The sequence below is a fragment of the Bolinopsis microptera genome, chromosome 3 (assembly GCF_026151205.1).
Source record: "Bolinopsis microptera isolate Bmic1 chromosome 3, MBARI_Bmic_1.0, whole genome shotgun sequence".
Taxonomy (NCBI): domain Eukaryota; kingdom Metazoa; phylum Ctenophora; class Tentaculata; order Lobata; family Bolinopsidae; genus Bolinopsis; species Bolinopsis microptera.
In genome coordinates, this window is record NC_087074.1 from 10,287,055 (window position 1) to 10,359,143 (window position 72,089).

A 72,089-nucleotide genomic window follows, 5' to 3' on the forward strand; every position below is an offset into this window, starting at 1 on the left:
AATCCTCCCCCAAGGCAATGAGTATGGGGTGCAGCAGGCTAAACCTAAACTGCACTATGTCATAATACAATTCTTGATCTAACTCTTAGCTTCTTACTTTTAGTTAGCTATCATCTGACAGACGTTATCTACAAACATAGGTGCATAGTAGTTTAATGAAACATGAAATTTTATTGTATTTTTAATGCTCATCCCTACGATGGTGGCAAATGGTCATGGAATTAATTATGATTGAAATAACACATTTTCCAGTATGAGAGTTCTATAAAATGGGTGAGGATGATTCGTTATAACCAGAGTTATGGATACTCAAAGAAGTATCAAGAAGCAGCTGTCCCAGAAGTGATACCTCACCAACATCAGAGACAACAAATCAACGATAAGACTAAAAAGTTGTGCATAGAGAACAAGAAAAGAAGAAGGTATGTCTGCTTAATATTTTATTCATGCTTTGAAACCGTATATGATATTAATGGAAAATTATACCTTACTTCTGTATAATTGTATAGTTGATATTTTGATAATTACCGAAATTATATCACCACGTAAATGCCTTCAGTCTTCACTGTGTTAGAGATTAGAGAACTACATACTTTGAACTTGCAAAATACAACTATTGGATTTTGTTCTTTAAAATGAATATATTGTTCATTAAACACGTCATAATGTTATCATTTGTTGTTATTCAATAAATCTTACGTCACTCAAATTATGACAAATTTAAATATAAATGTTTTTACAATGATAATATTATATACTTTAATTAAAACCTGTACATCTGAAAATATAGTGGGGGGCACTGCACTAGAATTCAAAATGTGTAACAAAATATTTGCTCATGACTTTAGTTACCGTGAACAGACCAGTTATGTCTACCAATAAAAAATGTGAATAAACTTATGGAGAAACGTAACTCCCACACCATCGGGTGCAGAAAAACACAAGTAAATATGCGATAGTGAGGTGAAACACCAGGACTCATCTCCTGATTAATGCCTTGGGTCTGGGTTACACAACCCAATGTGTAACAGCCTGTACTTTTTGTAGGTATTTCAGAAGCTATCATGTAATTGTGCCCATTATCACGCTTCTGCTTATCACAAGGTACACAGTTCGGGGTCACATTTTAGGGGTCACATATAAGGGGTCACATATTTGGGGTCGTTTATCCCAATTCTACTCCTAATAAGGTCTAGCCTTACCAATATGATCGATGTTGTTTATTAAAATCTGATGAGTGATGAAAGTGGTAATTTTCTAAATTACCTGAAGCTCTGTCATGCTTGTTATCTGTATTATACTAACAAAATGCAATACTGGATTCAGTCTTCTAGAATGATTGATGTTATGTTTTGACATGAAAAGCAGTTATAAAAACAGTTATATTAAAACAGCGAAGAATAAATACGAGTTGTGGTAATGAATATGATACAAAGATGCTTGCGGAGAGCATTATCACCGCTAGCATTTATTATGAACACTTTGTGTTTTCAAGATGTGTTCACCATTTTTGCTATAAACAGCGGGAATGGAGACACCATTGTTCAAGTGTTTCTTAACCTTGGGTGAAAATGGTGAAACAGCGACGACGCACTTCCCATAACACGTCAATCCACCGCCTTGCAAAACATCACAAGCATGATTACTGATTAGCAGTAGATGCACACATATGTTATTGATGGAGTAAACAATTAAAAGTTTATAAAAGCAGGATAAGTGGTTGTAGGAAGGTTTGTGTTGTACATGCCAACTTAAGATGATAGTCTTGGATATCACACAGTTCCCCATACAAAGAATGGACATTGAGAGAGAAGGAGAGAGAAGAAGAAGAGAGCGAGAGAGAGAGTGCGACGTGTGCCCTGTGTGTGTCACTATAGTAAGCACACAACCATCAAGCACATATATTTATACTTGCTTACTCTTTGCTGAGCTCTACTACTGTTTTCTTCAGTTTTTTTCTATGCAAGTTGTTTGTGATAGTTGTACCTTGAACCGATTTTTCAGCTTGGTTATCTAATTCGAACTGGCTTGTAATTATGCTTCTGCGGGGAAATCTATGAAAAAGATGAACAAGATAATCAATGAGCTCTTCAATTGTTCAGTTTGATCCGTTCAGTTGAACACAATATCATATATGATATAAGTATATCATATTGTACAGTGAGTTTGATATCAATAATATCAGACACATTGAATAAACAGTCTCTGAAATTAAGTCTCCTCCAACCGCTTCGCTGTGTCGTATATCAAGCTAACCATTTAATCTCATCTTAGTGAGAGACTGATCTCACAGTCGAGCATATTGTCGCCATTCTAACGACACCTCTTAAATACTTAACAATTTCTTAGCTTACCAATCACCTCCTTCACATTCTTTATTTAAATAGTATTTGTGTGTGTGTGTGTGTGTGTGTGTGTGTGTGTGTGTGTGTGTGTGTGTGTGTGTGTGTGTGTGTGTGTGTGTGTGTGTGTGTGTGTGTGTGTGTGTGTGTGAGAGAGACACCTTGACCAAAGACACACTTTACTGCAGTTACATTAGTGGTTTAGTTAACTTATCACTTAACTAGATCATTCCGGAGCTGTTAAATCATTATGATGATATGCATACTTAGTGATACAGATCCGTTGCATTATAATATAAAGATATTATTATAATATAATGTATGTTAAACTATAGTATATTATCTCAAGGAGCAGCGAGGGCAATGCCACCTGCATGACTTTGTACAGGTCCTCACTATTTTCCCCTATCTTATTTCACCTACTACTCGCATCTTTTACCCGTTGCTAGGGACCGGGTTAATGCAAAGCTTTGTTAGTTCTAATTCGTGGATTGAGCATGATTTGGCACAATTTTGAGTTTTTAGGTAATGATATGGCGATTGATTCGATTTCGTTTGAAAGGTACCGCACTTGTGCTACATCGTTATTGAAGATGCACGTACTATCTTCTTTGATATTTAAATTATCTTCGAGTCGGTGTTGATCAAACTCATCGTTTAAACTAGGTCACAGATAATACTAAAAATATCACGATTTTATACGATCTCCATATTCTAGTATTAAACATCCGTATATAACATCTAAATAAGAACATTTTTAAAGTTGTAACTAAATATTTACACAACAAGATACAAGATACAAGGGCAGGTCTCTCCCGAACGTTGGGATGGCCTGAGGTGCTTATCTCCTTTTTAGTAACCCTAGGCCACTCTGTGCCGAGGCACTATACTAGCTGTAGGGGGGTTAGTCCTACGAGCCAGAGAGTGTGTATCACCAGCCGAAGCTGTACCAAATCACAGCTTGGTAACTGGCCGACTTGCATCCAACCGGATTTGAACCCGGGTCTTCTGCTTGGGAGGCGATCGTGTTACCACTACACCACAAATATTTACACAGTTATTTTGTTGTAATGCTGCTTTAAGTCGTGCCAATGATTTTAAGTCTTTACATAACGTAATGTTCTCTAACCAGTTGAAATATGTAAAATACCTGCCTGTAATGACTGTAAGTGTTTGGAACCCCTCTCTTGCGTACGCGCCCCAGCCTCCAGCTGCCCGCTTGAGCATCATGTCAGATGAGGGACCCCCTGTGCCCCGACTTAGAGGCGTACGGAAACCGAGAGCCTGCAGTGCTGACCATGCTACACGGTCGCGGGGTCCCAGTGTAGAGAGTAGCTCCGGCGCACTGGAGGTTATCATGGCTACTGACGACGCGAAGAAGAAGAGAAGAAGGGGTCGCTCTCTTGTGAAGTGAGAATATCACTGATTCGTTGACATTTTGGATAACAAAGATATAACCTATCGTTTACGTCGTTTAAATGTTCCATCTTACTAGCTAGTAGATATATCACAAAGCTATAGCCGATTATAGTTAATTTTGATGAACAGTCGGCTAGTGAACGTATTGTGTTTAGTCTTTATCCACGTGCTAAAGAGCATTGTCAATATTACTAGTTCATCTTACATTCCAACATCTTGGACAAGTTTATTCTACACAACACCTGCCAAATACACAGTCAATGGCTATTGTTGTGGTTACAATTGTTTCTTTTTATCGAAGAACAAATAATCTGCCATCATCTCTCCTTGCCACATACACACCATCAAGATACTCAAAGTACACGCAAATTGCAAAATCCAAAGTTTATTCGGTGAAATAGTTGGCAAGTATGCAGCAATTATTACAGCTTCAAGTCGTGGATCTTAAAAAAAGCTATTCACGGTGTATTCCAGGCAGTTTGAAGAGCGCCAGCGAATACATGAGCGCAACGAACAGAAACGCCGAGAAGAGGCACTGAGCTCACGGCGCAGGCGACAACAGGAAGCCACCAACGCGTACAAAGCAGCACTTAGTAAGGAACTGAACAAGAGAAACAAAGCTCCTGTTAGTAGGATCTCCTCTGCTTCTTCCATTGGTTAGTCACGTGATCTAACAGAGATTTTAAGTTTTTTAATTTAAGTTTATTTGGCCTGATATGTAATTAGTAAAATTAATTTAATTTTAAATTTTTTGGGACAAGTTAACCAGTGATTGAAGGGTTAAAATGTATGTTAATCACAGTCTACCACAGGTTCACAACGAGGACGTCATATCTACAGATCACCTACAGTGGACGAGGTTCTCTCTAATATACGGGGCCATGCTGTAGGCGGGTAGGTCTTTAGAGTAATATCTGTCAGGAATAGTTCAATATCTTGGCAACTATAACCACCATGACTACAACTGGTCACTGGTGCAACTTCTTTGTAATCATTTGATCAAGATATTTATATCTTAATCAAATGATCGACGGAATACGCCTAACCCTGATATTAAGCTGTCTAACTTATAATGTTGTATTCTATTTCCTATGATTTACCATTATCCGTCTCCCCCAGAAGTCTGAGAACATACGGTGAGAGCTCTAACAATACTCCTGTACGGGGTCCAACCCCCCAACCCCCCTCCTCCGGAAACTTCACCCCCATCAGTAGCTATACCTCCCCTACCTACGCTAAAAACGTAGTCTCCTTCAACTCCCGGGCTGACTCGTACCATGATAACCGGAGTGAGACACGGAGTGATACACGGAGTGAGGCGGAGTATTATACCGCCATGAAGGCGGAGAAGAAGGTGACTCTAGCGTCTGATATCCGGAACACATTGGGTACCAGCGAGAAGAGTGAGGTTAAAGGAGCTGGAGCTGCAATTGAGGTCAAGTCACCTGTTGGAGTGGTGAAACAAAACAGGTTTATTTTCCTGCTTGTTTGTAGAATGTAGATCTAAGAAGGTTCTTCGGACATCTACTCAGAAAATTATTCAATCAGTGCCCTAACTTCTTCGAACGAAAATAATAATTTACATGATTAAAAATTACAATCTCAACTAAGGTATTGCGATCTAATGTTGTACGAATAGGTTTTTCAGCAAAGAAACTTTGGAGGAAGAGATTTTAAGAGACAGTTTGGAAACTGGTCTTCTAACCTCGCACTACAACACAGGTTTTTGGGTTAATTTGGAATTTTTGAAACGGTCTTGACTCGTCAACAGTTTGACAATTTCTCTCAGTGTTTTTATTTTATAATAGACCTTCAAGTTACCATTGATTAATCAGCTCCATAATTTCAGAGAAGGAAAGTGAGAGGGTAGTGGAGACAACAAGAGAAGCAAGAGAAAGTGACCCCGACAGGATCAGGGTTCAGATTGATCTCACTAAGTTTGATCAACTGGAGGTGTCTGATTGTGAAAGTCTGGACGATCCCCCCATAGGTAAAGCTTCTAAATAATGACTTGAATTTATAGCTGTTATTATTTCTTTGGGGCAGGTGATAGTTGAGATCAATCCAAACGCATTATCATTTCGCGTTTTAATCTCCACCGTTCCTTCCCTCAATAACACAATAAAACCCAATGAGTTTTTGGAGCTCACATCTAAATTTATTGCATGCAGTTGATAGTTAGTACCCAACATGTTCGATATCACTCTATCTTAATGCCGTAGTAACATTTGCAGATCCGACGAGTGACGACTACAACCCTCCCCACAGACTCTCTGATAAACACACCGAGTCCTACTCCGACCTGTAAGAATGTCTCCTCTAATCAATGATTAAGAAACGAATTTTCTAGTTTGAGTTTAAATTTCGGAATATTTTAATATTTTGAATTTGAGCATAGCGTTAGGAGGCTGAGTCATTGCATGTTGAAAGTTAAGTTTTAGGATCCTAAAGTATTGCAATGGTCTGGTGGTTCAACACGCTCGATCCTTCGATTGTCCGCCGATTTGTGCATCGTTAGAGATTTTAAGAACAATTGTCTAAAAAGTTTAAAATGTTGCGTTAATCAATGATCATCCGCTTGAGATGCATCCAAAATTAGTTATATTTGATATTTCCATCACGCATCCTTCTTGAGTTCTTGCAGTTCTAGAAGATTCCTGGAAATTTCCCGAAATCTTCAAGTAACATCCTACTAATATCCAGGTCGAGGTTGGTGCCCCAAAAGACGTCCCCAGTCCAGTTGATCCAGGCGGAGAATGTTAGTAACCGTGCCCACAACTATTTTGGGCCCCCTGATAACAGTATCCCAATATCCGCTCTCAGGGCTAGTGTCAGCGACCCTAACGTCTCCTCCACTTCATCCAAGGTTAGACTCCAGTGTCCAGTGTTTTGTTCCGCTTTGAGTGTAGATTCTTCTTTATTTTTCTTTCACCAAATATCTTAAACTAACATTTTACCCCACACATGGGTATTGGGTATCACTATTGCCTTGCACACATTAACATTATTTTACTGCACCTTGTTAACATTTGAGCCAACACCACGCATTTGAACCCCGGATCACGTTAACATTTGACCCCACAGATGTTTCAGACTGAGACCATACCAAAGGTGTCCTCCCAGTCAGCACTGAGTAGTGACGTAAGCAGTGACGTAACTGTGGAGCGTCCTAACTACACTATCCAGACCTCAGAGGGGGAGAGCTTTATATACGCTAATAGTCCAGTCAGTTTATAGAAATTTAGATAAATCTTTAACTACAATTAGATACGATTAGATACACCTTTCTGTGAACTTCATATTTTATATTAGCATAAAGTCGAAACGACGTTCACAGTCTAACTGTAGTCTGTTAGTTTAGAATTTAGATAAAAAATGGTCCGATAATCCTGGATACTGCGAATCAGTATTACTCTGAGCTGACAATTCTAACTATGTCACATAATCCTATGTGTTCAGGTAGAAGCAGTGAAGGTAGCATCAGTAGCCAGCAGCAGCAGTAACCGCACCACAGCCTGGTCTGTCTCCGACAAACCCCCCTCTGGTTCCTCACCGCTCAGTGACAAGAAGCACCTCAAGAGTCTCATCAAACGTACTCCTAGCGCTAGACGCAAACAGGTAATTGTGTGCCTGATGTGCAACGGGAAAATGCGCTCCTAGTGCCCTAAGTCAAAGTGATATTTAAGTTAAAGGGAACAGTAAAGCCGCATCGCTTTCTTTGACCTTGTGTTCTAAAATAACTTGAATCAAGTTCAAAACAGATGTTCTAGAACATTTAATTCGCTGTATCACTGATGTATCACTGATGTATACTCTTGAAACACTACATGGTCGACATTTTGATTTGTGCTTGTCGCTGTTTATTTATTTGCACGTAGAACAATTATATTTGTCCTGTTCTTTTTAGACTGGGGTCAAATAATATACAGTGCAATTTGCTAAATATAAGATAGTCGGTTGGGCCAGGGCCAAGGTCCAGTACGATTACTCCAATCTGCTGGCTAACTTTCTAAAAGTTTAAAAAGAGCTAGTAAATACTGCCAGAGACAAGTCTGATCTTCTGATAAATGGGTGGTGGCCCAAATTGTTTTAAACACGTGACAACCAGCCAGTGCAACATGTGGCAGTCACCGTTTAAAGGTTCCAGTTCAAGAAAACTCCCACAAGTCAAATTCACCATTCATAAATCACTCTATCACTTGCTCAAATCCACTTATTTCCTACTTGAGCTCCTGCTGCTTCCTCCCCAGCCCCATCGGTCACTAAGTCCAGACGAAGAAGTTTGTTACAGAGAGTGTAGCTCACTACAAACCCAATGTTACAGAGAGTGTAGCTCACTACAAACCCAATGTTACAGAGAGTGTAGCTCACTACAAACCCAATGTTACAGAGAGTGTAGCTCACTACAAACCCAATGTTACAGAGAGTGTAGCTCACTACAAACCCAATGTTACAGAGAGTGTAGCTCACTACAAACCCAATGTTACAGAGAGTGTAGCTCACTACAAACCCAATGTTACAGAGAGTGTAGCTCACTACAAACCCAATGTTACAGAGAGTGTAGCTCACTACAAACCCAATGTTACAGAGAGTGTAGCTCACTACAAACCCAATGTTACAGAGAGTGTAGCTCACTACCAACCCAATGTTACAGAGAGTGTAGCTCACTACAAACCCAATGTTACAGGTTCGGTGGGACAGTGTCAGTGCTTTGGATGATGAGACAATGGAAGTAGACCAGTTTGACATATCCTCTGAAGGTTAGTTGTTTATTTGTTCGTTTGATTGTATGTTTGTTTGTTTGTTTGTTTGGTCGTACGTTTGTTTATTTGTCTGGTTGTTCGTCAGTTTGCTTGTTTGGTTGTTCGTTTTTTCGTTTGTTTGTTCGATTATTAGGTCGTTTGTTCGTTTGTTCGTTTGTTCGTTTGTTCGTTTGTTCGTTTGTTCGTTTGTTCGTTTGTTCGTTTGTTCGTTTGTTCGTTTGTTCGTTTGTTCGTTTGTTTGTTCGTTTCAGCATCCATTAGTTTGGATGTCCGCTATCCTACTCTCTGTTTTCTGTTCTATTAGTCCATTTTAAGATGTACATTGTCTGTCATAAGTAACACGTAAAGCTATAATTAGACTACGTATTTGAGACACAAAAGAAATGGAAATGAAAGAAAGTTAGAATGATTTACAAGGATGGGTGGGGATCATAACCATTCGTCATTCATCCCGGAAATGTCCGGTTTTTTTGTTTGCCATTGACGTATTTCAAAAATGGCCGGAGTGATAGTGATAGTGATAGCGAAGAAATGTTTTGAAGTTTTCTTGGTATTTTCTACAGTTCAATGATGAAAATAACATCACTGGTGATTTTCACAATTTATCCCGGAAATCTCCAAAATGGTTGAGATATTCAAACGAATAATGAGGATCACGTAAACACGACATTTAAAATGAATGAATAAATACAATCTGAATATAATAAGCAATATTCTAATGATAATTCTAGAGATAACTTAGTTTGGGTGGATATTTAAATTAATTTAACGAAAACATCCCAAATCCTCAACAACTAAAATTAAGGTAGGTATTTACTATTTAATCTCTCACTTCGGAAAATGAAGTATATTTTAAAGCAAATAATGCGCTACAGAGAACACACAATCTTTGTCCTACAATTTACAGAGATCGGTTCTTTACCGATGTGTAGTGACCTCTGCGCTGTGAAGCGCTAAATAACGCTATCTAGCGCTGTGAAGCGCTATCAAGCGCTAAATAACGCTATTTAGCGCCAGTCAACGACAATAGCGTTAACTGTCAGACACCTTTTCGATATCGCTATCAGAAGGTAGTTAACGCTAGATAGTGCTTGATAGCGCACGATAGCAATGATTACGTTAGATAGCGCTGAATAGCGCACGATAGCAATGCTAACACTAGATAGTGCTTGATAGCAATGCTTACGCTAGATGTAGAGTTTCAACTACATATCCGTAAAGAACCCAGAGATTAGATTTCCTGTTATATAGTTGTTTGTTTGATTGTTTTATGTACAGTGTACATAAGCTAAGATTATAATTGCTTTCAGGCTGAATGGTTTGATATTGCTACAATGATTGTCTCGTCTCTGAGTTCGCTCTACCTTCAAAAAGTCTACTTAAACTTTCGTTTCAACCATCGTCTGTGCACACTGACGCTGCATCACAAATAGTTCAAACCTCTTAGCTTGTCCAAAAATCCACTTTCTAAAATCAGCCATCCGCCAGAAATAAAGACATGGGTTGAGGGCTGAGCACACAGCAGTAAAGAAGAACTCCCCCAGCAGGTAATCGTACCAGTACAGGAACTGGTTGTCCGGATAGTCTAGTTTAAACCAGAACCTCACTGCACTCATTGCTGTGATAACGAACATGGGCAGGTGACAGACCAGGTATATGGCCGTGAAAAGGGTGATGGTGACGGAGGCTTTCCAGAACTTTCTGTTGTTGTCCCCGCATTGTAGTTTCCTCTTCTTGATCAGTGGGATGATGGAGAGGATGAAACTGATAAAGACAGAAAGGGGGAGAAGAAGGAGAATGAGGAGCTTAGTGACAATGTACGGGTACCACAACCAGTCGTTCGGGTCCATAAATATAGGATTACAGTAGACCACCACGGAGGAGTATATGATCCACGTAGACTTAAAAGCAAACAATGCCACGTAGAAGGAGACCATTAGAGCAACATAAGCTGCGCATATTCTCTTGATGGGGAGCTGGGAAATGTTATAGTGGGGAGCGTATATTGCTATTGTCCGGGTCATGCTGATCACAAAGGCCATGAAGGCCAGGTAGCGCTCTATAAAATAGAAAGCAGTGGCCCAGGCTGCACAGGATGTGTAGTCACCAAATAACATGGGCTTCCTGTCATTTAGCAGGGAGGATATGACGGGGAATGCTATGGCGCACGTGCAAATATCAATGGAGCTGACAGCAAAGTAGAGAACATCATAGATTGTCCTGGTTTTTCTCTTCCAGAAGTAGATAGCTGCAGGGATGTTGCCAGTTAGACCCACCATCATGCACAGAGCGAGACATCCTGCTATAATGTGATCTGCTCTCTTGCTGTAGCTGTTTCCTTCTTCTCCTTCTTCCATGTAGACGTGACCTGGTTCTGTCATCTCTACGCTGAATTTCAAACGTTTTGTTAGTTATAGAAATTATAGAATTATAGGGTTTTCGTACATTACTGAGTGCAAGAATCCAGTTACTTTAAATTGAGGGTCGAAACTGAATCTTGAAAACATTATAATAGCAAATTATTGCAACAGAGCAACGAATAATTGAAGAAATATGTAATGGCATGAATACCGACAAATTCGAAATTTACTCGTTAAAAATCGATTATATTTGAATTAATTCTCAATCTCGTTGAACTAACGGTAAATTTCAAATTGTCAAAGATTAACAAAAGAATAAGAATTTGAGAGGAGAAAAATAGCAGCAGCAACAAAAGACGACGGGTGAACGTGACGAAGTTGTTCCATTTGTCAGTAGCTATAATTGTAAGTCTAGGAGTTATAATAAACCCTCGGTTAACCGGGCTTCCATTAAGAGAGCAATTTTCTTTTCGCCAAGAGGCCTGACAAATGTGTGATACCACTGAAACCCAGAAAAAGAGACCTTGGAAATTGGGGTTTACTCTACTCCAAAATAAGAAGCTCGGGTAATTAGTGTCTACTGCAGTCCCCAGAGCAAAGACATAGAAGAATAAACAGCAAACGAAACAGTCTAGAATATTCTACAAACTGTGCAACACTTTGCGAATGTCGACAGTGCTTATCAATGACATAAATAAAATTGTCGGTATATAACCACAGTTAATGAGTTGGGGCAGGGCCCCTACGGCTACAATCATAAACACGATATAATAGAGACCACGATGAACTGCCTCAGCAACAGAGCTTGTAATCATTATCAGGGCTGAGTCGCGCATTTGTTGAGTATTCACCACCAGACACATAATATGATTAATTGGTGTCAGGCGACTCACAATCAGTGTAATGCTCCATAAAGTACGTACAAAGATGAGGATGGTGGCCGAACCCAGGGATTGACGAAACAACTTATCAGATACACTCGGTAACATCCTCTCCTAGCTAGAGGAGAGAGCGCATGTCCCAGCTGCTGCCTTCTCACTGTCGGCACACACAAGTCACCGGTTTTTGTGGGGTTATATCACGACACTGCCACTACTTCCTGTCGTGTAATATACCTACTATAGCAGAGTAATATGGCCTGACGTTAGGAGAAATATTACTGCTAATATTACTGCTAATGCACGATTCTCTGCGGGTTGACCCGCTCATACATTTCATATTAAAGGGAGAGTACCGCTCATATATTTCATATTTAAGGGAGGTTCACGCTCATATGTTTCATATTAAAGGGCACTGGGCAGTTCTTAATTTTATAGGAATATTATAAAACGCGGTATATGATTATGAACGCGGACGAGATTAAAATAAAGCTTATTTTACTTATCAGTAAAATATCAGATCAAAATGTAATGATAGATCACAGCATTGTAAGAGATATTTCAGGATTGTGACGATACAAATTCGTATTTCCGGCTGTCATTGATACTGACATAATATTAAAATCATCTAAAAAACATTGCACAAATCTCCCAATATCGAAATAACATGCGACAGCACTAGACAAAGTGAAGCAACGAAACTGAACCTTTTAGTTTTATGCACTAACGCGAAGGATTTGAGAAAAATAGGAAATGACAAATGAAAAAAATTATATACGAGCACTGAAGTCTTGGTAATGAGAGAAGACCGAAAATAATGTCTGCGGTGAACCAGATATTCTAACTCTAAGATGGTAGAGTGGTATCATAAAGGTGTTATTATGAAATGATACCGATCAAAAGATCCCGCTTCGTAAGTTTAAAATAAAGTAAGTACCTACTACTGATTCTATAAAAGTGTAAAGATAATAACTGTCTAAAATGTAAATACACTGTCCTAACCTCTGTCTTATTTTTGATACGAGATAGACAATCTAGGTACCAAGGCAGCTCTTTTATTGACATCACGCCGCAGTATAAAAATATTGATCTGGCTTGATCGCAAAAAACAGGTACATCACAAGCCGGCCTGGTTTACGTCTTTTACCTTTCTGTTAAGTATTAGATTTAAATTAGACTCAGATCGTACTATTGTTAGTTCGATTATCCGGAGATTAAATAACATTATCAAGATTCAGGAACATTAAGACTCTAATACGCATCTTCAGTTGTCTTCAAAAGTGAAATAAAATGATAATTTTGCCATCATCCACACCAATTGCCCAAACTCAAAATAACAAACAATGTTTTAGACGCTTTATTCTTTAAGAAACAGTTATAAAGCAAGGAAACGGAACCTTTTATGCCGTGACGATGTGATAAAAAAATGTAAGTTGCACCGAACACAAGTTCTACAGATTCGTTAAAAGATCAAAGATGGTAACTAGTTAATATGACGTGATGATCATGCCCTAACTCGACAAAGCCGGTAGCTATTTCGAACTTTCCTGCATGTTCACAGTGACAACCAAACGATTGAAGTAATCTGTCTGGTAAATTGCATTATTTAACAGTAATTTATTAATTTTGATTGTATTGGAAAATTGATCGGTATTCAATCATGCAAAGATGTTTCAATTCAACAAAAGAGCGACTATATTGGCTTCTCAGTACGATTTAATTAATACTCCATTGTGTCCGATCTATTTTATTTTTCGCCGCAAACGATTTTAGATTATTTACCAACTATAGGAATGTCCAGTAATTCATAATAGGCAAGCAGGAAATCCTGGCTTAGGCGGGTCTCTAGTGTTGCAGTTAAAGCAGAGCAGTTTCCTGGGATTGTAGATCATAATAGTCAACAATTAGAGCAGAATGAAGTGGTACTAAAAGCTTACAAAGCTTACGTGGATACATAATATAATATCCAAACAACTCTATTAACTTGCGAGAGAACAAGTCGCTGGCTATAAACTGGCGGATCCTTCATTTAAAGTTGAAAAGGCCATAAGAATGTAAAACTGAACTATTCATCAGTTGGGAAGGTGACAGAACGCCGCCGAACGCGTTATCTAGACCAAAGATATTTAATGAGCTTATAAAATAGGAAGGCTCTGAGCGAAGGTTTAAAGGAGTTTCATTCAATCAAAGGTAAGATCCCCAGAAAGACAATCGATATTTACCTATCTTGTGGGACCGCTGGCATTTAGCCAGGTATCTCAACCACGTGCCATTCCGGCACTATTTAACAAACTGTAAAGACTCGCACGTGAGGATCAACCAACCGACGAAAAATCATCCCTAAATACCAATCTTGTGTTATTAAAGTGTTATAATATTGCAAGTCAAAGCCGGTATTAATACCACTTTGCGCAAGTAGCTCCGACTGGCACTGAGCATTCCAGATCCACCTTATATGCACACTTTTTGGAATGGCACTCAGGATATTTGCTGCAGTGATATTGGATTTAAATGTTGGATAATGCATATTCTTAGAACTCGAGAAAAGGGTGTGACGTAGTATCCTTCCACCGATTGGGTTTTTGTCGAAATTTGACAGGTTGGTGACCGGCAGCTGGATTCCCGGTCGTATTTCTACTGGTTCCTGTCAGTAGGTATGAATATTCCGCGATCTGTACATATCTTCTAATTATCGTATTCAGTCAATAGAAACGGACAAAATTCTGGTTAAATACATGATGTCTTATATCTATGTGTCAAAGAGTCAAAACAGATATCCATGAAATAGAGTTTTGTATCTTTACTCTTATCAGTCATTATACAAGTATACAACTCCTTAGTCTTGTAAAGTTGAACAGGTGTTTCCAACACTCAGATCTTCAGATAGTCTGTCATTAGTCTATTCACGAAAACGCAGAGTTTGAAAAACTATCGAGACACGTGATACTAGAGCTATTTATTTAAGGTTATTGTATGCACTGTATAATTTACAAACTTTCAGTCGAATTATCAGGAATTGTTAGCACATGAATCGTCTCAAAAGTAATTTTGTTGAATTTCTTACGGAACACTCACCGAAATTTGTAGAGCAATCATGCTATGATTTTATATTGTGATCTCACACGCTCACAAGTACAAACACAGATAACAATTTTACTCAAACAGAATATCTGAACCTACTCAAAAATAAAAGCTTTGTTTTGTTTTGTTCAATAAATTGACCCTAACCCTGCTATCACCGAACATATAACACACAGAATGGTAAGAATGTGTCTCATGTTACTACTCAGTACTTAGGTACTCACTAGACTTATTGTAAACGCTCTCCGCAAGTCATTGTAGTGGTGGTAGCCTACCATGTTGTCTTACAAAGTATTGCTAGTGTGGAATGTTGCTGTTTTCATCAAAAGATCTGAATTTTAGAATTTGAGAATGTAAACAAATTAAGTCTTAAAAGATCTAAGTAATGATTATTAACAAACAAATAAGCATTTAACAACGATTGTAAAAGTCATGCAGAAAATCCGTTTGGGATCAATAATTCATCAATGTTGACAATGTATAATATTTTAATTGTAGGAGGGATAATCAATGAACATTTAGCAAAACAAAACCATCGCAAATAATCAATGCAATTTTATAAAAAGTATCTTAGAACAATGATGGTATGGTGAAATGATGATAAAAATAGAAATGTAAATTTTTCAAATTGTATAGTCATGAAATTCCGATATCTAAAACACGTCGCAAAATTAATTATATAATTTGCACGCCATAATAAAAATTATCGTTAACAAAATTTAATCACTGAAAAACTTTTTTACTTTATACTTATTATACACGGTTATCAAAATAAAGTTAAAGCGATACCGTTAAAACGGTTGAGTCTAAAATTATTATGATCAGTTCAAAGCTGCTGCTCGATAATCTCACTAACAGTAGCATAGGTTACCTCCCTTCTGTTCTCCACGTTGTTTACTCTCTGGTTCCTGTATACTGCTGCTTCTTGTCCTCTCCTGTTTGTCACGAAGGTCACGTCAGCGTATGTATCTCCATCATCAGCACTTGTCCGTGATTGGAGATGTTGTGGTTCATTGGATCTGCCTGGTCGCTCCACTTGAGCATACATCTGAGAAGCCTTATCTTCTTTCTGTTTATCAACTGTTGAGTAAATCGGATCCTGATCAATTTCCCCCTGTCTTCTGTCAGATCGGTTATCCTTCTTTTGCTTGTTGTGTGGTGTATCTTTGTTGTTCAGGCGACTGTAAACATCCTGGTCCTCTTCTGTCCGAAGCTCAATTTGTTGCTGGTTAATTCTGGAGTAGAGAGCTTCTTGTTCCTGGTTGTCTTGTGTTGGATCAATCCCTTCTTCTCCGCCTATCTCCTCTGTGATATCCTTGTTTCTTCCTCGTTTACATCTCACTATGATAACAATAATCAACACTATCAGCAGCAGTCCACCACCAGCTCCACCTATCACTATTATATCCGTTCTGGAGTCCACATGTCTACAGCTGTTTACCAGGCTAGCAGTGTTGTCAATGCAGATCATATCACCTTCAAGGGAGCAGCGATAGTGCTCTTGTGGCTTACAGAATATTTGGCATTCCTCTCCGAAGTAGTGCTGCTCGCATTTGTCACAGTCGTGTCCAAGCTTCCCATTCTCACACTGGTCACAGTTAACACCTGTCTTTCCTTCTTCACAGATCTTCTCTCCTGTTACTGTATTACATGTATAGTTTCCTTTTAGCCCCTCACAAAATGTACTGCAATCCTTGTCAGGATAATGGTTCTCCTAACAGACCTTGTTCCCTTCCTCATCACATGTGGAGTTACCTTTAACTTCTTCACAAAATGTGCTGCACACATTTTCAGGATAATAACCCTCTTCACAGACCCTGTCTCCAACCGTATTACATGTGTATCCAGTAGCAGCCTCACAGTTCTTTGTACACTCTTCACCAAAGAAGTGTTGCTTACATTCTTCACAGTCCGGCTCTATCTTGTTATAATTCTCACATTGCTCACAGTTGTCACCTGTCTTTCCTGGTTCACAGATCTGTTCACCTGTAGCTGGGTTACAAGTGTAGCTACCTTGTGTAGGGTCACAGTATGTTTCACATTCTTCTTCAGGATTGAAGTAGTTGGTTCGGCAATTCTTGCTTCCTGCCTGATCGCAAGTATAAGTGGAAGAATTCTCACAGAATTTCTCACAGTCCCCTCCATAGTAGTTCAGCGTACATTCTTCACATTCATCACCAGTTCTGTGTCCTAGACACTCTTTAGTCCCTGAGTCCAGACACGTGTATTTTTCTTCTTCTGGTTCACAGATAACAGTGCAGATTCCCTCTGGATAATAATTCTGGGCACATCTGTCACACTCTTCTCCTGTGAAACCAGTCTTACATTCTTCACATTCATCACCAGCTCTGTTTCCTAGACACTCTTTAGCCCCTGATTCTAGACACTTGTATTTCTTTCCCCCAGGTTCACAAACAACAGTGCATTTTCCCTCTGGATAGTAATTCTGGGCACATGTTTTACATTCATCTCCTATCTTTCCTGTCTCACAGTTCTTCAGTCCGGTGTCTTCGTCACAAGTGTAACTACCTTCATCAGGTACACATTCTACGTCACATCTGTCCGTATGGTAGCTCTCCTCACATCGGTCACATTTATCTCCGGTAAAATGATCACTGCATCTAACTAATCGATAGTTCAGGGTCAGTTGGGCTTTCCTACCTTGTGTAATTGTAATTGACTTTGTTTTCTGGGTCCACTCGTTTGACAGGGATATCTCTGTAAAAGGAACTCTTACATTCTGGAAGCCCCCCACAACGTTACCACCACCACCTTCTATAGTTGCAGATATATAAATATCCTTATCAGTTGGAACTGTTATTGTGATAGGAGATTTGAGCACTGCGCTTGTTGCACTGCTTTGATCTGCTATGGGTTTATTTGAGGATTCGAATTTGAGACTGAATAGACGTTTAAGGATGGTACCATCTTCATCAATAATCGTCAGAGGTCTGAACCACCGATAACACTCACTACTGCACTTGGGCTCCACATACTTTGTAACTTGTATCTCACCTTGTCCGTCAGACTCTACTTGTCCCTGGTGGTGAACAATCTTTTATATGTTTTGCACCGTTTAAGGTATCATGTAATTGAGGATTAGGCTAGATACTTATCAAATATGTTTTCTACAATAAAGCTTTAAGAATCATTTTTAATGAATAATTTTATTCAGTGTCTTACCACAAGCCAAGATGCCTTAATATTGCAGTATCTCCATTGTACTAGCATCATAGATAAGGACTTGAGGTTTTGAATGGGAAAGTCAATACAACTTCACCTATTAAATATCTGACATGTAATTAAACACATTGCTGAGTATAAGTAGTGAAAAAGTGTTTATCAAATATAGTAACGCAGCTTACCAATAACAGCAGTTGAAGGATCAGGTAGAGAATTACTGATGATTTGGCCATCACATTATCAGGGCAACAGCAGATACCGAAACCAGAAATTGATAATGAGTAACTGATTTTTCGTTGCTGGGACTTACTTACTCATAGCGTATTTATATTCGCAAAGGGCGTCCTCGGCACATTATGATAAAATTTACGTTTTTTTATTTCACCGAGAGAATACACTATCCATGCCCCTATGCTTCTATGCCAGGAGAGCTCCGGAAGGACATGAGGTGCTACTCAGTAGACTTTTCAAGAGGGCACAATACTTTTATTCGGAAGTGATTAATGTTATATATTTTGAACTTGCTTTTTAGTATCTGTAAGCCGTAAGATATTGTGCAATTTTGGATTCTATAGATAACAAGAATAACGAAGCGAATTATAGTTAAGGTAAGAGATGCCATTACTATGACAACACCGATAAAATCAATGGAGTATTATCAATCACCAATAATATACACGTAAATGCCACTAAGTAATCTATCGCAGCATAGGTGCTGGGCACTTTAAGGTACAGACTACAGAATCGGGAAGATCTGGGCTACATTTGGAGAAAGCACATTTGCGGGGAATCGGGTTATAATTGGAACCAGAGCAATCTAAAAATCCAGTGATCGAAATAGTACATTGATAATAAGGCAAACAAGCTGTGTGCCTAAATGTTTCAAATTGTAGCACATATTCTTCATGACTTGTGCTTCGACAGATTACCATGTTACCCAATAAACAAAAACGCATGAAATATAATCCGGAAAATATGTATCAAGTTATTAAATTAACATAAACAAAAACTCATAAAATATAAACTGGAAATATGCATTCTGTTACAGAAGTTAAAGCATTAATATGAAAGTCTTTTCTTAAACTCCAGAAAAGCCAATTAAAAAATGAACATCAAGATTTGACATTCTCCTGTTCTGATGTGACCATGGCCTGCTGTATACTGTATAAGTGTCTGCAAAGTATTAAAATATAAATAATATCGTATATTATTATCACTCATGTTTCAAACTTCTCTGAGTGTCTCTACTCAATTCGATCTTCTGGTCTCCATCCAATATTATTCTTCTTATTGTGAATTACAGATTAGTTTCTCAGTTTTAATCGGTATTTCGGAAACGTACAACCGCATAATCTCGCAGTTGCCGTTGGTATTATTGTCACATGATAAGAGTTTCTAGCTTTTTCCAAATTTGTCTAGACGATCATAAACATGTGAATGAACCTCTTCGTAAACCTGCTTAATTTCAATCATGGAGTAGGCGTTATCTTGTTGATCTTGAAGAACTTGAACTTTCGAAGTTTGCTTTCTTCCTGTGTTAAGCTTGGTGTAGATCTCTTCTTTACACTTTGATGGGTAAGATTGCCTCTTCATTTCCTCCGTAGTTGCGTACGCATGTTCGTTGCTTATCTCCGAACAATGAGCATGTTCGTTACTTATCTCCGAACAATGATCATGTTCGTTGTTTATCTCCGAACAATGAGCATGTTCGTTGCTTATCTCCGAACAATGAGCATGTTCGTTGCTTATCTCCGAACAATGAGCATGTTTGTTGCTTATCTCCGAACAATGAGCATGTTCGTTGCTTATCTCCGAACAACCAGCATGTTTCTCACTCTTCAAATTAATATCACACATCTGGTACCCACCCTCAATATTCTGCATTGCTATCCCCTCTTCTGCCTTCACTCCCCCGGTGTTCTCCTTCTGCCTCCTTTTTCCCAGAACAATGACTGTCACAAGTAAGATCATCAAGACGCCGCCTCCAACGCCTCCCATACCTGCCACCATGACCACGTCTACCTTCTCAGCCTCTAGCGTCCTACAGTTGTGTGCCACGCTGGTTGTGTTATCAAAGCAAACTTTATAACCTTCATAGGAACAGCTGTACAGCTCATTTGGCTTGCAGAATGTCTGGCATTGACCTCCAAAGTAATGCTCTTCGCAGAGTTTTTCACCTTCAAGGGAGCAGCGATAGTGCTCTTGTGACTTACAGAATATTTGGCATTCCTCTCCGAAGTAGTGCTGCTCGCATTTGTCACAGTTGTGTCCAAGTTTCCCATTGTCACACTGGTCACAGTTAAAACCTGTCTTTCCTTCTTCACAGACCTTCTCTCCTGTTACTGTATTACATGTATAGTTTCCTTCTAGCCCCTCACAAAATGTACTGCAATCCTTGTCAGGATAATAACCCTCTTCACAGACCTTGTTCCCTTCCTCATCACATTTGTAGTATTCAGTATGTTCACAAAGAGTCTTGCAATCATTTCCATAGTACTCAGGTTTACAACTACCACATTTTTCACCAATTCTGTTTTCTACACACTTTTTGTCTCCATATTCTGTACAAGTGTATTTTCCTCCCTCAGGTTCACAATGTTTGGTGCATGTTCCCTCTGGATAGTAATTCCTTACACATCTATCACACTCTTCTCCCGTGTAACCAGTCTTACAAGTGTCACAGTCTCTTCCTATTTTATTGTTATTCTCACATTGCTCACAGTTGTCACCTGTCTTTCCTGGTTCACAGATCTGTTCACCTGTGGCTGGGTTACAAGTGTAGCTACCTTGTGTAGGGTCACAGTGTGTTTCACACTCTTCTTCAGGGTTGAAGTAGTTGGTTCGGCAGTTCTTACTTCCTGTCTGATCACATGTGAAGCTGGTAGAATTCTTACAGAAGTTCTCACAGTCCCCTCCATAGTAGTTCAACGTACATTCTTCACATTCATCACCAGTTCTGTGTCCTAGACACTCTTTAGTCCCTGAGTCCAGACACTTGTATTTATTTTCTTCTGGTTTGCAGATAACAGTGCAGATTCCCTTTGGATAATGATTTGAGGCACATCTGTCACACTCTTCTCCTGTGAAACCAGCCTTGCAGGTGTCACATTCTTCGCCAACTTTATTTCCATCCTCACACTGGTCACAGTTTACTCCTATCTTCCCCGGTTTGCAGATCTTCTCTCCTGTAACTGGGTTACAAGTGTAATTACCTTCAACAGGAGCACACTCTGCTTTACAGCTCTCTGTTTCACATCTGTCACATTTCACTCCGGTAAAATGATCGCTACACTTAACAATTTGATAATTAAAAGTCAACTGTTGGGTACTTCCGTAGGAGAGGCTTTGTTGCCTCCAATTATCAGAGTCATACTCTTCGTCTTTCAGAAAAGGGGCACTCTTCCCCGACACACTATCTACGTAACCATCAGTCTTGTGATTAACAGTTGCCGATATGAAGATATCACTTCCTGTCGGAACTGTTATCTGTATGGTTTCTTTGATGCTATCACTTGTGCTGCTTGACGTGGAAATGGGAACATCTGTTTTGACTTGTGCTTTTGTTATTTTGTGGAGGGTGTTGCCGTTATTGTCTACAATTGTCAAAAGTTCAAACGTTAATTCGCATTTACTTGATCCATGTTGGTCATTGCAGTGTTTGTTCAAATATCTTACAAACTGCACTTTTGCTACTGCATCACAGTCAACCTGTTCCTGGCGGAGGATTATATTGTTTAGGGAAAATATTTTTATTTTCTTGTAGATATTGGAACACAATGTATACGAAGAAACTGCTGTGTAGTAAAGTCGTTTTTTCATAGCGTATTTTGAGTTGATTCGCATGTTTTATAATCTAACTAGGCAGCAGAAGTTAAGTGCACAAAAAGTCAACTTTTTTAACCCTCAAAAGTTTAATCTGGTATAAGAAACCTGTAGCTATAGGTAATAAAAACGAACCACAGTACAATTTATTGTAATTTAAGATTAAGATAGCTCACCAGTAGCTGAGTCTGTAGAACCAGGAGTATTATAAGCAAGTGGCACACATCACACATCCTCACCGTCTGCATCGAGGAAAATCACAAGAAAATACAATTAAACGTGTATCAAATAAGCTTGTATTTGTAATAGCTGTCAGTTCTGACTTATGAATTATCAGTATAAACAGTAACGAACAGAGATCATACATGATAAGATATGAGCACATTAATATCACATGTAAAGGTACCAGTGATACCACACCTGGTACGCTATTACCTCTGTTATACTGCTACTCAACAAACTGTTCTCCTGATCAGCTGATCTGCGAACTCCTTGTAGAATAACGGAATGTAGGTCAGGACTCAGAACTCAGGCACTTTCTAATGCATGATATGTATGAGATAGGAAGATGAGTAGTGCAGTGACACTTATGTGACACTGCTGAGGTACCGTGACGTCACCACTGTGACAATGCTGAGGTACCGTGACGTCACAACTGTTACACTGCTGAGGTACCGTGACGTCACCACTGTTACACTGCTGAGGTACTGTGACGTCACCACTGTTACACTGCTGAGGTACCGTGACGTCACCACTGTTACACTGCTGAGGTACCGTGACGTCCCTTACAATAATTCAGTATTCTACAAAGGTCCACTATTAGCAATAAACAGATATAGTGTCGCAGCAACTTCCTTGCCAAGTCTATTCAACCTTAACATCTACAAAAGGTGCATAAAAAACATGCTCATTGATCAACAAAACGAGGGCATTGCAGACGAATGGCCTAACTTTATGTTATACAATATAACGAGACTAAGGAAATCAGAGCGCAACATCAACCGTAATACTAATAATAACTCTGTCTCATAAGCACGCCATCACAGAATCAATTTCACTGCATACCATCTCAGTTACACTGCCATCAATTCGCCAGCAAAAACGGCATGACGCTATGCGACTGATAACAGTCGTTAAATTTTAAAAATTTTGGAATAGCTAGCTAGCCGTAGCTATGCGCCTGTTTCCACTCTAACAACTCTAAAAGCGCATTAATATGATAATTTCAACTAAAGGCAACTTTATATGTGCTCAGCTATTTTTTGTTCGACAAGCTCCATTATATACATTCTAATCGTTTTAATGAGATCTAATCTTGTGTGAGTTTTGAGTTTGAATTGATAACACTTATTATATATATATTATTTTTTGAGTAAACATTGGCTGGTACTTCGGGCCGGTCCCCAAAAAAAAACCACTGTTACACTGCTGAGGTACTGTGACGTCACCACTGTTACACTGCTGAGGTACCGTGACGTCACCACTGTTACACTGCTGAGGTACTGTGACGTCACCACTGTTACACTGCTGAGGTACCATGACGTCACCACTGTTACACTGCTGAGGTACTATCACGGTAGTGCCATAACAGTATCTAAGACTTGAGGTTCTAGTTGTAAATGGAACGAGGTTCAAAGTTGTAAATAAATCTTTTTAATAACCAGCAAACTTATTATTGAATTCTTACGATGTTGATATAGAATTCAAACCTGAATTTATACCCGAAAAATCTATACGCAGACAGCGACCAATTGAACGGTTTAAGTAAGCAAATTAGATTGAAATCCGTCACCAATTCCAAAAATAAATTATAATAGTGTAATGACTAGAGGTTCTGTTTGATTATGAAACGTTATTGAAAGTACGTTAAGAATGAATGGTTTCGATCATTAATAATCAGCGTAACTATACCCCTGAATTCTTATATGATCTTAATAATGTGATATCTAGAAATAAATATCTGAAAAATGAAAAGTATCTATCATTTCCAAACTGCTATTAAATTGTTTAGTTGTTCAAATCTTGGTTGAAATCAAACTAACGGTATTGCAAACAATAAACTAAAAGTGTACCATAAAATAAGTGTCTGTTAGTACTTACAGAATTAGGATTTCGTCAGTTCAAACTGAAAATTCTTAACTGTGGGAAGGTAAAACCACACCTCTCACAAACGGTAAACCCATTATCCAATTCTGGCCTGACACTGAATCAGACAAACGTTTGCGAGCGTGGATATAAACATTAAATAATTGTGCGAAAAAAATCGTTTGGTGTCGACGTCGGCATTTGAAAGACAATGAAACAGGACATAATTTATTCTGAAATAAGTAGCTATTATTAAACATAAGGCATAAATAATTAATAATGCTTGCACTCTTTTCCGTAACATGAAGCCATCCAGCTAGAAATTCGAAATTATCGATTAAATTCTAATTTTCTTTAAAAATTCTTTCGAGAACACAACATGTCTCGCAAAGTTTTCGGAAAAGGATGTCGTCTCAGTAAATCAAGTTGCACGATATCCGTATACAGCGACTCGGTATTGATGACTTGAGTATTGAATAGAAATACTCAAATAATAGTGATGTATATTGTATAATGCATATTATGATTATCCTTACTCAGCTCAATTTGCTTTAAAAACAGAGCTTTATCGCAGAAAAAAGGGAATGCAACTGAAAATATGTCAAATTATAAAATCGTCCGTTTTATCAAATTATACGTCAGTAAGGACGCAATAAAAATCATTTTTTCTGAATGAGGCACCAACGTTTAATTGTTTACACTAACGAAAAGCATACATTTGAACTTTTGAACACGTCAATCGAGCTGAAATAATTAGCAGATATTTAAGTTTATATGCAGCTGAACGAATAGGGTTTCTTGGAATTCTAGAAAAGCAGAATACCTAAATAAAAGTTCGCCAAGTCTACCTGACATAGCAATAGCAGGGAATATCACTGTCACAGAGCACAAGAGGTGATCATATGAAAATCATTTGAATTAAATGGTTAAATTTGGAGTAAATGATGGAGACGTTCCTCCAAATAGCACTGCCTATATTAAGAGTGGACGTTGAGGATATTGGAGAAAGAGAGGTGGAGGGCTGCTACTTTTAGGTAACCGCAAATTCATAGTGATCTGGTTACTGTGTAGTGTGTATCCGAAACAGATCTGGACTTAGAAGTTTTTTCAATGATTAAACCAAATAAAATGCCATTTTATTACGATCCATAATCAGTTCTGAGAATGATACGAATTTCAAGGTATCAAAGATCTTGCGAGACTCAAGAAAACAAAAAATTTCAAGAAAACAATACAAGACTAATATTTTATATGGATTTTTAATAAGAAATAAGATGAAATTTAAACTCATCACATTTAAAATCAGATAAAACGGGGTCAGTCTTGTAACCCATTGGATATTTAAAGGGCAGTCACGACTCACAACTTTCAATGAGGACGGAGATTTTAGAAGGAGTGACGCGTACGAAATTTCGAATTTCATACACCAATCATGCATGTTTAAAACAGAATTGATGCAATCAAATTTTGACAAGATGAATGAGAAGCACTATTTGACGGTAGCAAAAATTTCGAATTGAGGCAACCCTCAACTTCTCTTTTTTATGGCAAAATTGCATATAAAAATGCAGAAATTATTCGGCAAATTAAGCGATACCACAACCGCCGCAACTAAATGGTGCCTTCTCGCATAGTGTCGTATTCGTAAATACTTGGAAAAGTTTGGTATTCATGAATACCGATTAGCAATTGCTTAGCAGCGATTAAAAGGATAACACAAGGTGCTCTGGTGCCTGGTACATTAAAGCACGGTCTATGGTGGTTTGGTTCTAAACTTCAGTGCCGTATTGTTGCAATAGAAAATATTAAAACAGCTATATTGTTGCATTTTTGTGATTTTTATAATTTGCATTCCAAATAATAGGGACGGGTCTGAAAATACAGTGAAAATTTGGTGTTAAATAACTGTCTAAACTCTTGGTGTTACTATAATACTGACATAGTTTAATGATAAATATGATAAAAAAGAAAGTATTGAGTTCATACAAATTAATGGATTTATCGCAGAATAAGACATTTCATCACTCTAATATAATATTTCTGGTTATCTTAATGCTTTAACAAGACCGGTGGTCTAAGGAAGAGAACTATTCTGAAAACGGCTTAATTTAGGTTTGCACCTTCCCTGCCTCACTCATTAGCACATTAAATAATTGAGAGTATGAGAGAGACGTAGAATTAGTGAGACACTTTAGTATCACATTTGGGGTACAAAACCATCAATTAAGCCACTTACCACCGGCCGATAAAAAGAAAACTTTAATCATTTGGCTTCGTCAGAGTTTGCCGGCACTATACCGAAAAAACCTGTCCCATATCTCTTGATTAAACCGTTCGTAAATTACAAACAGACACACACACACGTCTTGTAAAACCCTGCACTTTTTGGGATTATTAATATAGATTGTGCGAAGTTGGCACTCTTACTCCCAATAAACTACTGGGATCTCTGTGTCAAGTTCACTTTGAGAGGGTGTCAAGAAGAATGTATTGTTACATTCGAAAACTATTAGTTTGATTTCAACAGCAATATGCATGTTTCACAGTTGTAACAATCATAGTAACACTAACAGTGGAAACAATGTTTCAAGTTAAACAGAAATGGTCGCAAAGCACAGCAAAAACAAAACGTTGATGCTAAGCCTCAAAAACAAAATGTTGCTGCTACACCTAATAAAAGGCGTGAACATATTTAAAAACTGTGGTTTCTGCTTAATAACCAATTGTTTCGCTTTTTTAGACAGTAAACGGGCACCAGTGCGATACTATTCTCTTTTCATTGGGTGACGAGAGATTTTAGTGGCGAACTGAGCTTCTCATTTCATTTCATTTTCACCTCTCTTTATCTTTATATCACCCGATTGCTTGAACCAATGGGCATCCGGTATTACAAAACCGACCAATCAGAAGAACGCTTTTAAAAGAGATGAGTAGTGCTACAGAGTGAGCAGTCATGAGTAATTACTAAATGAAAGATAGCATAGAAATAAAACCGGGTCGTAGTGCCTTACAGTTACGACCCCTATGTTGTAGTTGTAGTACGAGGCATTTTGAGATCATCTGTGATAACCTGATTAACCACAAGGTGTCCTAAGGAAAGCAAATAAAGCTTCCATTTTCGGGTAAATCAAAAATCACGATATATCGAGATTTTGATTTATACTTAAAACACATGTAAATTTAATTGGCGTAGTAAAATCTTCCGATAAATCGAGGAAATCGGGACAGGGTATATCGGAGTTTTACTGTTTATTATATAGAGGGCAAGTTTAGCAACTCAAACAACAAAAACTCCCTATACGTGTAGACTGACCTAGATCACAACGTGCGTGATACTGATTATAATACCTTGAATATAGTACCGTAATCACGTGACGGTACACCGACGGTACCATGACCACGTGACGGTACACCGACGGTACCATGACCACGTGACGGTACACCGACGGTACCATGACCACGTGACACACAATTGCGCCGCAGTAACAAGCAGGTCCTAGTGGAGAGTGACACTTGTAGTCGTTGTGGCAATGTGGATGTTTTGTAATCTTAGTTAGAGACCCCACACTTAGCTGAGTGTTGGGAATCCCTGATTCCACCCAGTTGGAATCTGAAAGTCTCGTCATGGACTAACTGAGCAATCAACGTTTTTTACTCTTTTCAAAGTCGAGTACTTGCCAAAATCTACAGGGGTCTCTCGGTGAGTTACTGTGCAATAAGTGCATGTGGTTCGGTATTTAGAAATTAAGAAATCCAAAAAGCAGTCTAGGGGATGAAGCAAATTATAAATTTGATAGGCCTGGTTGCTTGGTTGAGCAAATAGTGGGTACCAAAACAAACGAAGGAATGAGAAACTACTTGAGCGTGATTCGTTGTTACGTTGAGAGTTCACGTATGATAAGATCTCTTTAACACTATTAATAAAACAACAAGGTTTATCAAGTAACTGTCTCTTCAGTTACTGTCAAGCCTTACAAAAATGTCACGTCCATACCATCATTGGCAAATTCCTTGGATAATACTATTCTTGCTTGCATTGTGATTATTCATCTTGAAAAAGCGGAGTTTACCGACCCTGTTGACTCAACATGATAGACAAAAAACAATTTGCACCATATAAGTTATTGGACAGGAATAGGATTAGGCTGCTGTTTTTAGACAATGTTGCTAGAATGTCTCTCTGAAGAGACCATCTGTAAAAAACCAAAATATCACTATGTCTACTGCAATAACATTTAAGGACATCAAGGTTTAATTACTATTCAATAATATCACGCGATAAAAACATTCAGACAAAACTCAATATATTATTCTGAGATCAAATCACACAATATTCCAAGAGTCATTAAATATTTATTGCGTTAAAACATATCAACTAAAGACCACATATTAGCCAAATTCAATAATAGATAAACCAAAGTCTATTTATAAAATGTGACGAACAAAGCCAAACATCTCCGAACTCAGCACGTTCATTGCGTTTAACGGTGCGAAATAGCGCCTCCGGAATGTGGCCGTTGCATGAGAGGTATTCAATCAATTACCTCAGTTTTTATCACAAAAGACCACACATATTCACAACAACTTGTTGACAACTTTCGTCTCGGATCAACAACGTATATCATGAAACGTTAAATAGTTGCCTAATAATTAGGTCGCTGGTCCTGTATGATATATGTTGTACGTCTCCTGAGCTCGTTATAATAGAGTTAGGGGTGTTATAAAGCAACATGTTACTGTTAGTTACTGTTAGTAGTACTCTAATTTAAAGTAGAAAGGTAACTGATGATATTTATTGTAGTGTGCGTGCCCTCTCCCTCTCTCCCTCTCTTTCTCTTGACAATGTAATGTTAGGCGTATCTTCACATTCTACCCTCGTACCTACTCAGAATTTTGTCAGATCTCTACTTTACTTCTAGAATCCTTATTAATTATTATCTTCTTTGATTAATAATTGTCGTGACTCCTGGTTAAATAATTGTTAATTAAGGAGGATTGTAAGTAAAAATAATCGATTGTTGCGGGAAACAAAATCAAATTCCTCATCTGTCAACCAATTTTAAATAACTCTTTTGAGTCCACTTTATCTATACGATGGAGTGCTAACTATTTCCTCAAAATTAATGTTCCTCGTCACCAGAATTAATGCATTAACTCTCAGTTACTGATGAGTCTACGAGCTTAGCTAAGAGATGATAAGTTAGCTTTATTCATCACGTACCCATGACTTTAAGAAAGCATTGACTGTTTCCTTAACAGCCTAGAAAGATAATGATTATAGCTCTGAAGACTGCCCTACCAACAGTAGACGTGTCATTTGTCTGGACAAATTTTCAACTTATACCGTCTCAACTCTTCAAGTTGTAACTTATAGACTGTAAAACATTAATAGTAGTCTGGCTCAGTTAGCTTTAAACTAGCAAGAGAGAGAGAGAGAGAGAGAGAGAGAGAGAGAAAAAACATATTTTGTAACGCATTGGCTATTGTAATGAGTGGTACGGATTGGTTGGAAAAAGTGTTGTTTTTAAAAGATGTTGTTCACGAGACATAATTGTTTTATATAGCACAGGATATATTGATCACACGTGCGTTTCTGCAGCCAATCCAGACGCGTAGATCTGCCACGTGACTTAATAAGCAGCTTGCTTAAACCGTAATAGTAAAACGCATTCCGTTGGACACACTAACTGACCGCACGTGAGATCTCATACCCATATATGGAGATATGACTTTAAAATCACCACATTGTGCTCGTGCCGCTGATTCTCCAGCCTAAATCCTAACACCACTGTCCTTCTTCTGAACTTCTACTCTACAAGTATTTTAAAGTGTCCAATTCCACAATCCTACATCAAGCGTCAAATCGACAACAAAGTCAACAGACTGAATCAGGAAACTTGGTTAACTGACGGTCCCAGACACACCAAACTGACACTCGGCCACAAGCATGCCAAAATCATCAAAAACCTCAACACTACACTCAGCAAAAACAGACAAGATTACAGAACTGCAGTTCACCTCATCACGGGTCACTGCGGCTTAAACAAACACCTTCACACCATTTGCAAATCAAACACCAGTGCTTGTCCTATGTGCGGCGACGGAGAGGAAACTGTCTCACACTTCCTTGGACAGTGTCCAGCTATTGCCCAAATTAGAGGTCAATATTTCCAGGACTACTACCTCTCTGTCAATGACATATTCGACAACCAACACATCACCACAATTGTCAATTTCGCAAACCGCACCAAACGCTTAATTGTGCCGGAAGAGCTGGATCAGACCGGGGTGACTTAAAGTATTATCTCATATAATGCTGTCTCGTCTCGTTTTACTTTTCCAAACCCAGCTGGCATTTAAGCGTATCATTTTGACTCATATATCATCTTACACCATCCTCCACCAATCACTCTGATTTCACCGGCAACCTTCCCCAAGGTTGCCACACCCCAGAGGTAGGCAGAGCATCTCAATGCTATCCTCTCGTGGGCTATCTTGGCCCAGCCTCTCTTAAAAAAAAAAAAAAAAAAAAAGTAAAAGTGGATGAAAGAGAAGTTTGATTATTTTTGTAGACAAGCAGAGCTATGTAGTCACGACAAGCATGTACGGTGCCTATAATGTGATGTTTAAAGAGAGCGAGTATAAGTTAACGTGCGTGTTGAGACTCTCAGTGAGAAGCAATAACTAAGAGAGAGAGAGAGAGAGAGCGAGAGAGAGAGAGAGAGAGAGAGAGAGAGGGAGAGAGAGAGAGAGAGAGAGAGAGAGAGAGAGAGAGAGAGAGAGAGAGAGAGAGAGAGAGAGAGAGAGAGAGAGAGAGAGAGAGAGAGAGAGAGAGAGAGAGAGAGAGAGAGAGAGAGAGAGAGAGAGAGAGAGAGAGAGAGAGAGAGAGAGAGAGAGAGAGAGAGAGAGAGAGAGAGAGAGAGAGAGAGAGAGAGAGAGAGAGAGAGAGAGAGAGAGAGAGAGAGAGAGAGAGAGAGAGAGAGAGAGAGAGAGAGAGAGAGAGAGAGAGAGAGAGAGAGAGAGAGAGAGAGAGGGAGAGAGGGGGGGGGGGGGGTGGGGGCTGGTTTTAAGATTCTGTCAGGCAAGCTATTGTAGTGTTTACAAATGATTTGTGATTTTAATGTACAGGATAATATGTAGTTCTTGGATAACGTCCCGGATAAGCTGATGATAGCTAGGGTAACCACTATAGTTTGAAATTCTAATACTTCAAGTCTGGGATCTATTATCAAAAGCGATAGAATTCATGATATTGTACCTGATACCAGAATGTATGCGAGTCCTTTAACAATTTTATTAAAAAATCTGAAGTAAGACATCATTACCTCAGTTATTTGAATTCAATGAAAGTATGGAAATAAATATGGTCAAAACTAAGAACTATTTATGTTATTGATGGTTAGATATTATCACTCGGTTAGGAACTAAGGGCGTTTTTAAGTTTCAATAATGAACATTCATTCTATATTACTCTAACAATATATTCATATTATTATAATCAATTTTATGGATGCAATTGTCGCGATTAAATTTGCCCTAACGCTAAGATCAACATTAGATCCGAATTAAAAACACACTATACTGCAGCTTTTCTATGAAGCACTACCAGGTTCTGACCCATTCCTATTTGTAAACATGAAATAACTTGTTTACATTTTACAATCATTACTTCCACATTAACACCTTCGTTCATTGTCTACAATAATGTGACAATATGATAATTTATTTCTACTTTTATATAATCATTATAGTAGCCTGGTACTCCGTATAGTATTACTCAAGTTCTCTGTTCAATATCTCCCATTAGTTTTTATCTAGTAAGATAGATTATAAACCTGTCTAGTAGATCAATTCGCAGACATTTCTAAGATTGTAAGGTATTGTTAATCTGTCTCTAATATGTCTCTATAACCTTTCTCTAACGTGTCTCTACAATGTGTCCCTATCCTGTCCCTATCCTGTCTCTATAACATGTCTCTATAACATGTCTATAACCTGTCTCTATCTTGTCTCTACAACATGTCTCTAACCCTGTACTCCCCAGGAGAAGCAGTGTTCACAAGACAGTACTCCCACCCAACACGCTCCAACACCAGCTCTCCCAGTAACTACACGTCGCGTGACACGTCCTACGACGACTCTGACATGATCAACCTGCAGCGTACCCCTACTGACGCCGAGATAAACGCTCTGTGGAACAAGGTATGAAGTGAGCAGGACTACTACTCCCCCGCATATTATACTGGGGTGCTGTGTTACCTGGACTTTAATTCATCAAATCTTAATTCATTGTTCCTATTCACACGACACTGAACACGTTAAAAAACATTTGCTCTAAAATCTGATATTTGATATCAGAATCGGCAAAAAAATCAGAAACATAACAGTTAGTCTGCGAAACTGATTACTGAAAATAACGTCAGGTACGAACAACCCTACACAGAAACCAGGCCTGGGATACACCCCAGAGCAAAGCTGCTTTACCACAGCGGGCAACAACTAACAGGTTAACAAATTGTGATTTTTAGTACTTCCGAGAGTAAAGAATCGCAAAAGCAGAGCTGTTATAATATTATAATATATAAGTTAATGTAAACTAGGGAAAAGTATTTGGCTCAGACCGAATATTTATCAATATCAGGGGTGGAAAAAATTTAAACACCCATATAAAGGCACTTTCATTAAGCTGTTTAAATGACAGGCGCGCTGTCTTTTCTTATTTAAGAATCAAATTCTTTCAACACGTCTAATTGCTAATGATGACTAATGACGCGGAGTTTAAGTTAATACTGTTTATAGTTGCTCTAACAGGAACATTTCTCAACTTTATCCCTGATTTTAAAGTTATGCGCGGCTCTGCATGACACCATCTTCCTGTGAAGACTAATGCGAGAGTGAAAATATAATCCAGCTTGAGTGAAATAAATTGCTGTAAAATACCAGGGGAAATGAGGTGCCATAAAGTAAGCTTGTAGTGTAATAAACCTGTCATTGCAGTAATGAATAACGCGATAAGATTGGCGCGATACACAGGCACGTGACATGTTTAACAAATATTTAACCCTATTAAACGACTTCAGGCGAGACGCATCACCCAAGATGCAGGATTCTCTGAGGATATATTCCAACGTTGTGATGGACAATGACCGTTACAAGGTATTTATTAGAGATTTCACCTTCGTTATTGATTTGGTATTATTGAAGAATTGAGTGTTCATTAATGGGTGATATTGGGAATATTGATGGCAATATCGAACAATATTGGTAGCATGTTGAATAATGTTTTGGGAAACTGGAGACGGAAATTGTATGCCTTTACGCAGATATTAGTAACACAATTCCTGGAACCGACCTTATTACAAATATTTTCAAACCGGACTTAACCGGATGTAGACTGTTCCAAACCTATACATACTAGATCCGGCAAGTTTCCATAAAGAAAATTTTACTATGAGCGCTCATTGTCGCCTACTGAGCGCTTATTTAGCGATTATAATCGGTTTAGGCTGTTTATAATCGCTTTTATAGCGATTATAATTGATTCAAATAAAAGCGCTCATAACCGATTATAATTGCTGTAAATATTTTTAAAAGCGATTACCTTATTTTTTTAGCGCTTATAATCGCTTTTTGGTCGTTTCTAATCGATTAAATCGCTTCGAAAGCGATTTTTCCAAGAATAAAGCGATTATAAGCGCTGGAAAAGCGGCCACTCAGAAAAGGGCTTATAAGCGCCGTTTATAAGCGATAAATAAGCGATTATACGTTGACTGCAATTTAGCCTTTTTGAAAGCGCCTACAGAGCGACTACAGAGCGCTTTTTAAAAAACCACTTATAAGCGATTTTTTATCGCCAATTGTCGCTCCTTGTCGCTTATTGTCGCTTTTTATTTTACCGCTTTTTACCGCTTTTTCTATCTTTTCCACCGCTTTTTACCGTTTTTCCTATCAACATGGTTCTGAACGTGGTTGTACAAAAAAGCGCTTATAAGCGCTTCTTTTTAATACCGGCTGGAACGGAATTGAAAAGCGCTTATTAGCGATTATAATCGCTTTTTTATTCACCGTTCTTTATACCGCTTACCCCATCAACATGATTCGGACCTTTACTGATAGTTGAAATTCGACATATGACGTCATCTAGTGTCATCTAGCGTGAAATATCGCCAGATGATGATAGATGACGCTAGATGACGCTAGATGTGTGTGTGTGTGTGTGTGTGTGTGTGTGTGTGTGTGTGTGTGTGTGTGTGTGTGTGTGTGTGTGTGTGTGTGTGTGTGTGTGTGTGTGTGTGTGTGTGTGTGTGTGTGTGTGTGTGTGTGTGTGTGTGTGTGTGTGTGTGTGTGTGTGTGTGTGTGTGTGTGTGTGTGTGTGTGTGTGTGTGTGTGTGTGTGTGTGTGTGTGTGTGTGTGTGTGTGTGTGTGTGTGTGTGTGTGTGTGTGTGTGTGTGTGTGTGTGTGTGTGTGTGTGTGTGTGTGTGTGTGTGTGTGTGTGTGTGTGTGTGTGTGTGTGTGTGTGTGTGTGTGTGTGTGTGTGTGTGTGTGTGTGTGTGTGTGTGTGTGTGTGTGTGTGTGTGTGTGTGTGTGTGTGTGTGTGTGTGTGTGTGTGTGTGTGTGTGTGTGTGTGTGTGTGTGTGTGGGTGTGTGTGTGTGTGTGTGTGTGTGTGTGTGTGTGTGTGTGTGTGTGTGTGTGTGTGTGTGTGTGTGTGTGTGTGTGTGTGTGTGTGTGTGTGTGTGTGTGTGTGTGTGTGTGTGTGTGTGTGTGTGTGTGTGTGTGTGTGTGTGTGTGTGTGTGTGTGTGTGTGTGTGTGTGTGTGTGTGTGTGTGTGTGTGTGTGTGTGCTTTTATTAATACCGGTTGGAACGGAATTAAAAAGCGCTGATAGTTGAAATTCGACATATGACGTCATCTAGAGTCACCTAGCGTCATATAGCGTGAAATATCGCTAGATGATGATAGATGACGCTAGATGACGCTAGATGACGCCAATTAGCGACATTGTCGCTAATTGCACGGCACCTTTCGAATGTCGCTATCTGACGCTTTCTGGCGCTATCTAGCGGTACATGACGCTATATGACGCTATATGACGCTAGATGACGCTAAATGACGCTGGATGACGCTGGATGACGCTAGGCACGCAGCACTGGCGCCAGGCGACAGATAGCGCTATTTTCATAAAATGTCCGCATTTTTTTTGCGACATCTATCGGTGTCTAGCGCTATCTAACGCTATATGTCGCAACGACATCGACGCAGCGCTATCTAGCGCTATCTAGCGGAGAATGTCGGTTTGTGACAGTTTACGCTAGATAGCGCTTTCTAGCGCTAGATATCGCGGCGACAGCTAGCGCTAGATAGCGCTATCTAGCGTAAACTGTCATGTGTCACAAACTGACATTCTCCGCTACACGCTAGATAGCGCTATCTAGCGGAGAATGTCGGTTTGTGACAGTTTACGCTAGATAGCGCTATCTAGCGCTTGATATCGTTGCGACAGCTTGCGCTAGATATCGCGGCGCATAATGAAGGATGTCGTTTTGCGACAGTCCATGCAGTACGCGTAGACACATGGCTATCATGTCATATGTGAATCCAAACCCTCACCCTAAAGCTATCAAAGTTATCTAACCTGAGCCTTAATTTACAATGTCAATTCATCGCAGCTCGGCGAGGCATAGAAGTGCATCTCGCAGATCTAGCGAGAAGCGCCATTGGATGCGCGGCGCGGCACAGTAACGCTTATAGCTTCAAGAAATAGCGAGCAGTAAACTGTAGACTCGTGGCTATGAGAAAATGAAAAGTATAATATAAATACGACTACATCGTGTTTCCATTTTTGGCAAGCAGAATAACTTGCAATTTAGTAACGTATAATATGCGCTCCTACTAAATCGCTCGCCCAAATTTGAAGAAAATTCTTGTGAAAAGGCCCTTTGGCTTTAGGCATGAAAGTTATCTTGATCGGTGTATTTTTGGACGCTGATTCCGAATCACCCCCCATGACGTAGGGTTAAAATGCTTCCCTGGAGAGTTATGGGCAAAAATCCGTTTTGGTCACGTGACAGGCTAGTAAAACGTGAATTCGATTATTTAGGGCTCGGGTTAGGGTTAGGGTTAGTAGTATAGGTTTGTGGTTAAGAATATCGATAGCTTCGGGATTATGGTTAGGGTTAGGGTTGGGATTAGGGTTTATGTAAAACCGTTTTGTACGGCTGCAAAACCAAAAAAACCAAAGTCACGTGAAATTTTTGGGCAAGCGATTTAGTAAAAGCCTATAATATGTGCTAATTTTTTTATGAACAAGTAAATGATTTGATCATTGTTAATGGACTAGGTCATAGGTAGCCCGACGCGCGCTACTTCGTACTTCTTGGCTTGGACTAATATTTTGAGAAAAAACGGCGCGTGATAAAAAATTAACGATTTGATCGTTTAGCGAATATTGACGATGTCATACCTTTCGTCTTTCCAGTTGGAGGTGCACGATAAAAATAAAGTTGCTCGGATTTTCAATTTTAAAAATTGTTGTTCACATTTTTTTGGAGAGTGTGAGCCTTTTTACAATATAAATTTTGTTGCAACAATCGTTGCTCGATTCGATGCGAAGCAAGATTACCTGAGGACCCCAGGCTATTATGTTAAATATCTTTATTCCGCCGAATAAAGATTTGGCGGAATGACAGGCTGAGCGCGGCCCAGTAAGAAGCAAGATGCTAATGACATTCTCAGTAATGAACAATTTGGTTTTCGAAAAGGCCACTCAACCTCACATGCACTCCACAAATCAGTTCATTCAATCACAACATCAACATCCAGTGGTAATCATGTTCTAGGAATCTTTATTGACCTAAGCAAAGCTTTTGATACTCTTGACCATGGCATTCTCCTGAGGAAACTGGAAAATTATGGGGTTAGAGGTCTAGCTCTAGGACTTCTAAAAAGCTATTTATCCGATAGATCACAGTATGTTTCATTTCTCAACACTACATCAGAGACTATGAATGTAAAATATGGAGTTCCCCAAGGTTCCATACTAGGCCCTCTACTTTTCTTATTATATATGAACGACATAATAAACTGTTACAAAGGCGATGAATGCAAATTTGTGCTCTATGCTGATGACACAAATATATTTATCACTGGACCGTCCAAAGAAGCAACATACTTGAAGGCCAATAAAGTTCTTGATTTCGTATGCAAATTCATGAGAAGTAATCTCTTACATATAAATATGTCTAAATGCTGCTACATACATTTTCTACCTGCATACGAATCTGATGAAACCTGCGCCAGGGTTAGGCCGTATGCCAATGAACATGACAAATCACAAGGAATATTTATAAATGGACACAAAATTGTCAAGGTTAGCAACACCAAATTTCTTGGTGTAGTAATTGATGAACAACTTAGCTGGGGCCCACATATAGAATATCTAAGAAAAAAAATTAGATCCACTACAGGAGCACTTATCAGGATTAAACATTCAGTTCCAGGGGAACACTACCAAAAAATATACTCTGCATTATTGGAATCACATCTTGCTTACGGAATAAGTGTTTGGGGCTCAGCTCTCAAAGACCAACCAAACGATAAGCTGTTCATAACTCAGAAACGTTGTATAAGAATCCTTTTTGGAGACCTAAATGCATACCTCGACAAACATGCCACTTGTGCACGAGCCAGACCTTATACAAAACAGAGGTTAGGAGCTGCTTTTTTCGAAAAAGAGCACACCAAGCCCATTTTTAATCGACTAAAATTGCTTACTGTTCAAAACTTGTACAAATACCACTGTATATCTGAGATATTTCGAATTATGAAATTTCGCACTCCATACTCGTTGTATTGTACTATAGACTCATCAAAACGTGATACAAGCAATGTCATAATCCTCCCAAGAAAAACCGACACTTTTCTTTATATAGCCTCCAAATTGTGGAATAGCATACATAAACGGATTCTAAATGAGAATGGGGAAATCCTCACTACTTCTGTATCTTTGGTTAAATTACGCTGTAAAAGTATCATCCTGGGATCTCAATCCATCAACAATAATAACACCTGGACTTACCACAACCTTCACATCGCCCCTCACTCAATCACAGACCAAACCATCTCATCACTCACTCACCAAATTGCCGACCCAATATCTATTGAAGTGGCGAAAATTTTCTAGACAAATGATATTTCGATATTATTGCTGCAGCAGATACAAATACCAACATTATTATATTCCCAAACGTTTGAACCTTTAAATTAACTAGGAAAGTCAATCCTCAACTTGACTTTTACTGTTTTAAACAGATATGATGATATTAACTTAATTTATTATTATTTTTTTTTTTTTTACATACTCCTTCTTAGTGTGGTGACTTGGGGTCCATAAATATAACAATACAAGCTGATAAACCAAAAAGAACAACTGGGGTAGGTAGGTAGCCCTGGTGGGTGCGTAAACTTTACGGTCTGCTCTCTCCAAGATCAGCCTGCTTCTCCATTTTACCGTGAAGCCTAATTTCTAGTTTTTATAAAATATACAATGCAAGTGCAGGTTTACTAATCTTAATCTACTTAACAACTCAATAGCCCAAGTCACCATACCCGTAGTATATTCCATGGTAATAGAAGAGCTTTAAAGTTTTTCAAATTGTTGCTATAATTGATTTAAATAAAAATTTGTTGTTTTCTTAAATTTGTTGTTTTCTTAAGAATGACAATTCGCGCGGCGCGTCGAAGCGGCGAAGTCCTCCAATTCCATACATAGCATTAAGCTATTCTGCTATTAGTATTATGTCACAATCACACTAGTGAGCGTAATAATTTGGAAAACCCCGGCCGGCGGCATCAGGCCCCTTATATAATTATAATATGTAAACGACCCCTTGATTATAAGTTATATTTAATATTTTGTTCCACTCAGCCGAATATTTAATAAATCGAGTGTAATAGTTGGGTGACTTCGACGCGCAAGCTTATAGTTATATCATTCTCACTTAAATTATAATTAATTTTCATACACAGTAAAAATTAATTTTCATACAAGATAAAAATAACAAAAAATATTGGGTGGAAAAAAACAGGCTGCGCTTACGGTCCCAGTATGAGTAACACACACACACACACACACACACACACACACACAAACACACACACACACACACACACACACACACACACACACACACACACACACACACACACACACACACACACACACACACACACACACACACACACACACACACACACACACACACACACACACACACACACACACACACACACACACACACACACACACACACACACACACACACACACACACACACACACACACACACACACACACACACACACACACACACACACACACACACACACACACACACACACACACACACACACACACACACACACACACACACACACACACACATCTAGCGTCATCTAGCGTCATCTAGCGTCATCTATCATCATCTGGCGATATTTCACGCTAGATGACACTAGATGACGTCATATGTCGAATTTCAACTATCAGTAAAGGTCCGAATCATGTTGATGGGGTAAGCGGTATAAAGAACGGTGAATAAAAAAGCGATTATAATCGCTAATAAGCGCTTTTCAATTCCGTTCCAGCCGGTATTAAAAAGAAGCGCTTATAAGCGCTTTTTTGTACAACCACGTTTAGAACCATGTTGATAGGAAAAACGGTAAAAAGCGGTGGAAAAGATAGAAAAAGCGGTAAAAAGCGGTAAAATAAAAAGCGACAATAAGCGACAAGGAGCGACAATTGGCGATAAAAAATCGCTTATAAGTGGTTTTTTAAAAAGCGCTCTGTAGTCGCTCTGTAGGCGCTTTCAAAAAGGCTAAATTGCAGTCAACGTATAATCGCTTATTTATCGCTTATAAACGGCGCTTATAAGCGCTTTTCTGAGTGGCCGCTTTTCCAGCGCTTATAATCGCTTTATTCTTGGAAATATCGCTTTCGAAGCGATTTAATCGATTAGAAACGACCAAAAAGCGATTATAAGCGCTAAAAAATAAGGTAATCGCTTTTAAAAATATTTACAGCAATTATAATCGGTTATGAGCGCTTTTATTTGAATCAATTATAATCGCTATAAAAGCGATTATAAACAGCCTAAACCGATTATAATCGCTAAATAAGCGCTCAGTAGGCGACAATGAGCGCTCATAGTACAATTTTCTTTATGGAAACTTGCCCTAGATCCGTGGCACTGGTTCTCCTTTACGACTTTTGATACTTGACCAAAAGTCAAGTATTTGCCTTCTGGGGGAAATATTAGAATTTTTGAAGTGATATTATAAATGCCCAGAATATTATGAATATCTAACATAAAATGGTGGGAACTTATTATAAATACGCAGCATATTATGAATATCTAACATAAAATGGTGGGAACTTATTATAAATACGCAGCATATTATGAATATCTAACATAAAATGGTGGGAACTTGTTATGACAGTTTAGGATCGGGTCGAGGTTAGGTTGTAGCGACTGCTACAGTTAGAGAAATATGAGAGATCAGACATTAACATGAGAACGAAAATGGGCATTGAAACCCAACTTTCCTCTTAACGAAGATGCGATGAAATTTGGAACTTAACGTTTCACAACTATACGGCAGTAGAGTTGTTTTACCCTAATTGTAGATGTCAAATATAATTAGAGTAGCATTATTGTATCGTAATTTTACATATTAAGTATAACAAGAGTATAATAATTTTGTTTTCTCCCTGGCGAAGTAGTCGATTTAAGTCAATAAGTCTGATATAATTATACTGACATAATTAATTATACCGTATAAAATGGGGGATTAATCCTGGCCGAACTGAGAAATACTGATCAGTAGTCACCAGATTTAGAACAGGCAATAAAACTCTAGTACCGACTGAAAATACAATCATTAATCGATTGTGAAAACTTGTTCAACTTACTGGCTGTCTATATTTCAACTAGCTTGTTTTCATCATGATAATGTGACAGGTTAAAAACAGGAGATGTCAGGAATATTGGCTCATGATCAAATCTGTCCGGATCAACTTTATCAGGGTATTGTCATTAATACTACATGCAACTTGTCACTAATTATTAATATTTTAGTACAAGAGACCAGTCAAGACACCAGGACAGTCAAATACGGGACCTGCAGTTGCAAAGATGACCGATGTCACTGAAAATGGTAATATTTCAACCCAACTAAATATGTACATTCATTTCAGTTCAGTACATGTTTTGTCCAGGAATTATTCTGCACAAATTTAATTGATTATTTTGTAACATTTTTCAACATGGCTAGGTCCTAATTTAAGTCCTAAGTTCTAATCGCAGGTCATACAATGTTGTCAATGGAAGAACAACGGATTCTTCAGTCACTGGAGCGACTCGATGCCAAACTTAAAGGTAAATTTGAACTCTAGTAATCGGTAATAGGCTGTCAAAGTTCAGTGTTTTCTTGTCAATCATGTTCTTATCACTTTATCAACTTTTTGGGCCTTAGAGGCTTAAGAGATGGATAGAGATGGATATTGAGAGTTTAAAATTAACAGATCCAAAATCTAAATCGCCTTACTCAAATTTAGACTTTTTTCTCCTGCAGCTTTCACAACATTTCCGATCTGGTGTTTTGACCAATAGGCAATATCCAATCATGTCGAGATGCTTAGATCCGATTCTTGGTTTGGGGCAATGTTTGCCAACTGCTGATTTTAATCACATAACATATAAATTCGATTGGAATTCTATTCGAGAACACGATGACAACAAAACCATGGGAACAGAAACTTACACCAGATTTTTGCCAAATTTGTTACTGTTGTGATGACGCGCGGCAACATTTTAATGATTCAAAGCCTTTTTCCAGTAGTGTGTGTGGTGTAAAACAAGTGAATTGCGCGCGCGTTTCTTAATATTTATAAATTCAAAATTTTGTCTGGCTGGCAACAATACCATTAATTATTTAAACTATTAATTATTTAAACGACAGCTTATCCTCCTGTTTAATCCTAAAATGTGATTACTATCTGCTGAATGCTGAGCTGAAATTCTTTTAGATAACGGTGCGTACGAAGCAACTGAGCCCAAAACACAGATCGTCACCTTTTCATCGCCAACATTAGAAGTTAGTTTGGAAATATTTTATCTGCTTTACTTACTGCTTTCTTTTGTAAATTGCACATCTTAAAGCTGAATCTTTGATTCATATCTATTTCATGTTACATCAGATGCTACAATTCGCTATCTATACAATAGTCATAACAATTCTACTTGTTACTTGCTCGCTGCATTATACAACTTAATATATATATAACCGCACTGCCATTATGACGTATGTTATACTTGTACTTGCATATCAATCATCAGCATGACCGAAACTTTTTTCGTAGGTCTCAAGACCGCAGACGAGAAGTGAAACATACAAAAGACTCCTAAATAGGAAAACCAACGGGATTTCCTCCAAATACAGATGATTTGAACGATTAAGGAGGATACGAGTCACCGCACAACTCGAAAGTTTATTTAATCTTTACAGCTCGATCCTTTAGTCAAATATTTATCTAAAACAGTCTCCGACTTCCTCGCGAGTAAGAAGTAAAGGATTGAAGACATTCTTGGATCAGCAAAAGTTGTTATCCAGATCATCATCAAACTCGATTTTATTGTGGATTCGAAAGAGCGGTAAAAATGACTGCTAGAAAAAAAAGTTTACTAGTTTTTTTGCTAATATCTTGAGAAAGCTAAAGAAATAGATTACGACCAGTTCGAATCCATTTTGATTGTTTTAACTGTTTTTGTTAGTGCTGTGTTATATTATTCTGTAGGCTCTAGAGATATAGGTAGATTTAGTAGATGTATTTATAAGATTAAGAAACATTCCGAGTGTAACTAGTGTAAATATTAAATGGTATGTTTTTGTATCAACCTCATACACTTGTTTTACTTTCAACAGGCAACAATCGAAACATAATTCACAGTATGACTTACATTTATCGTATATAAAATTAAAAATGTCAATAAAATCTTCCCTAAAATCCATTTATTTGCGTTTCGTTCAACAATCGAAGACATGCATATCAGGGGGGCGGCAAATTGTCGTTTGAATGTGGGACGATTTTGGAAAACTTAACTAAAGTACTTACTCACTAAAAAGACACTTTTTTAATAGATTTTACCAACGTATTCTCTAAAATCAGTATATTAAAAAAATTGAAGGGGGAGGCAGCAAAATTTAGCGGCCCACGCCCGTCGCCCCACAGTTAGGTTTCGCTACTGCATGAATGCCGATGGTGCTGAAATGGTGTCTGGTTTTAAGATAAAGAGACTGCTATTTTGAAAGCCGCAGCTCCTAATTTAAACTCAGAAGAAGTTTCATCAACGGTTCTTAAACTAAAGAGAGGTACCACCTGGTAGTGGTACAAAACGTCTGCGATATCTGATTATAATTCCTAAATTCCTGTCAGAGAAACTCGGCAAAACATCACAACGGTGGAGGTGTGACCTATTAAATATAGAACCTATAGAAGCTCAAACTCTTTACAAGTTTGACGTCAGAAAAAGGCCGTCCGAATAGGTATTTATTTTGTCAAACTAGCCAAGATCATTTTTATAACGTGTTTTTTAAGTGATTCTCAATGTCTTGGCAATTAAAGACTTTGGTTGAAAGGTCTTAACCATTTTTTTTTGAAAAGTTTAAACTTGAAATTCCAGAAATAATTAATACCTCTGTTTTACTATATAGTGCGAACATGCTACCAAGATTGGTCCATTTAATTGTCCAATTTTTAAATATCTGTCAAATAACAGTGCTTCATGGCTGCTTCATGGGTGGTGTATAAAGTCATATGAATACTGAATAGCCGGAACGGAGAGACTTGGCAGATAACTTGCAAGATGTCAAATACAAAGTTGTCTGAGTGCATTGTGCAATGACTGAGTGTTGTTCTTTGGTAAGTCATTTTTGGATTACTCTAAATTGGGAAGGATTGTGGGTGTCGTTTCTACAGAATTATTTCCTTTTTCATTCTATATATTATATAGAGAATGAAACAGTCATACATACACATAATCATATACACACAATATTGGTTCAATGTTGGCGACATCGATGTCACCACAACACTCAACAGGAAAAGGAAACACGTCTTTAAGAATGAATTTAATCGATTACAAAACAACAAATTTAACAAGTCATAAATAACAAATAAAAACTACCCACGGCTACGTTAGAAACGATGTAATCGTAACAGAAATCCAGAACATCTCATCAGAGAAGCTAATTTTTCAATATGGGGTCGTTCACATATTACGTCATCATTTTTTGGACAATTTTTGCCCCCCTTTCCCGTAATCAGTTTCACACATAGCTATTGTGTCAAAACTACACTAGTGTAATCATCTAGAAACATACTCACGTAATATTTGAACGACCCCTATCAATAAAAACCAACTGGTTCAATTTCACCTTTAGAATGGATACAAAATAAAAGAAAGCTAAGTCGATTAATTCCTCGATATAAACTGATAAACTGGTGAGACGATCCCGAAATAAATTGCACCACGACAGATATAATCTATAATACAACAATATAAATATCGTTTAATCGTTCGTGCCGAACGGTCAAAACCATCACTTCAACGTGTTAAAGGCTAGGCACCGCCCAACCCCACTGTTATTAGACCAAATAGAGCACCCACTATAGTTACCTCCTGGATAGATATGCATTATTTCGAGCACCAAAATTAATATCATTAGTTCGTGAATTGTACGATAAAATCGAGCGGATATCTAGTAGTGTTGGATTGCATAATGCATAAGAATGTGAATAAATGCAAGGCTTGAAATAGTGGCCTGGCTATTCAAAACATGATCAATCATGAACCAGAAACGTTAGGTAAAATGTAAATCTAAGCCTAAACTGGACGATTGGTCTGTTCTTGAAGCGTCCTCAATTTTTCTCAGTCTGCCTAACGTCCGACATCTTCCTCATAAGAAGACGGTTAATGACTGATTTAGTTATCCAATCTTCCCATAGTCTGTATACTCAGAATCTTGTCTGATGCCTTCGCTCGGTATTACCTGCCGTTATCAACCAAATATAGCTGATCAGATTCGTTTGCCACATCAGTCCAGTTTCCCGGTAACAAGTCCATTGTGTATTTGTATTGATCTTTCCAATCTGCAAATATAGGTATTTTCAAATAAAATCTGTGAGTGTGGAAACCGAAAGAAAGCCGAGAACTAAACTTTGTCCTGTTAAAAACGTATCCAGAATGGAGCCTCTTTATTTGAAACTTATAAACGTATAAACTTAAGCTGGTTATGTAAATGATGGAGTGACTGACCACAGGGGGTGCCACACCGCCAGTCCCTCATCTTTACACCTCCGTTCACACAAGTACTGGCTATCTCGGACAGTACTGCACAGAAGGGCAGGTACAGGTCCCGTCTCCAGTCCACAAGACACACTTCTGACACACACTGCTCATACATAGAGTCTCCAGGTAACACCTAGAAACAAGCTACATTTACAAAATGATTTGCATCGATTGACTTGCCCCAAGCATGTCCAAGTAGAGTTGTCTAGTTAACAATAAATAGCATCTTTCTAACCTTGTGGCAAGAAGAGAAAGGTCCGGAAAGAAGTATACTGCACAAATCTTTAGCTTTAGAGTGGAGTTCCTGGTTGTTATGACATGGGGAGCGTGGGACTGAGACCACACCACACTTCTCTAATCCAGTCTGAGGGTGGGGAAATGGTTTCAAGTGTTGTATAATATTATGTTCATCAGTTGTGCATGGTTCATGATTAATATTGAGAGAGATTCATAACTGGCACACACAGTTCAACACCAAATTAGCTATCAAGCTATCTCATTTGTAGATTAAGGGTATCAAATTAGACGACTTGGAAAATCATTTGTATGATCTTACAAGAACTGAACAACCGAACAACAAGCCTACCTCATACGTCTGGACGAACGTCTCCACAGAGGGAGCTATCTTGGCAGCGAGCCAGATAAATAGATCATCATGTGGGTTGGAGTTGGGAGTCCCACACAGTCCGCACATCCTGTTAACTCCACCTCTCGGCTTCAGAATCTCAACTTGTAACAGTCCGTCATACCTGTAGAGAGTGAACGTACAGATAGTGGTAACTCTGCTTTAAAGACAATACTTTTAAGACGTTTGTTTGTGGCAAATATATTTACTGCTTCTCCAAGTCTCTCTTTGATAATAGATTGAATTGCTCTACTTAACGTTTAACATTACTTTATAGCTTACAGTTACCAAACATCTACCTTGGTCCTTGATATAATTATACCTGAGTACGATGTCGAGGAGTCTGTGTTGTAGGTAGAGGTGAGTCTCAGTTCTGTACACAGTAGTGGAACCGAGTATTTTCTTTCTGTTAGGTGAAATGTAGTAAACCTGAAGTGAACAGTCAGTTAGGAAATTGTAAAGGGTAAAGTGGTAAAGTAATTATGTAATTATGTGTTTTCTCAAAAAATCACACAAAATACAGCTAGAATGGGAATGATAATTCCCTCCTCTCGTTGTGCAATACCAGCTAGTTTATGGCGTTCAGTATCTTACTAAGATCCAACTTATTGAACTAATCGGACTAATTGGATGTTACCTGATCATCGAAGACAATACCCCAGCCCCTCTTAACGGTGATAGAATCAATACCCTTAAAAATAGTTGCTGATAAGATGCAAGAAGCAGAGCTAGTTTCACTGCATCTTCCCATCTCTCCGTAAATGAAGAAATCGTAATCCTGCGAGTGAAAGAGTAAAAATATCGCCACAATCTTATCAAGCGTCAAATTGGTATTCTGAGTAAGCAGAAAAAAGGAAATTGGAAGTGTAAAAATGAACTTTATTTAAAATAATATCTGACCCTGCAATCAGTAGCAAATATGTAGCTGCAACTAGACTGGAACTGGTAAGTCAAACCATCAAACGTTCTGACGAATTGTCCTCCGGATACCGAACACCTTTCGTACATTTCCAGAAAATTCAACATTGCTGAAGTTAAATTCAACAATTACACCCGGAAACGACCACTTTTAAGTCCCGAACTGGTCAGTACACATATACGTTAGAGGTCTTTTGTTAGATTAGCAACTACTAACCCAGACCTTATCATGAAACCAAAAAATTGATAACCATCTTTTGACAGAAATGTTTCACTTATATCAGCATAGCACGGCCAAAATAATAAAAATTCAGAAAGCTACCTTACAAGACATTTTTATAACGTACGAAATGCGACGGTTTTCCCGAAATTTCGCCATATTTTCGGACCGCCAAAATTTCGGTCGTCGTAATAGAATCCGTCGCATTATTTTTAGCTTATTCCAATAATTGTGGCTTCATCGATTCATTTTGTTCTTGAAAAGTTAGTGATATGATGGTGGGACAAATAAACACAATATTCCATGATGAATTTAATGTCAAGTTATACGTTTTAAATTTACAATAAATTACATTTATGTGCTAACATAAACGTCTTATAGACTAAGTCAAGATAAACAATTTAATACCAAACTCAATAAGTGAAACTGAAAGATTCGAGCCGGACCCCTTAGAGGAAGATGAAGAAATCGATTTATAAGTTTCATTTTGTTTCAACATGATTTTACCGATTTTTAGAAAATTTTGAATTTCCTTTGTGTCAGAAAACAAAATGATGAAAAATACCCTTATTTTCTGTGACGTCCGAAATGTGACGGTTTTTGTTCAATTTCGCCATATTTTCGGACCGCCAAAATTTCGGTCGTCGCACATTGGTCCGCCACAAAAATGTCTTGTAAGGTACTTACCACTGTCTCTACGCGACAATGGAGTTCCTACTACAGGTCCTGTATAAACACCACCTTTGGTGGCCCTCTTACAGGACTTTGTCATTTTAGCAGGATACTCGCTCTTATCTGATGTCCTACTTGCAATATCTTCTTTTTCTGAGGATAGTGTAGAGCTATTGCAAATAAAGTTTCCACCAAATCGAGAATAATCAATATAATATTAACACATACTGCAGAAATCTGTTGCAACACTCACCTGTCTTAATACAAGCCCCATATCCAGGCTCTACACCAGACTCTTTACATCGCATCAAACCACTCCCCTCAAGATTGTAACCCTCGTTACACTGTACCCTCTGCGTTACACCCACACTTATATTGTAACTCCCTCCGTGGGGGACTGTAACGCCACATTCCCACATCTCACATTCTCCTGGAGACGGCAAGAAAGTTAGCACTAGAGGTGTCAATATTGTATTCGCGACAAAAATGATAGAATTTGGAAATAGTCAGTAGTTCTTGCCTTGCATCTTGGTCGACCTATCACGAACAACTCGTGGACTTGTCCACTTCTAGTTATTTACCCATGAACGCGCTGCCACATATTTAAAGATCTACGTGTGAACTACCTACCAGGCATTCTATCAAAAAGGTTGTTGCCGAGACAGGTGATATGATGATTGCCACGGAGCTGGTAACCAGGGTGACAGTGTATCTGGAGTGTGGTGTTTTGTGGGATGTGCCCCCAAACTGAGGGGTAACCGCCCCTTATCTTCGGAGAAACACACACAGCACTCGTGTTATCTGCCAAATAGTTGTGTTGGAGCTTTGGGAAGGTTTGGGTGGTTATTGTGCAAATGAATTATTGTCGTATGTTAGACTGAGAGGAGTACTATAATTTCGATGAACCCAACCTCAAAAAGTCCGTGTCATTATGTGACAAAATAAACACACATAACCTTTTTGTCTTATAATAAACTCACTAACCCTTAACACAGTTGCCGAGGACTCTATCTAGAGTTCCATTAACAAGGCAGGTAGCTATGGTAGAACCGTTTGAGAAATATTCCTTTTCACAGGACAAAATAACACTGATACCAGGTAACATGTTCCCTTCAAAACTCGTCATTCCATTATTTTTCAAAGGAATTTCACACGTCACATTGGCTGGGAGAATAGAAGGAATAAGCTAGGTAGTACTTGAAACTGAAGTATAATCTTGCAGCCACAATTATACACGATAGTGTCAATCTCTAAATTATGTTTTATACTACAATGACTGAATACTAGTACTACATAATATGGAAGACAATTCGTTTGAGAAGGTGCTGAGTATTCGTGAAATAATAGTTTTACTTACTCTGGATACATGAACCAAGACTGACATTGAATAGTTCAGTGCCCATACACCGCACTGCATTGTTTCCAACGGGTAGAAAACCATCCTGGAAAGTTCAAATTAATGAAAGCATCAAATCCAGTAGTCGACTGTAGCGAAATTTATAATTATCGATGGGAATTATTAGCGGAAATTTTTGTTACCAATTCAAAAAGTAAAGTGTACCCAAAAGAAAGTTGACTAATTACCACACAGGTAAGGGAGTATTCGCGACCAGGAGACAGTCTGTAAGGAGACCGTGAGGTGGTGTTGTCCCGGGCTATGGAACAGAACCCGTAACTAGCACAACTACCTAGAGGTCTGTCAAGAGATCCTGGGGGGGGGGGGGGGGGGGGGGGTCAGTTATTATACCACAATAAAGTTTTCTGTGATTGAACAATTTTTGTCACAGCTAGTACAAAACATCAATGAATTAAGTTGAATCCAAACCTGTTGGAAGGCATTTAGCCGACTGATGACCGTTTGGTAACCCATAGTTACACGCCATAAACACGGTTTCCCCCTCCGGTACGAATCCCCTTGCTCCCGTGTATCCGTTATCGATTTCCGGTACTGGACACCGGATTGAACTGCGGCACTTTGGTGTGACCACATCATAAGTACCGTTCTCATGGCACTTCATTCTCTGTGTACCGACCAGGGTGTAGCCACGCTCACAGTACACGGAGACTATGCTACCTTCGTATATTGTTTTACGGAGATCGTATGAGATCCTGATCCCTGAAATAATCATTTGCTTAACCTCTGGGAAAAGTTTGCACAACAACCATATTCAGTTGCACATAAACAAATTATGGAACTTAGAAATGGAATTTAATTCTGACATCTGTATATTATTCTGTTTTACTTATAATTGAAAATCCACAGTCGCACTTACCAACTCTTGCCGGCTGGTAGATCTGAAGATCAGCATTTTCAACAACAGGAGGCTGGCACACCCTCCTACACTCGCCAATAGTGTCGTTATAGAAACCTCCTTTTAAACACCTGACAGTTAGTTGCCCTATTATCACGTGCTCTACCGGGCAGGTTAGGGTTATCATCGTGTCCTCTGTTATCCGACCTACTGGTCTTATCTCTCCTGTGGGGATTGTTCATCAACATTTTATAATCCACATTGTTGAATTGAAACAAGGAGAGTACTTATAAGCTTATACATGTGTTCTAATCCTTGTGTTCGTTATATTATGATGTTATATTACCCATGATCTAATAACAAACTGATACAACTGGTCCAATGATCCAAGCTCTTACCCTTCCTCGGCTCTATCTCAGGACAGGTGAGATAAGAGCAGACCCCCAGGATGTGAGCATAAGTTCCGTTAGGTCTGCACTCCGAGGTGAGGTTCCCTACCACTGTCCAGCCGTCCGGACATGCTAACACTATCTCCTCTCCCACCCTCACTCGCCCTGAAAGAAGGGTGTCAGACATACCCAATTCTATATCACGGAATTGCTTACTGCAATGCCTGGAGTAAAAGATATACAGAAATGTGACCGATTAGACCCTGTAAATGAGTCAGTTTCACGTGTTAGTGTTACTTGTTAGATGGAAAAATAAATGCTACGTACCTGATGGTTTGATAATTCCTTCCTTCCCATAGCTCCCTCTATATTCCTCACAGTGCGTCCTATTAAGAGTCATATTCAACATTGCTACATTAGAGCTGGAGGCCGGATCGTAGGTCTGATAAGAAACTGTTCTATCTAACTCAGCCTCTAGAACACAAGTACCCAGGGGGTAGTCAAACAACCCTATATCACCGCATCTGACGTAGTTGTTCCCCACCAGGTGATACGATTTGTTGCAGTGTATCTGGACGAATCTCCCTTCAGGAACGGATGGAAGTAGTGGGGTGGTGTACCCGTTAAGTGGCTGTCTCAGAGGACATCTGTTAAAAGTGGTCTTGATACAGGGGCCCACAGCGTACTCATCATATGTCCCATCGTCCTGACACCACGCTTCAGAGGGACCCGCTAAGTTCCACCCAATCTCACAGTTCACAAACACTTTCTTCCCGGCTCTTGGCCGACCTTCAGGGATCACAGCACCGTCAACAACAAACAGTTGAGGACAATACACCGGCTCACAACTCCCAGGTTTCTTATCATATTGGGGGAGTTTCTCTGGATAAACTGGTTCAAGACAGGTAGTTCTCTGATAACCTGTTATCTGGTACCCGGGCCTGCACTCTGTTATCTCCACTGTGTCCCCAGGTAGAGGGGGCCATCTCGCCGCTGTTAAATTACCGTTAGTAAGTGTAACGTTCTGACAGGCTCTAGCACACTCTGCTGGTGACTCATCACAGGTCCAGCCCTGTTTGGTGGGGTAGAACCCGGCGTAACATTCAGCTGAGAAATGTGTCCCCACTAGTGGTAGCACGAACCCGTATTTAATCCTACTTGCGTCACAGCTCCTACATGACTGGTCTGTTTCTATGACACTTCCGTTAGTGTAGCACGTGAGTGTGTTGTTACATGGCAACAAATATGACACGTGATCACGCACAACACGTGTCTCACGCGTGAGTTCTGGCGGAGAGCAGTCACGTGGTATACAGATGGGAGGCTGAAAGGAGGGTGTTTTACTGCAAGCAGTGGGAGAAGTGCTGATGTATCCAGGGTTACAGGTTGCTGTGATAACAGTACCGTCTGGAACTGTGCCAGCTGGAGAGAGGGCGCCGTTATCTGTTTCCTCGTTCACTTCACAAACACCAACACATGATCCTGGAAACATCTGGTTTACTACACACAAGATATTGATAGCTAAATGACTATTAGGAATTAAATTTGAATAGTTGTAAGTGAAGCCTTATTTCCCATAGTATACCAATGAACTTGTAAATCTGCAAGCTTTGTTCTTAATAAGTTAATATTGAATATGATAGTTTATCTTGTTCTTAAAAATTTGAACTTACCTATGAGAAGCACGTTAAGCAAAGTAGTACAACAAAAAAATCTGATTTGATAACTAATTTCAACCATCATAAAAACATTGCAAGTGAACCTCACGAACACATTACAAGCAAAATTATCTATGCAAAAACTATAGCTTCGTAGATACAGCAGTAACTCCCATTGCATCTAGGAAACAGGTTCTAAAAATACACATTAACGCTGATTAATATACCAACCTACAGACGGGTAAAACACTCCGTCACCTCTACATCGTGTCATGGTCTCTCCAATAGGTATGTACCCATCCTTACAGGTGAGGAGGAAATAGTCTCCGTCTTGAAGCTGTTCTAGAAGGTTGTCCGATGAATTGGGGACGTTCGGGACCACACAGTGGCCTGGGGAGACTGAACAGGGTTTTGTGAAAGTCAGATCATGCCATCAGTTATGTCCGATTTTCTTATGTCAGATTTGAAAAATTTAAGAAATTTGCTGTTTATAAAATTTGGCACAAATACGCAAGATAAAGGCAAGTAGCATGAACAGGTAGTGGTAAATTACGCTCATGATTACACCATTACCGTTGGTATAAATTATAATTGTGTAACTATGTGTGAATATTTCGGTATATTGGCTGTATCCTGGATTTGGTTTAATTAGTTTCTTTCGGCTCTGTTTGCATTGGCAATGATGAGTGAACGCGGTGTCTTTTTCATTGCACTGAACTTGCACATTTATGTAAATTGATGTCAATATTACAGGAACATAATATTATGTTAATTTTGTTTTGCTTTTTGTTTCATTTTTGGTTCATATCAGGAAGATGCATTACGTAGACCTAAGCTATTTCGAATGTGCACATATGCAATCAGCAATGTTTAAATATACAGTATATATGTAAAAGTAAGGAACCTACGTTGAGCGCACCGTCCCCCAATAGGATAGAAGTTGCCATCATTTCCACAGGTTTTCTTTGGGTTTCCACCAATGAACACTTCTTCTTTCGGACACGTGACATTAATTACATCGCCAGATATCACGTGGGTTGCCAAGGTTAAATTTGTTCCCTCTATTGCTGACACGTCACACCTAGGAACAGAATTTTAGTACACATTCTTTTGGGTGCAGCCGATTTGCAGAACAAAGATTTTCTCAGTATTCCATTTTGCAAAAGGCTGAAGTCCATCGTTATTTTGACTGCAATATCGATTTTTTACTTCAGTGTTGTTTACAAATTTAATGCTTGATCGTTATGAACCAGGGTACATTGGCACAGAGCCAGCTTGCTTTTCAAAGTCAAACTCAAAAGCGGGGAAACCATCACCTCCTAATAAAATTAATACGTTTTATAAAGAGCTCACACTGTGGCATGGTTGGTTAGAACACACGTGGGAAGCAGCAGGTTGATATCCACGTCTCTCCAGCAGCTAACTGTCTCCTCTCCTAACAGGTAGTATCCTTCCTTACAAGTTATCCTCACTCCTTCTTCAATAGTCAGAGCCAGCCCATTCTTTAAGACACCGCCAAACGTGGCATTTGTAGCCGCATTGTTTGAAATTTCTTCTGAAATTGTGAAGAGAGTTTGATTAATCAAGTTGTGAACAAGTCGTATTTATTAACAGTTGGAAAATTTGGATACCTATGCACTATGAATACCAAATAATAATTGTTGTGCAACTGTTAATTCTAATGTATCTCCAGTTTTAAGGATTGTAGAGAGTTCCCGTAAATTTTCTAATCCCTTAGGCGAGTTGACTATTTTTCTTAATTGCCTTAAGAGTTAGGGACGGTCGGAATTTTTACCAAGCAACATTGTTTTTTTATTTTTTTATCACCAATGATTAGTTTCAAATCTAATTAACCAATGGCTTAAAAGTTAAATTGTCTTGACAAAGTACTCATTTGTATGAAGAGATGCACGCTCTGGTTTAAAACGAAACGTATATGATGGTAATTTGTTTGTGTAACTGATGTATATGAATTGATTTCTTAATATCACTCTACATTGAAGAACTAATTTATCGTTAACAGCTGTATTTGTTGATCTGACGGCCAATACCTCAAAGTCATATCTACCGCGGTCTGGGTCAAAATTTCGCGACGGCGGCTGCGGCGAATCGCGGTTGTGCACGTTTCCGTCACCTACCCCTTTTAATAATAATAGGTACATACTAAAATATTATTTCTATAAATCATGCGAGGTTATATATCCAATATCCATTTTATATATAAAATGGTACGTTACCTTGCTTGGTGTCTCTTTGTATAATAACTTTTGGATATCCGTAGCTCCCTTAAAAGGTTAAAACTATCTACGCATCCACCTTACATGTTCTGACTTAATGTTTGATTCTCAATCCATTTTCATTATTTTTGTATGCACCAGCAGAAAGCCCTCCCTCGTACGCTTAAAATTGCTTAATACCTCTCTTTTATCCTTCTTTCTCATTCAATACATTGTTTATTAAATTACCGTAGAGTGTAGATGGACGAGTTCCGTGGATTACAAAACCCGGGTGGAATGGTGTCAAGACTCTTGAAGATTAAATTTATTTATTTAAAAGTTTCCATAGCATTATAAAGACAACAAGTACATAATATGACAGAGACAAATAATATCCGTAGCCATTAAAAGGTTAAAACTATCTAATTCTATTCATCCACCTTACAAGTTCTAACTTAATGTTTGATTCTCAATCAATTTTCATTATTTTTGTATGCACCAGCAGAAAGCCCTCCCTCGTACGCTTAAAATTGCTTAATACGTTTCGTTTATCCTCCTTTCTCATTCAATACATTGTTTATTAAATTACCGTAGAGTGTAGATGGACGAGTTCCGTGGATTACATAACCCGGGTGGGATGGTGTCAAGACTCTTGAAGATTAAATTTATTTATTTTAAAAGGTTCCAAACTCCACGAACTTTTAAAATGTAAAAGAAATTACCGAACTTTCACCGAACTTTTAGCTGATAAAGTAAAAATAATTTATTGTATCGACTGTCTTAATAAAAATGAGCTCAACTTATTCTAATGTTCATAAATCATTTAACTTTAAGTATTCATTATAAACATTTGGTCACATGTTTTGTACCATTTGTCTCAAGGTGTACTCGATTATTAATTTTCAATTTTATAAAACCACTATAGCATTATATTAAAGACAAAAAGTACATAATATGAAAGAGACAAATAAATTGTGATCAAATTCTGAACTATGGTTCGACACTATCGTATTAAGATAAAGTCGAGACGGTGCGGTCAGCAAAATAGCAACAGTCATATAATATATTGTCTCGCTTTACATATTATAGTAAGATATACTTATATAGGGAAGCGTCGTGTGCTGATGCAATGTTCTATCGGCAAGAACTTTGTGCTCGGTATTCTCTCCTTCTCTTATTTTAGTGGTTATAATTGAACAGATTATGCTTATTGATCGAAACATTTGTTTAACGTTACCTGTAATCGTTTTATTTTGTATATAGTGAGGTATGTAAATATTCGTTTCAAATACTATCTGAGCTTATTTTGTATATAGTGAGGTATGTAAATATTCGTTTCAAATACTATCTGAGCTACGCGTTATACGTATTCTCCCTTAATTATCATCAACATACCAATGTGATTATCTTTGTTTTCGACCACTTCCTTGATCAGATTACCATGTTTCACCTGAGTCACCTGAAAATTCTCATCGGCAATAATTGGTAATAATTTATGTTCAAAGCAATTTAATGAAGTCAATTACTCATCATTCACTTCTTAACATATCATATTGTGCTGTGGATTGTTGGACTTACCATGCAGTTTGTTTTGTGAGGTACACATCTACCATGCCGGGTAAACTGCCCTGATGAGGTGCAGGTAATATCACGCATTCCAACCATGACGTACCCTTTGTTACAGCTCACTTTTCCAACTGATCCTACCTGGTTCACAAAGTTTAAACCATGTTAGTTTCCGTTACAATATTTGCTGGGTAACGGAATAACGGATTCAATACAATATACTGATAATCATTTGACAAATTTGAAATTTGAAATTTTTCCTTCGATTTGTCTTGCTTTTCTCATTCTGCGATACTAAAATTTAATCACGATAATAATAGAAAATGTGAACGATATTGAACGCAGATAAAAACTAAAAAGGTTTCTGCACAGAATCCCATTATTAAAATGGTCAGTAAGCTTACCACAACAACTCCGGGAGATTTAACATGAACAGTTCCGTTCTGTACTGCTGGCAAAATACAGGCTTGTTTGACACACTTAGCTATGGGTCTCCCATCCTTCGTTGTTATTAGTTTGCCGTCATGGCACTGGCCGCTTTGATAAAGGTTATGCTAAGCAAATAATGCACTTTTCAAAAAGTAATAAACTAGGATGGTCTGTTTTCTGCCAACAATATCCTTTTATTTAGTAAAACAGTCCTAAAAAAATAAGTTTGGTAACCCTTAATTAATCATATTAAACCATTGACATTAAACGTATTAATTAAAGTAATAACCTACCTTGTAACATGACTATTCGGATGAAACCCATGATTACAACGTAAATTGAACTTCTTCCCCGTCTCCAATAGATCTGAAATAGATCAAATAAGTGCAAACCCTCTTTGAAATTGAACCCCTACCACTATCTTTGAATCACACAAAGACTGGGTTTAAACCGTTAAACCGTTAGTACACCAGGTGCGCCGGTGCGGTAAGAACAATGGCTCATGTGGGAGTGGTGCTATTATTAAAGGTGGCACAGTGGCTCAGGTGTTTGGAAATTAATTTGAACTAATGTTGTTACATCATTATTCACCTCATAAATTTCTATTCTTCGTCCATCTGAGCGGCCATAATTATTAATTACATGAATTAAAACTAGCGTGTTTTACTATCAATAAATATGATTATGGTGCTTGGATAAGCATAAAAGTTTGGATAAGCAATAAGCATTAAAATTTCCCACCTTTCACTCCTTTTGTGCAAACCCATAGATTTATCTTACTTAATATTAGGTACTTTAGGCCTAATAGTAACTAGGTTAGGTTGGATCGCTTTTGGACAACAGTATTATATAGTACGTCCTCCAATTACTCCAGTTTCAAATATTTTTGTAGGTTCCATTCCAAAAGTGAGTTCTATGTGATATTGTATCTTTTGGTTCGCAGGGTATTTTACATCTTAAAGCTAGTTAAGTATTTGATACAAACAGGATGATACGTTTGCACATAACCTCAACTTTTTTTGTATCTTAGCTATATGATATATCCTGTCTAGATGTGTATCCCTAATCGCTGCAGGTTGCTTACAGATTGCCAGTAATTGTTTAGTGCCAAAAGTGCGCGACTTGTTATAATTTAGTTTAGTCTCAACGCCTTTAACTCAGAAACCTTTCCGTAGAAATATTACAAAATATTATATTATTATGTTACAAAACAATTGTTACCTTCTCCACGCCAAATCACTGTCTTACGCAATATACATCTTGACTCAAAGACTGACAGCAACATATGAAATATAAGAAGCCACCACAGGAGTTATTAAACATCGCGTGGCTGACAGGATCTGGCGACGTTTCACCGTTGCTAACAGCTGTGGTAGAGCTATTACAAATGACATAATGTGGCCTCCAACACAAGACTCGGAGAGCTAGCCCGGGTTATTACAGACTCTCCCCTAGTTCTAACTCACATCATCATGTCATTTGTAATTTCTTGAGTTATTATTGTTGTGTGGTGGCTAGCTGTGGTTTGGCTCTCTGAGCGTATTATAGCGTAATTTAGCGTACAGTTATATAGTGTTATTTATGGTTTTGATAAACCGTTTGTTTTCGCTGTCCGCTTTTAAAATTTTGCTTAAAGTTAAACCAGGGTAGCATTGATATTGAAGGTCGATATCATTTATATTGTTTAAATGGGGAAAAAAGTGGAACGAAAATTAATAATTCCCTCAGTTACAAGAATTGCTATAAAAAAGTTGATGGACAAAATCTCTATTAGTATTAAACCTAAAGATTACAAACATTAACAGAACGATGAGGTTCCCGAGATTAACTCTGATACGGATCTTCCTTTGTGGCGCCGCAGGTAGTTCATACTACATAAGCCAATGATTGTTTTATTGATTATTATATCGCCAAATTGAATTAAAGTAATTTTATATGGCACTTAGTTGTAGTTCTTAACAATACTCGGCTGACTCTTCAGTCGGAGGCTTGGAGTCGAGTCTATATCAGTCGATTTTTATATTATCCATAACTTTGCCTCATTCTGCAGTCCACAACACATGTTGGAAAATCTGATTAACTTTTAGGCAATATTGCCGACTGATAGCTTTTCGCAAAATGACTGATGACGCTGTGGTTTTCGAACCCACGGCGATGTTAAATTTATTAAGTTTTAGAAAGTTTTCCAATGAATAAGATAAACCAAATTTCGGATTTGGGTCAACAAATTTAACAATTCTGATAGAAAAATCAACATAAACGAAATTTATTTCAGGACTGTGGATCCTGGACACCACACTAAACATCAGCGACCATCCCAAATCTTACAACGTCAGCCCCACTGAAGATGTAAAGTTCCACCACAAAGCTTATGCATTGCATCCTGATTTTAACATACAATCACTCAACGGTGTTAAATTAAAAACGAATCACGACGTTAAGCCACAATCTGTTAAATCCAAATTATTTGATGAAACCAGTGACTCTAATGAGGACGAAAATGGGAACCAACTGGAGACCAAAGCAGAGAAGCATATAGCGACCAGGATGAAACGAATAAAAACTCTGTGCAATAAAATGGGCGACCCTTACTACCACTCATTTCACTTATATTTCTTCCAAGATGTGAGCTCAATCGACATGTCCTGGTGTCCTGTGTTCAAGGCGGGGAGTTCTACTTGGCGAGATTTCTTTATCGACTATGATGTGGAGCAAGATGAGACCATTAATGTTGCTCACTATCACTTGGATACCCTTCATAAGTTTAATTTAGGTCGTGGTAGAATGGACTCTCGCAGAGGTCCTAGGAAACTAATATATCCGAGAGAAACTAGTAACAGCATAAGATTCACTGTTGTTAGACATCCTGTATCAAGACTGATAAGTCACCTTCATAAGGCACAAAATTATCCGTATGAAGTGAAGCGACAACGTGCGATGTGGACCGAGGAGGCCATTGTGAACGCTAGGACAAACTCTTCGTGGGACGATGAGACTGAAACGAAATACAGACAAGAGTTGACTCAATATGTGGATGAACTTGAGCCTGTAGTGGATCATACTCCCTATTCAAAAGACAATCCATATCTTCATCCCCCTTACCCAACTTTTGGGGAAATGATTGACTTTATGATAAAGCACAGAGAACCTAGAGTTGACAATCAAGGAGCAAACGGTCACTGGCGGCCGGCCGTAGAATGGTGTGACATTTGTAAAAATGATTATGATATCATAATTAAATTGGAAGAGGAACCAGACGAATTAATGGTTCTTCTAAAGAAACTGGATTTGCTCCACTATAGAGACATTTTTATGAAAAGACATAATTCTTCGAGTAAAAAGTCTATTTCGAAAAAAGAAGTTTTGACAAAATACATGATTAATCTCTTAACTGAAAAGCAGATAAAGTTTTTAAACAAAATGTATGAACGAGATTTTGAACTGCTTGGTTACGAGCCAATACCATTACAAGGCTATGAGTTGTAACAGTTTTTATCATGAGAGAGATACCAACCGAATTCTGTTTTATTTTTTATTGTACAATCGACACATTGATTATTCAAATTAAATGCTTGAACCTGTCAGTGTGACATGTTGATTATGTTAACTAAAAGTTACGTACAATCTTCTTTCCTGATAATAGAAACCCAATGTTGTGTCCTCAAAAAACCTGGTGGCATCGGACAACACAGCCTCATAGTCATAGTATGCTATTAATTGCTTACTAATAAAATTGTCGATCACCAACGCAAAATATTTGAATATAATTCGAATAATTCACCCCTGAACCTTAAGTCAAATAGCGAATATTTGAGGTATGCATGCTTCGGAGTTATGCAACCACGACTAAATTTAACCAAACAATCAATATACTCCTCTTTTGTCACTTCTCTAGCATTTAGTTTTGCGGTGCAAGCAGGATCAGTGACGGAATGAGACGAATTTTTATTCCGATTTTTATCGTCACGTATTTGTTTTGGAAGACATCTCCTATTCTCCGTACTCATCTATCCTCAAGTACTTCCATATAATAGGGCAAATAGGTACAATGCTATTAACCGGCTGCTAAGGTAACACTCCCTCATTAAAAAAAACCCATTAATTTTAGTGCAGTTAAGGCGACTTTTAGTGCAGTTAATAAGTTTATACCGAAAGTTTTGTATTAACTCCACTTACTGGTGTATTAAGTGCACTTAGTGCAGTTAATAACTTACTTACTTTGGTTACTTTGGTGTGCTTCATAGAATCCTCTATCGGGTCATCAGAGTTGCTGACCACCCGGACAGCGAGATCGCTGCCTTTATTCCACTCCAGTCCAGTAACGAGTTTCCATTTCGACAGCTGTATCCTGCCACTAGAGGCTCATCCGGGAATGATTTCACAAACGTTGTAAGCATTTCTTTAAAGTCTAGGGGATCTTCGATAGCATGCATGTTTGGTGGGATTAAGTTCCACAATCGAGGTCCAATTACTGCAAACGAATTGTCGTAGAGCGTTAGGTTGCGCTGACTGCTAGATTTATTTTTGTATCACGTTGTGACCCCTACGGTCGTTTCACTATCGTCCTGACGTCGACGATACAGGGCCGGGAGCCGCGCACTTCGTGCGTGGCGGGTCATACAACGAATGACAAATTTATTCAGAGTGGGAATAACTGCCTTTTCACTTTTGGCTATGTCGGAGTGTTGCGGAGAACTGGATGTTGACATCATTTGGGCACATCATTCTAAAAATGATGGTATATCGTTCTTTCATCCGTTGCAACGACATCAAATTTAAGGCCTTGAGTCTCTGCCAGTAGTTTAGATGCTGTAGGCCATCAATTCTTGTTGTGAACGTTCGCTGAACCCCTTCCAGTTGTTGGACGTCTGCACTCTTGGAAATATTCCATAAGTGGCAACAGTACTCGAGATGGCTTTTGAGTTCTGATGAGAGATTTGTAAAGGGTCAGCATGGTGACTTTGTTCCTCGTTTTAACATTTAAACGCACTCAGAACCCAAGCATCAACTTTACGAGTGCACGTTCGGCTAAGGTAACGTGGGGGGTCGCGTCGGGGACTCCAGGATGAGTCAGCTGAAACCATCACCCCTAAATCTTTAACCACTTTGGAAGGGTATAACATGTTGCTTCTGAAACTTGGTATACTTGGGTTAGGATGGCGAATGGGTGGTCTAGCAAGGTGTTTGAGGACTTGATAAATTACTTTTTGAGCCGCGCGGAACGTACGTGCTAACCGGAAAGGGCTGTTAGAAATAGATGGCTGTTAGAAATGCCATTAAAATGGCTGTTACACTTACAGGACACAAATACCTAAAAGCCCTCTAACATCCAGTTAACAGCCGGTCAGCATTGTACTAATTTGCCTGATATAAGACCTGCGCAGTTTGTACCAATAATTTAAAAAGGGCGTATCCTACAACACCACCTCACCAAATATAAACTCATATCCTACCAGCACCACCTCACTGGATACCAACTCAGGTCATTGAACTAACTTCACGTTTTTATTCTTCCCGCTGTCCAGTGCGTGCCAATAGTTTGTTTGCCTATCTTACATACCTACCTGTCGGAGCTGTCTCTCCATTTGTTTCCAGTTAACAACACCACTAACACCACTAACACTACTAACACCACTACACACTAACAACACCACAGTTCATAGTTCAGGATTTCTATTGAACATTTTCAAACCGAATTTCCCTCTTTTTTGAAAGGTCTGTATAAACGTTTGGGCGAAATTCCGTAACTGTAAGTGGTGGATAATACTTGTTAGAACCCATCTTGAACCCCCTCCTCATGGTTGTGCAATTCGTTCATGCCGAATTGCTGAATTGTTTTTAGCATACTGCCGAATCGTGTTTTCGCGTATTTTACGAAGATTTTAGCTACTCCTTTTAGCTATTCTTACTCAATTTGATCAATGAAAACATTCGGTATAATCGTCCATGATCAGTCATTGTTTTGCCCTACATTTCGTAGTTTCCGAAATTTCAAATGCCGAATTATTGACGGACTGTTTTTCAAAACCCAGATTGGCGGTATATTTCTAAATTTGGAAACAAATTGCAAAACTATGGTTTGGGACCCGTATTAACAGTGCTAAAATTTCCACACAGTTTAGCTTCTCATAAATAACGAACAGTTGAAAAATCGATTAGATATTTGATTGTATTAGACAGCTATTAAGCGAATAACCTCCACTCCATCTTATTCTTCACAAATCATCTTCTCAAATACCATTTTTTCCTTTTAACTCCAGTACGTACCTCACCCGTCACCGGACATAACGTCACTGCACTAATCGCATACATGTTTATACTAGTGAAGTCAATCCCGATGTCGGGAATTCCCGATCCCGGGATTTTCCGACCATTTTTGGCCATTGAAATTCCCGACCGGGAAATTTTTTTATTTCCCGAATTTCGGGAAATTTTATGCAATGTAATTTTAAACATTTTAGCGCCTAGATTAGCTTGCTAATGCTCGAATCTACGATGCTAACGCTGGGTAATAAATGATCATGATATAACACTCATCTTGACATACGTTGCATGCCACTTTTCGCGCACGTGTTGTAAAATATGCGCGCATCTATGATCTAGCAGCTAGCTGCCTGATCCGACCATTTTGTTTTCAGTTCTGTGGAGTTTGGTTGCTTTGCTGCGCGCGAGTTGGTTTCGTTTACACGTCAATTGATCATTCCGACTTTATTACTTTTTGCAAACAAAGCTAGATGTCCGAGTCTAATGCGAATGCAGGTGACGATGTAGAGTAAAACAAAGTATTTTAGTAAAACAAAGTATTTTATTTATTAGCAGTGCAATCAATTCATATGATATAATTATAAGAATATAATAGTATGTCACACCTATTTAACTGTTACGTTTGAGTAGTCGTGCCATGGCTAAATTTAACTAGGACCAGTGGTGTCGATTAACATTTAATAGGTGTTAAGAAGTTCTTGAGGTCCAAGATCACTCTCAAATTCAAAATGATTCTTCTTTGCTTTCTGTGACTCATAGTGAAACCACCAACACCGAACAATTCTTTTCAGTTCCTTTAAAAAAAATGTTCTGCTGCTTGTCAGTAGTTCGAAAAGGGACATGGACCCAAGTTAGGATTTGCTCAATGTAAACACTGTTCGAAAGTTCTAAAGACTAGAAAATTCTAATCAAAATTGCAATTGACACTATCATCTATACTGCTTCAAGTACAGTTTTATGAAACTCGTAGTCGAACTCCAGGATTGGCACCATTTGTTTTTAACAAACTTTCAATGTTCGGAAATCCCGATCTCCGGAAAATTCCCGATTTTCGGGAATCCGGGGATTTATTTCGGTCGGGATTCCCGAATCCCGGGATTTTCAAATGAGATAGTGAATGACTTCACTAGTTTATACTTTACAGTTTCTAGTTCGTGCTGTATCGTCTCCTTTAATTGTAAACATGCGGGATAACCGGATAATAGTCCGTTAATTAGTAATAATAATCTGAGCTATCAGCTAATCGCTTCCCGGTTATCATAACTTACAAGATTTATAAGTTTCGTAAAGTTAATAATCTAATATAATTTCATGTGGTGTCATAGAACCTTGTTTACATGAAAACTATTTTCAGTTCAACCGAGTTTTGAATCTTGATACAGATACCGATTTTAGTATTTTGAGAAAGTTGTGTAGTCAGTAGAAATTAGAAATTAGAAATTAGAAATTAGTATATTCAGTACTGTACATTCTTTATGGTACTGCGATCAAAATTTTAAATTATGATTTATACTAAAAAAGCAGTCAATATTTCAGTTTACAGTATGAAAAGATGCTCAAACTTCGCCCTCTTAAAAATAACCCTTTTGGCTATAGCTATAGGAGGTAAGAATTAACTCACTTATTTCAGGTATTATTATTACGTTATTTAAGGGGACGTACACCAAAACCGTTCATGATTATTCTCGGCTAATGACCTTATATTTGGAAAATATAGACAACAGCAACAAGTTTGGGCACTTTTTAAAAACTCGCTAAAAAAAATTTGATACAGTAACCTACTCAAACCTTATTTCTCAAAAATTGCTTAGTTCAAATATTATTTTATGTTTTATAAAAGTATATAAATTTTAAATTTCAGGATTGTGGATCCTGGACTATCAATTCAATTTCATATCGGAACTTATCATCGGAGACGAGCTTGCAGCAATAGAATTGCACAATCCGACTGGGGAAATAAAGTTACCTATTTCAAAGTCTACCGTAGCGTCAAGTCAAAGATTTGATATCAAAAGCATGGTTACACAAACTAAAACCCCTTTTACCGGTATTTCTGAATATGATCAATTAACGAACGAAGTAGAAAAGCAGTTGGAGTATGATGATAATCTGTCCTTCGCAAAATCCATTAAAACGATTAACGAAGTCAACGAAAAGTTTAAAACCCATCATATGAAACCGGGCAAGAAAGAAGAACAGGCACGAAAATCGTTCGAGCGAATGGGAGCGGAGGAGCGAATAGCAGCTAGAATGAAAAGAATAAATACACTCTGTGAGGACCAAACCTATCCAAACTTCCATAATTTCAATTTCTACTTCTTCAAAGATTTTGGCCCCAAAGGAATCACTTGGTGTCCAGTATTTAAAGCGGGTAGTTCTACTTGGAGAGATTTCTTTATCGACCATCTTGTGGAACCAGAAGCAACCGTTCAAAATGAGCATTACCACCTAGGCCTCCTTTCCCAATTTGACGTTGGTCATACTTACACTTATACTGAAAGGATCACCCCAGTAGAATCCAAGTATCGAAATTATCAGAGAGAAACCAACGGTAGTGTACGATTCACTGTTGTAAGACATCCCCTATTTAGACTGATAAGTCACCTTCATAAGGCACAAAACTATCCGTACGAGGTGAAGCGACAACGCAAAATGTGGACCGAGGAAGCCATTGTGAATGCTAGGACAAACTCATGGTGGGACGATGAGACTAAAACAAAATACAGACAGGAGTTGACTCAATATGTGGATGAACTTGAGCCTGTAGTGGATCATACTCCCTATTCAAAAGACAATCCATATCTTCATCCCCCTTACCCAACTTTTGTGGAAATGATTGACTTTATGATAAAACACAGAGAACCTAGAGTTGACAATCAAGGAGCAAACGGTCACTGGCGGCCAGCCGTAGAATGGTGTGACATTTGTCAAAATAATTTTGATATCATCATTAAATTGGAAGAGGAACCAGACGAATTAATGGTTCTTCTAGAGAAACTGAATATGCTCGAGTATAAAGATGATTTTATGAAAAGACATAATTCTTCAAATAAAAAGTCACTTTCGGAGAATGAAGAATTGGAAAATTATATAAAATTCCTTGATGAAAAGCAGATAAAGTTTTTAAACAAAATGTATGAACGAGATTTTGAAATACTTGGTTATGAGCCAATACAGTCACAAGGCTATCCGTCATAGCAGTTTTTATTTGTTTAAAAGATATATTTCATTACTTACTTTTGATCAGTCTTCAGTAATATTCTTACGTGGAAATTGTCATTAATAGAAATTGAATGAACAACAATTAACTTCGCAAATTTGTAATGAGTTAGCCAAAAAACAGCTATTCTGCCAAACTGGATAAAACACCATGGCGGAATAATATTATCCACGGTTTGTGGAGCTTGATACAGACAGATATTATACCAGCCCTTATTCAATCTTGTTGGCCGTGTCTTAGTGGACTAAACTGCGAGAGAAATTTGACCTACCTCCTTATATGGGCATGTCACGTGATCAAATTAAAACCAGTAACCAGGTATGCCTCATAACTGGGCCAATTAACACAAACTTCGATTGAGTTCAGTTTAAACTTTTAGCCAGTTTGTAGATCACCGACCGGTTATAAGCCGGCTACTAACCGGCTTATAGCCGGCTACAATTTTTATAGCCGGCTATAAGCCGGCTTATAGCCGGTTAGTAGCCACTTACATTTGTTGTTGAGCGACGGCTATTAGCCGGTTATAAGCCTGCTTATAGCCGGTCGGTGATCTACCAATTTCCCAAACTTTTAACTGTCGGGTATCCTTTTAGAGTGATGGACTTGTGGTAAGAGCTCTCAAATGTATTGCTGATCCGATTTGAAATGAAGTTTCTCCCTAGTTAATTAGACTAAATAAGGTGCCAATAGTACACTAGACAGATCCTTCTAAAAAAATTGATCTACCGACACAAGAAGCTTCCAAAGGATTTTTGACGTTTTTGAGTCCCTTTAGGTGCCCTTTATGGCTGACCAACTTTTCCAAACTTTTCCACGTGTCTTAAGGAAACTTTTTGACACTTTTACCAATTTTTACCACCTTTCTTGTTTGTCGAATATCATTAGTTATGAACATCGTAAAACTAAAAGGCTGCGGATTAATCGTAGGGTGTTCATCTTATCAAGAAAAAAACTTTTGTGAGACAATTTTTACGTCAGACAATCAGTTAATTGGATAATTATCAATTAGCTTATTAGCAACAATTTTAAAGTTTTTATTGGCCCAAAATGATCGGAATAGCTGTGAAAATCACAGTTGTGAAAGAACTGTGATTTTCTCAGAAACTGCACCAAAGGCACATTCAAGATTGAACTGATAGCCTGCTGTTGTCTGTACTATAATGTTATTTATTTCAATGATGAATCAGCGGGGTTAAGATAATCACATTTGTAATAAATAAAACCTCTCTGTACCGTCAATTGTGATAATCTAAAGCGGCCTACCTGGATTACAATACCTCTTCTTTTCCTCAACAATCAGACCGAGTTGTGCAAGAACTGTGATTTATCATAGCTCATATCGCATTTAATTTGGTGGGTGATGTAAGTAATATCGAGCTGTATTCAATCACACTATCACAATACGACACATAACAATGTACAACTACAATGTATATTACATGGCCCTTAATTCCAAATCAACATCCTTAATAACATTAACAATAACAATCCTTCCTGATCAACGATTATTAGAGGCCTGTCAATTTGAAAATCGAATTAAAATGTTTATAAAAGGTCTATAGAGGAAGCAATTTCCAAAAAATCCTGACTCCTGGAACTCATTTAACTGAATTAATTATTACCGTTTCTTGATTTTAGCCGATCCTGAGATATGGGGGTGATTTGAGGTATCTCGCATAGCAAATGAAAGAATGAAGCGGTATATGTAGTACAATACAAAACGAGTCACAGTAGATGTTGGAGGTGTATTTACAATTGCTTCCTAGTTGTTCCTTGGTTTCCCTTGTCTTTTCTTGCCTTCTTCGAGCTGTAAATGAGCCATGACGCCAAGTAGGCGTTTTCGTGATAAACTGTAAAACCTCTATACCGGGTCTCTCGCGGTATAAAGCGTTTCATATACCGCATTAAGGGCCATATCACATATAATATACACGTATTGACATTGTGTCGTATTAAGATTGAATACAGCTCGATATGTACTTACATTGATCACCCACCAAATGTGATATGAGCTATGATAAATCACATTTCTTGCACAACTTGGTTTGATTGTTGAGGAAAAGAAGATGTCTGGTAATCCAGGTAGGCCAGTTTAGATTAGCACAATTGATGGTACAGAGAGGTTTTATTTAAATTGAATACACATGTATTTGAAGGCTGCTTGCACAAATTTGATATGGATTGTTGTATGTTATACGCCTGTGTATTGTATTCAATTAGTTTAAATGACCTCTGATTATCGTTTCTTTACTACTTGGTTACCCTTGTCTTTTCTCTCTAATTATCAACCTCTGTAGCATACCTTATGATGCAGAGTGTGAGCCTTATAATAGTAAGAGATCTCGTTAACATGATGATACATATTGCGGTTCTTTTGCGATAGTCAAAACGCGACAACTAGCGCTGGATGGCGACAACTAGCGCTATCCAGCGCTAGTTGTCGCCATCCAGCGCTAGTTGTCGTGTTTTGACTATCGCAAAAGAACCCATATTGCTTGTCTAAACAGCTCTAAAGACGTGTATTGGCTGCCTTGTTTATTTACTGACATATTTGTTCTGGATCCCTTATTAATTAATAAGGGGTCGACCCTTGCTTATTATAGTATTATTACTTATTATTGGCTTCTCGATTGCTCCTTCTTTATAAATCTTGTTTCATTTGGTTCGTACTCAAAGAGCTATAGATTATTACATTTAACTCATATAAACATGTCGAGCCTTTCGGAGAATGCAGTCCTTTCGGATTATTAATATTAATGACGCGTGCTACGAAAATCTAATGACTATCAAGGTTGGTCCAAAAATGGATCCCTGAGGTATCCAAATAAAAAAATCGCCTCTCCAATATTTATTTTTTATTATCTCAACTGTATTGGAAGGGCCTAACATCGAATTGGAGAGGCGATTTTTTATTTGGATACCTCAGGGATATATGAAAATAAAGTTACGGTGACTCAATAGGTGAAACAATTAGCTCTCTAGTGCGAGTAAAAATAGATTTGGGGAGTCGTGAGTGACACAGTGATACGTCATTGATATGTAGTCCCTGCAGCCCGCTCCATCACTTGCCTATATAAATACTCGATACTCATCTGACGATCAACAATTAAGCTAATATTACACTCATTTTGATCGTTCCTAATGTTTCTTTTGTCGTTGTATAAACAAATATGATTCATTTAAAGTTGTGTGTAGTTCGTGTTTATAGTAAAAGTTGTTCACATAGTCCACTAACGCGGTACCCCGGCCCAGGGGGGGGGGGGGGGCATCTTAGGGGGGCGCAAAATCGTCGTTTGAATGTGGGACAATTTTGAAAAACTTAACTGATGTACTAGCAAAACTCTTGTGGGACACACTCAACTAGAAAAGTTGAGAGGCCTCAAATCAAGTCTCATTAAAGAGATATCAACAGATCGTGTGAGCCACTGCCAGACTAACCTGTGATTAAAGTTTTCCAGGCTCTATGAGCTTATGAGTGTGGCAGAGAGTGTCTTCTTTGTCCTATCCTTTGTCCATGATGCTGGTAACGTACTCTTGTTGTAGGTGGAGGTGACATAAACTCATTGGCATGAAGGATAAGAGATGATGAGGATTGAGGCCACTGGGTACATCGTTATAGCCACCAGCGGATGTATTCTAGCAAGTACGTAAAAGTGTACAAATGTCGCCCCTAGTTTATTCTCAGAATTGTACTATGTCTCACCACAGTGGCTTAAGATCGCTAATATCGCCTCACATGCCGAAGGTGCCGAGTTGCGAGTTCGAATTGGGTTTCATGCACTATTTTGCGTCCGAACTGGGGCGAAATTTCTTATCATCCTTTGATAATGATTTGATCCATGTCGGTGACTACGAAAATGTATTTGTTCAATATTTGGTTGCTGAAAACATTCCTAACCGGCAATGAACAGGACTACAGTAATGGTCAACCGTTAAAGAATTGATAAAAAAGAGTGGATGATAATTTTGTTACTGAGGTATCCACAGTTGCAATTTTCCCTCCTTGAGTTTAATATTTTGCACACCCAAACAGCAAAATTCCCCAACATTTAATTATGGCAAATTAACAGTGATAAGTTTAACAACAAAACAACCCTTGCTGGTATAGAGACTTAAATATGTTCTGGATTTCTTATGTTTCGTAATGGAGGATAATTAGAGCCTATAGAGATGCATGCGAGGAAGCTATGGAGAAGTAGTTATAAGATGAGGTCACGTGACACACAACTGAAAATGTGTATTTGTTACTTTATGTATTTCAAGCTAGTTTTATCAAGCTATTAACTGGTGTCTTGTTCGCATAGTTTTATATCGAATTAATTCGCTGTGATATTTCACTGTTTTTTAAATTGGTGTAGTTTTACAAATACAATTAAATATATCGAATTTGATTACCGAGGTTTATTAACTAAATTGCTCATAGAAGTAGAACATCTGAAATTAGAGACCAAAATTGAAAATACTTTTAGCCGATAACTCATCTCAGTTATTCGGAGATGAGTTAATGTGCTTAGTTGGATAAATTTCACTGTATATTTTGTTGTGTTGATACGATTCTTGATACCGCTTTCAGTCACTGATATAGTCTCCTTGAGTATGAAAAACCATGATAACACTATGCTGTCCGTTTTTATACTGAGTGTGGTACGTGTCATCATTCTTACGATTGAGTTCAATGACCTTTCTCCTGATTTCAGAAATCTTGCTTTATTGACACAGTAATTGCTGCAATATCATGAGCAGTAACAAAAGCTCTCTTGAATGTTCATGCTTTCATACTGCAATCACACATTTTTAATAATGATTTTAAATAATGATTATCAAGTATTGCCAAAACCACAGTGTTTCAGTTTACAGTATGAAAAGGTTTTCTATAAGAACCCTCTTAAAAATGATAATTTGGGTTGCAGGAGGTAAGAGTCAATTTAGTTTTATTTAAAGATTAATCTATATAATCTTAGGTTTTGGATCCCGCCTTTACATTTAAATAAATGCAATGGTTCATTGGATGAAAACTGCATTTTACTGATATTTCGTAATTGATATAGTAGCACAATCCACAACGTTATTTTGTTATTTCAGGATTATGGATTCTGAACTATACGTATAACTGCAACTTTACACCAGAGCTTATCATCGAAGACAAAACTGCAGGAATAGAATTGCTCAGCCAGGAAGAGGAAATACATTTACCTATTCCAACGTCAATTCAAGGATTTGATATCAAAAACATAATCGAACATCCTAAGAACCCTTCTATCGAAAACTATAATAAATACGAAAAGGCTACGAACAAAGTACAAAAGCAGTTTAGAAATGATGCTTATCTGTCCTTGAAAGAAGCCATTCAACCGATTGCCGAAGATGAAATAAAGATTCAGAATCCTGAGGAGAGAATAACAGCGAGAATGAAGAGAATTAATACACTCTGTAAGGAACCGCAGACTCCGAGATTTTTAAGAAGCTTAATTACATTCGATTTGTACTTCTTCAAAGACTTTGGCCCCAAAGGAATAACTTGGTGTCCAGTATTTAAAGCGGGTAGTTCCACTTGGAGAGATTTCTTTATCGACCATCTTGTGGATCCAGATGCAACCATCCAAAATGAACATTACAAACTGGGCGTCCTTTCAAACTTTAAGATCCCAAGAAAACGATCTAAATATCGAGATAACGATAAAGACAGTTTACGTTTCACTATTGTAAGACACCCCATATCTAGACTGATAAGTCACCTTCGTAAGGCACAAAACTATCCTTACGAGGTGAAGCGACAACGCACAATGTGGACCGAGGAAGCCATTGTGAATGCTAGGACAAACTCATCGTGGGATGATGAGATTAAAAAGAAATACAGAACAGAATTTACTACATATGTTGATGAACTTGAGCCTTTAGTGGATCATGTTCCCTTTTCAAAAGACAATCCTTATCTCCATCCGCCACATCCAACTTTTGTGGAACTGGTTGACTTTATTATACAACATAGTAAAGGAGTAAAGGGTGACAAAAAAGGAAGAAACGGTCACTGGCGGCCGGCCGTAGAATGGTGTGACATTTGTAGAAATAATTTTGATATCGTAATTAAATTGGAAGAGGAATCGGACGAATTAATGGTTCTTCTAGAGAAACTGGATATGCTCCAGTACAAAGAGAGTTTCTTGAAAAGACATAATTCTTCAAGTAATAAGTCAATTTCGGAGAAAGAGTTGATTGAGCAATATGTAAATCTTTTGAATGAACAGCAGATAAGTTTTTTAGACGAAATGTACGCACGAGATTTTGAACTGCTTGGTTATGAGCCAATAGCATCGCATTCAAGGACA

General features: G+C 38.3%; 3 protein-coding genes across 17 annotated transcripts; 2 read left to right on the top strand and 1 right to left on the bottom strand.

The window, feature by feature from the left end:
• The first annotated feature begins 242 nt into the window (after positions 1 to 242).
• LOC134813541 (myosin-M heavy chain-like) lies at positions 243 to 42,885 on the top strand. Of its 15 annotated transcripts, none has more exons than XM_063821370.1 (18): positions 243 to 422; positions 4,236 to 4,417; positions 4,574 to 4,655; positions 4,881 to 5,231; positions 5,401 to 5,483; positions 5,611 to 5,751; positions 5,996 to 6,065; positions 6,465 to 6,627; positions 6,846 to 6,986; positions 7,221 to 7,379; positions 8,449 to 8,521; positions 31,978 to 32,135; positions 32,357 to 32,439; positions 33,014 to 33,089; positions 41,063 to 41,141; positions 41,291 to 41,362; positions 42,013 to 42,080; positions 42,346 to 42,885. In XM_063821370.1, the coding sequence occupies exons 1-18, from the start codon at positions 280 to 282 to the stop codon at positions 42,427 to 42,429; spliced, it is 2,208 nt and encodes a 735-aa protein (XP_063677440.1). In that variant the 5' UTR covers positions 243 to 279; the 3' UTR covers positions 42,430 to 42,885. The 15 variants fall into 15 exon arrangements, with proteins under 15 accessions (XP_063677440.1, XP_063677442.1, XP_063677438.1 ...); XM_063821372.1 differs by having other exon boundaries at positions 5,410 to 5,483; XM_063821368.1 differs by having other exon boundaries at positions 257 to 422; positions 41,279 to 41,362; positions 42,346 to 42,884.
• LOC134812363 (cell death abnormality protein 1-like) lies at positions 20,040 to 21,869 on the bottom strand (the record flags this gene model as incomplete). The annotated part of the gene is made up of 1 exon (XM_063819754.1): positions 20,040 to 21,869. A coding segment is annotated over exon 1 (1,830 nt), but the record flags the coding sequence as incomplete, so codon positions are not given.
• A 21,193-nt stretch (positions 42,886 to 64,078) lies between the features above and the next one.
• Positions 64,079 to 65,888, top strand: LOC134813091 (uncharacterized). Its single transcript, XM_063820770.1, has 2 exons — positions 64,079 to 64,148; positions 64,405 to 65,888. The coding sequence occupies exons 1-2, from the start codon at positions 64,088 to 64,090 to the stop codon at positions 65,739 to 65,741; spliced, it is 1,398 nt and encodes a 465-aa protein (XP_063676840.1). The 5' UTR covers positions 64,079 to 64,087; the 3' UTR covers positions 65,742 to 65,888.
• The last annotated feature ends 6,201 nt before the right edge of the window (positions 65,889 to 72,089 follow it).

Bases quoted from the DNA above. Each gene is read 5' to 3' on its own strand.
- LOC134813541 (XM_063821359.1), top strand. From the start codon at position 3,502: ATGACTGTAAGTGTTTGGAACCCCTCTCTTGCGTACGCGCCCCAGCCT. The intron at 3,753-4,235 runs GTGAGAATATCA...GGTGTATTCCAG, and splicing joins AGGGGTCGCTCTCTTGTGAA to GCAGTTTGAAGAGCGCCAGC. The intron at 32,440-33,013 runs GTTAACAAATTG...AAACGACTTCAG, and splicing joins CAGCGGGCAACAACTAACAG to GCGAGACGCATCACCCAAGA.
- LOC134813091 (XM_063820770.1), top strand. From the start codon at position 64,088: ATGAAAAGATGCTCAAACTTCGCCCTCTTAAAAATAACCCTTTTGGCT. The intron at 64,149-64,404 runs GTAAGAATTAAC...TTTAAATTTCAG, and splicing joins TTTGGCTATAGCTATAGGAG to GATTGTGGATCCTGGACTAT.